At 34.5% G+C, this 70,404-nt stretch overlaps 2 protein-coding genes and 1 long non-coding RNA gene across 6 annotated transcripts; 2 read left to right on the forward strand and 1 right to left on the reverse strand.

The window, feature by feature from the left end:
* Window positions 1–39,349: 39,349 nt before the first annotated feature.
* Window positions 39,350–42,336, forward strand: LOC107877953 (probable pectinesterase/pectinesterase inhibitor 13). The gene is made up of 3 exons (XM_016724785.2): window positions 39,350–40,858; window positions 40,955–41,109; window positions 41,600–42,336. Exons 1-3 carry the CDS (start codon window positions 39,690–39,692, stop codon window positions 42,295–42,297), a joined length of 2,022 nt encoding a protein of 673 aa, XP_016580271.2. The 5' UTR covers window positions 39,350–39,689; the 3' UTR covers window positions 42,298–42,336.
* On the reverse strand, window positions 40,950–60,510 carry LOC107877954. Of its 3 annotated transcripts, XR_007042793.1 has the most exons (6): window positions 60,207–60,420; window positions 56,562–56,644; window positions 54,483–54,580; window positions 54,274–54,323; window positions 41,527–41,971; window positions 40,952–41,081 (listed from the first exon to the last, which is right to left on the reverse strand). It is a non-coding gene; the product is annotated as an uncharacterized LOC107877954 (long non-coding RNA). The 3 variants fall into 3 exon arrangements; XR_007042791.1 differs by having other exon boundaries at window positions 54,483–56,644; window positions 60,207–60,428; XR_007042792.1 differs by lacking the exon at window positions 41,527–41,971 and having other exon boundaries at window positions 40,950–41,081; window positions 54,483–56,644; window positions 60,207–60,510.
* A 1,955-nt stretch (window positions 60,511–62,465) lies between these two features.
* On the forward strand, window positions 62,466–65,497 carry LOC107845772 (DEAD-box ATP-dependent RNA helicase 24; the record flags this gene model as incomplete). Of its 2 annotated transcripts, XM_047393606.1 has the most annotated exon segments (4): window positions 62,466–62,705; window positions 62,803–63,955; window positions 65,148–65,187; window positions 65,401–65,497. In XM_047393606.1, coding segments are annotated over 3 exon segments (305 nt in total), but the record flags the coding sequence as incomplete, so codon positions are not given.
* Window positions 65,498–70,404: the final 4,907 nt, after the last annotated feature.

Below are 70,404 nucleotides of genomic sequence, written 5' to 3' on the forward strand. Positions count from 1 at the left end.
ACATTATTCCTAATTCAAAACAATATTAGTCTCCACACATAATTCAAGGACTTTACTTAAGTGAGCAAGGCAAGAATCAAAGGAATCCCCAATCACAAAAATGCCATCCATGAAGACCTCCATTGTATCCTCCACCATATCTGCAGAAATGGACACCATGCATCATTAAAATATGGTCGGTGCATAACCTAAATGGCATGCGCTTGAAGGCAAATGTTCCATAAGGACAATTGAAGGTGGACTATTCTTGGTCTTCCGAGGCAATGCAAATTTAATTTTACCTCGAGTAACCATTAAAGAAGTAATACCAATCCCGACCGGCTAGTCTATCTAATATTTGATCCATAAAGGGCATGGGGAAGTGGTTTTTCTTGGTCTACGAGTTCAATTTATGGTAGTCCATACACACTCTCAAACCCATGACCGAATACATAGGTACAAGATCATTATTCTCATTCTGGACAATTGTCATGCCACTTTTCTTGGGAACACATTAGACCAGAACCACCCATGTACTATTGGAAATTAGGTATACAACTCTCGTATCAAGCCACTTAATGATTTCCTTTTTGACCACCTTTTATATTGGTTGATTGAGTATCATTTGGTTTTCCACACTAGGAACATATTCAACATTTAACTTGATTTTATGAGAACAAATTCTAGGAGGAATGCCTATAATTTCCATGATAGTCAACCCAATAGCACGAATGAACTTTTTCACAATTTATTTCAAGGCATCCACTTGAAAAGGTTCAAATCACCTACTACAATGATTAGCAATGTATTATCCTTACCCAAGAAAACATATTGGAGATGGGATGGTAACGTCTTAAGTTTGAGTTGAGTTGGTTCAATAATAGACGGCTTGGTGGGTGGACTCTCATGATTTTTCAAATCAAGATCTAATTTGATCGGGTTCTTGGTGTAAGATCCAAGACCTGTCAATGACACGACCACCACATCATATTGTTTAACCACCTCAATCCCAAGGTTCCATAATACACCCACCAAGGGTTTACCTACAAGTTTCACTTCTACGATGTTAGTCACTTTATCATCTATCACATCAATTACCGACACCATTTGAAAGTCCATCGGTTGCTTCATGCACTTGCACACATTGAAGGATACTTCTTCTTTGTTCACCCAAAATTTTATCTCCCCACATTCCATATCCACTAAATCCCTTCCGATGGCCAAGAATGATTGGGACCTCAAGATAAATCTCACAATCAAGAATAACAAAGTCGGTTGAAAAAATAAATCGGTCAACTTTCACCAAAACATCATACAACACACCAACAGGATTTTTGATTGAATAATCAGCCATTAGAAGATTCATAGTGCTGGGCTTAGTAGAACTCAAGAAAAACTATTGAAACATGAAAAATGGAATTAAATTAATACTTTCCCCAAGATCACACAATGTTTTTCTAGATTTGTACTCCCCGATAGTGTAAGAAATAGTAAATGCACCTGGGTCTTATTTCTTCACCACCATTGTGCTACACATTATAGCACTACAATTGTGGGATAACTCAATTATTTCAAAATCCATGACTCTCTTCTTTGTAACCAAGTTCTTCATAAATTTAGCATACCCAGGCATTTCTTGTAAGCCTTCTAGAAAAGTACTATTCATTGATAAATTGCTAAATTTCACAAGAAACTTCTTGAACTTGATATCATCATTCTTATTCATGAGCCTTTATGGGAATGGGGTAGGAATTTTGATTTGTGTCAATGGAACAATTAGAGTTTCATCCATTTTTGGAGTATCATCATTAACTACCTTCGGAGCTTTCTCACTTTTAACATTTTCTTCAACTACCGTCAATCGTTCAACGCTTGTCTCATTAGGCTTTGGATCATTATCAATTGGCCCTTCTAGCTGCTTTCTCTTTGCATTGGCCTGTTCTTTATTTTCCTTTTCATTGGGGTCTTCAAAGATCAACAACATATTTACGAAGAGTTTGACCACTCCTAGCGATAATAGCCATGATATGAGCCTCATTTTTAGTATTAACAACCGTGTCACTAGGGAATCCACCCTTTGGTCTTGCATTAAGTTGTGACGATATTTGCACCAATTTAGTTTCAAGTTGCTTGACAGAGGCCGAGTAAGATGTCACCATTTGATTGTGTTATAAGAAGTCACCTTTCATCTCTCTCACCATCTTGTCAGTCCCCTCAACATCCATTAAAATCTGAGCAAGGACATCTTCATTTTTTAGCTTACTCGGGTTAATAGAACTTAACTCTTTACTCTTTGCTCGATCATGAAAAGGTATCTTTCAATCATAATCTCTCTACTTAGATCTCCAACCCCGATCTCAATCTCACTAATCTCTATTATGATCTCTTTCCTTCCAACCTTGATTCCTACCTTGTGTTTGATTGGTAGGGTGGGAACCCCCCGATTGGTTGGATAAAAACCAAATTTCTTAATCAAGGGACTCTATTTCCTCATTATCATAAGCTATAAAACTCTTAGAATCAATGGGGTTAACCATCTTAGGAGGAGCTCCCATCACATGCTTGGTGAAAAGAACAACTTGCGTCATCACTTTAGCCATATTTACATCTTTTTCCTCATCCTTGTTCTTCTGCTCTTGGCTCACAAAGGATATGGAGGGAGCCCCCACGGCCACGTCAGTATCTCTTGTGTGCCCCCATCTACTTTGCTTAGTCACTTGATCTAATAAAGTTGATGCAACACCATACGATAGTTTGCAAGAGAACCCCCGGCCATATTATCCGCTACTGTATTGTTCAATTGATCCAATGCCTTAGAGAAAATTTGAAGGAGAATTTTATTCGAAATCTCATGATTTGGGAATTGCATTAACTTGCTTTTGAATCATTGCCAAGCCTCAGATAATGGTTTGCTATTAAGTTGGCAAAAGTTGGTGATTTCATCCTTTAGTTGTAACATCCAAGAAGTAGGAAAGTATCTTCCCAAAAATGCCTCTGTAACCCCAACCCATGGAATGATAGACCCCGCGGGCAAAGACCGGCCATAAGACCACTTCTTCCATTAAAGTGAATGGGAAAAGACCCAACTGGATTAAATCTCTAGATATGTGGGGCATATCAAATGGAGAACACACCTTAATAAAATTTGTCAAGTATAGATTAGCATCCTCATATGCTTGTCCTCAAAATAACCCTTTCATTTAAATAAAATGAATCGTCATGCTAGTAATGTGAAATACTACATTTCCTTCTGCTGGTGGAATACGTATAGCCCTAGCTCGACCCATATCACCGAGGTGATCCTCATTCTCAAGATACCCATCAATCATCCCAGCAATACTACCTTGTTGACTCATAGTATCTTGTATACTATTATACGCACCTGAGAAAGAACAATAACACCAAACAATGTAAACTAAAGAACAAAGGTAAACCCAAAGTAACTAAAAACACTATAAGAGTGAAAACTATGTTTCACTCCCTGGCAATGACTCTATTTTTATAATGCTCATATTATACTCTTGAATGAGTATAAGTGATCGTTGTCAATATAACAACCCAACTTAGGTTGGGGTCGAATCCATAAGGAGTGAAAGCATGGAATTCAAAACTCAAGAGTGTTGATAGTCTACTAAAAGATGACCCATAATGTAAAAAACCAAACATAAATATAAAATGAGGGAATTAGTTTTAATGTGTTTACAGTGACAATTACTTCAATTTTATTGCAATATCTTGATATTGAAAAGTTCTAAGAGTGAATTCAATTGAGAATAAGCCCTGAGGTTATTCAATTCTAGGAGTAGATTCATGCATAGGCGCTTGACAATTTATCCATCTTTTTAGCTAAAGGTCATAGGTAGGATAGATGTCAATGTATTGATGTCAATCTTTCAATTACAACACCAAATTTCACAAATAGGTTCTTTTGAACACCATACAAGTGTGACAATTTCCCACATCTATTACCTTAATTGACATCCTTATGCCTAAGAGACGTCATTAAATAAAATAAATCAAGTTATTGGTTGTATTTATTCCGCACCTATGTCCCCTATTTCAAGGATGACATGGGTTCAAGGGTGGTTGGGATTTGCAATCCCCAACTCTTAATTAAATCATAGAATAAATTCAACACCCATCACAAATAACTAATTAGGAGAATAATTAGCTAACACCCATGCACTACCACAACCTAAGCAACCATAACCCTAAGATTTAGAATTAGCTACCTATAGATAAAAAGGGTAAAAATATACCAAAGTTATCATTGACTTCATCCATGGAAAATAAAGAGAATGTAGTACCAAACTTGGAGTTTCAACAAATCTTTAATACAAAATCACTAATTCTTCTTTGGAAACCACTCACATATATTTTTCACTCAAGAATAGTAAAATATTCTTCTAGGATGAAAATATAGATGCTAAGATGAAAACATGGGAGCTAAGATGAAAAATGAAATTTAGGTCTTGAAAAATAAGATAGGAACCCTTCTTTAGGCCCCATTTCCACATTTGACAAAATTACAAAATTGCTTCCTTGCTCTTGATTTACTTGGGCGGATTCAAAGAGGACGGAGAGAAGATGGATAGCAGCTCCAAAACAGATGCAAAGCGGTTGCAAAGTGGATGAATCTTTTCCTTCACATTTGGCCTCTTGTTGACTTGAATGACTTGCCCATCTTCCCTTTTTACTTTTACCTACATAAATGAGCATTAAGTAATATATTACCATAAAATTAATGGAAAAGCATGATAATTTAGTCTTAAAGGGTGCTATCAAGTCATTTAATGACTTATCAATTAGCCATTTTACAACGAAAATTGCTAGCAACCATATTTTAACTAAACAAGGTCTGCCAACTAAAATTCTAGTCTAGAAGACTTCAAGTCATATAACCACTTTATTTAGACAACTAGTTATCACATAACCTATTTTACTTGGTGAAATCACATAATTTAACCATTTATACAAGACAAATATATCCACTAGGTGAATATTTACTTCTACACATGATTATACTAGCCAATTAGTCTTAACTCAATAATCGGCATGTTCTACTGCTATTCACTAATTAGTATTGACAAGAGCCACCCCACTTAAAAGTGATTAACAGTAGAGAATTATAGACAACTTTCCAAGGAAAAAATCATATCCCTAATGCACATAAGGTGTAATCATACAAGGGCATAACCACACGTATACCTAAATATTTATGTATGCTTACCTTATATAGCATCACCATAACATATATATATCCTATGGGTTTATCGGGCATCATCATAACCTCAATTACTCTTTCGAGCTTACCGGGCATCAACATAACATCAATATATCCACCGACCTTGCTGGGCATCAACGTGGCATTAATATATCCTCCGTCCTTGGTGGGCATCAACATAACATCAATATATCCTCTGGGTTTATCGGGCATCATCAAAATATCAATACCTCTTTTGGGTTTACCGGGCATCACCATATTATCAATCTATCCTCCGGCCTTGTTGGGCATTAACATAGCATTCGTATATCCTTTAGCCTTGCCGGCTATCAACATAACATCAATATATCCTCTAGCCTTATCAAGCATTAACATAACATCAATATATCCTCCGGCCTTTCAGGGCATTAACATAATATCAGTACATCCTTCGATTTTACTGGACATCAGTATAGCATTACTATCCATCATGACATTAATATATATGTATGTATGTATGTAAATGAATCATTGACAAGTACATGCCCTAAAACAATAAAGTGTAAGATAAGCAAGGAAATATATATCATAGTATCTCTCCATTCATTATCAACACATTATAATTGTAAGTGCATGAACATTCAAATCCAAATGGAATAAACACCCAACACATTACCGGGTTTGACACGATTATTAGCATAGTTAATTACAAGACATGATTATTCTTTCTAGAATCTCTCTTATTAGGCATGATTCACAATACTAGCACAAAAGGGATTCTTTGGCACAAACATAAGTGTAGTCACTAGGCTTGATCATAATATGAGTAATGGCCTAATTCAAGGCTCACATAATAAACTAGACCAAAAGCTAAGTGATAGCATAGCCATAGGTTCAATTCACAAAACTTTCCAATGATATCCAAGTAATGACAATAAGATGATTAATCAAGTATGCATAAGATTTCTAAAATCAACATCATGAATGACTCACTTATCGAGTTTAGCCATCATATTACCAAAGCATATTCTAGATATTTCTTAAGTATCTAGGTTACCAATGAAGTTACATAGTTCAAGCTTAAGGTGGGTCAAGTTTGTTAGTCTTCTATATTCACGTTCTAGGTTTTAATAATGACAAACTAATGAGTAGACATTTGTAGGATATTGAAGATCTCTAATAGTGGGAGAGTATATTAAAGATACACCAAAGATGCAGAATCTCTAAGAAATCAATTCAGATATCCAAGAATATCACCTAAAAAGAAGCAAGCATCCAACAGCAAGATAGTCGTGCTCTAAATTCAGAAAAAAATCAATCATATGGAATCAATTCAAAATCTCCAAGAAAATCTCACAAAGAAAAGCAAGCATCCAACAGTAACCCGATCGGAGAAAAACTTAGGAAAGAGCATTAATCACCATAGGAGAAAAAGGAAAGAAAATAACAGACATATCTATTACAGATGTGTATAAGTATCATGTATGGAAATATCTGATATGGACATACTATAGGTAACATTTCTCAATCAAGGAATCAATTCAAATCTTTTCATACACATTACCATGATTTAAATATTTACCACTCATTTGGACTAAACTTTCATGCACATTACCATGATTTAAATGTTTAAATGAGATGTATGTGTGAGTAAATGCACTAATTTTCATATTTTGAAGGCATATGGGTCATGAGCTAAAACAGAACATAAAGGAGAGAAAAAGTGCAGCTGGAAGACCTAGAGCAGAACATAGCCTCAATTACCGCGATCTCTACCATTTTACTATTGCAGTCAATTAAGAAGGTCAATATACCACAATTGTGTATGCTGACTGCAATCATGATAGCCACGATCACGGACAAGCATCTACAATTACGGCCTATCAAGGTTTAATAAACAAGGGAAGTTTGGTCAAAAGACGTTGCTGATTCCAATTCTCGTATAAGACATAATTCTTTTTCCCTCGTGGAATTAGACAAGAGAGGAGGATTGAAACATTAGAAAATTGGCAAACCCTAGAAGTTTGAGGAAACATTTTTGTATTTAAAACTTCAAGTTGAAATTGGTAAAATTGAAGTGTAAAGTGAAGATTTTCTTTATTCTCCATTATTATCGATGCCATAAATGAATTGTTTGGTACATTTCTTCTCTTTCATTTCATGAATATCTAAATTTTCTAATCTTGAGATTATGTTGAATGAAGGTACAATTGTCTTTAGGGAATGTTGTGTTTGTGTAATTTTTAGTTATTGGTTATGGATTCCCTTATTGCTTGGTTTACATTATTTAGGATTTATGGGTGAAAATCCCAAATACCTAAGATGGGTTTGTTGGGTGAAAACCCCAAAATCTTGACAGCTTTTATCATCCTTGAAATAGAGATGAGAGTGAACTTTCAGGAACCCAATGCATCTTTGAAAAGAGGCTATAAGGGTCAAAGCAATAGTGGACAATCATTAATATAGCTTACTTTCTTTTGCTATCTTAGATATAAGGGTAGATAGAGAGTAAGATATGTCATGGACATATTACTAAAAATAGAGATATTTGAATTGAGGCTTTGGGTGGTTTATGTTGATACACTCATAAGGTACTCAAAAGAGTCAAGGAGTAATAATCTTAAGGCCTTGTAGACAAAACAACCTCAAGGACTTTTAACCTAGCCTATCATGTTATCAACAATTAGAATTTACACAAAACCATCATGATCCCACACACACCTTGACCTTATTTAGACATAATCCCAAGATTCCTCCTAAATTTGAATTCGAAAGTAGTATGTCACATGACTTGATATAGGTAACATCCTATTCCAAACCAACCCCCTTTTTTTATTTATGTGTTTTACACTGTATATACTTCGAGTATCTTTTTAGTAATCTTGACACCCATAGAACTTGAAATCTAAATCTCACTCCTCATGAATTTGACCTCAACAAAAGTTAAGCTATTGACAACAACTGTCCTGTACCTCTTTATATGGTATAGGTGAGAATTATCAAAATATGGTCGTTCCTAGGGACTGAAATCTAGATTTCACTAGTGTGGTGTTGAATGTTACTTGGGTATACTCATGGTAATTTAGATTTAATTTCCATAATGATTTTTATTTTTGATTAGGTAATCACTATTTTTCCAGAATATCCCTGAGTCAAAAAGGTTTGGATTATCGTGGCAGCGATGAGCATTAAAGTGCAATCTATATTCCCCCTATCAATGGAAATGGAGTATTTTATGTCACTAGCATGATGCTTCAATTACTCTATTTGAAGGGACTTTTGGGGGTTCAATCACATGAGGACCCGAATTTGCACTTGAATAACATTGTAGAAGTTTGTACCCCTTTAATATTGTGCACATATCCCAAGAGTCTATCCGTTTGCACCTTTTTCTATTTTCTTTAACATAAAAGGCGATGCTCTGACTAAGATCTTTCCCTGCCAGTTCCATCACTTCAAGGATAAGCCTTACAGAGGATTTCTTAAGGCAATACTTCCCACCTTCAAAGATGTTACAATTGCTGGATGAAATTATTAAATCCCACTAATTTCATAAAGAACCGTGGTATGAAGCTTGGGGAAGATTCAAGGAGAGGCTCTTGAAATGTCCTTACCATGAGATGTCGGAGAAGATACTTCTCCAAATCTTCTATAGTTTATTGGACCAATGCAACAAAGTGATAGTAGACAATACATCCGGTGGATCGCTTATTAAATCATTATTTAGGGATGCACCAAAGGTGTTGGATCTAGTGGCAAGTTTGTCTAGGGAATGGGACATGAAGGATTCCTAGGTGGCCGTGGGGGCTCTCTCCTCATCCTTTGTGTGCCAAGATGTAAAAAGTCAAGAGAAGGAAGAAGATCAAAACATGATCAACATAATGTCACTTCTTGAGCTCCTAACAAATCATATGTTGAGAGACCAAATTAAAAGCATATATATGATAAATGTAATAGCTGGTAAGCCATGAAAAAACATGGAGAAAGAGATAGTTTATGACAAATTGAGTTTGTCACCTACATATATGAAGGGTTTCCACCTTGCCTCTAAAGGGGAAGTAGGGAATCAAGGTTGGAACCATGAGAGTCAAAGCATGATATAATGCGATAAGTAAGGGTGCATTAATGAAGATATTTTGGCTCGGATCTTAATTTGTGTTGAGGAGAATGACAAAATGGTGCAAGAAATATGAAGTGATTTCTCCGTGATCCCCAAATGGTTGAGTCCCATTCAACTGCCATTCAACAACTAGAGACAAGGTTAAATCAAATATCGGTATATCTAATGGGGAAGCAAAGGGAAGAAATGCTAAGTGGGATAGTGATAAATATTATGGCCACTCAAGATGGAAAAGGTATTGGAAATAGAATGGAGCTTGAGAACTCTGATGGAAAAAAGAAAGATGAGTAAACAAAGGGAAAAAGAATGATGTCAAATAATGATGAGCCAAAACCACGTGGGATTGTGCTTGAAAAGTCAAAGGTAAATGAGTGCCGAATTATCTCTGCACCATCAAGCAATATCCTTCTCCTTTTCCCTAAAGGTTTCTCACTAAAAGGGGAAAATGCAAAGTTCAACAAGATCTTTGATAAATTTAGTGCCCTATCCATCAATATTCCTCTTATTGAGGCTTGGTAAGATATGTCGGGGTATGCTAAATTTGTGAAGAATTTGATATCTAAGAAGCGGCTTGTGGATGATGAAACAATAGAGATAACATATCATTGTAGTGTCATTATGTCAAGAACATGGGCAAAAAAGAAGAATGAGCCCAATGCTTTTACAATTCCATGTACTACTGAAGTGTTCAAGTTTGTGAAAGCCTCGTGTGACCATAGATCAAGTGTGAATCTAATTCCATATGCCATATTCCACAAGCTCTAATTAGGGAAGCAATAACCTACCACGATGAAATTGCTCATGGACGACTATTCCATCAAGAAGCCGATCGGAGTTCTTCATGATTTACTAGTCAAAGTAGACCGGTTTATCTTCCCAGGCAATTTTGTGATCTTGGATTGTGCAATGGATATTAAAGTTTCTATAATTCTCGAGAGGCTATTCTTAGCCATCGAAAAGGCCTTAGTGGATTGGAATCCGGTAAGATAAAGTTTTGGTTGAATAATGAGGATGTGTCTTTCAATGTGTGTAAGTCCATGAAACAACTGATGGACTTACAAGTCATATTGATTATTGATGCCACTAATGGGAAGGTGACAAATCATGTTGATCTGAGCTTGTTGGATGATCCTTTAGTAGGTGTGTTATGGAATTGTGAAAGGGAGAAAGTGGAAAATTTTAATTAGGTGGTTGCATCTTTAACGAGACTTGGATCCTATACCAAGAACCCAAAAATGTTGAACCTTGATCATAAAAACTGTGAGAACCCTCCCACAAAAGTATCCATCCTTGAGCAACCAAAAATTGAATTAAAGCCTTTGCCATCGCATCTTAAATATGTGTTTTTGGGAGACAGAGACACATTACCCATCATCATTGCAAGTGACCTTGAACCCTCTCAAGTGGAAGTTTTGAAGTTGGTGGTGAAAAAGTTCATTCAATTCATTGGATGGATGATTATGGATATTATAGGGATAGACCCCAGAATTTGTTCCCACAAATCAAGCTAGAGCATGATCATGTACCAAGTGTGGAACATCAAACGAGGCTAAATCAACCCATATAAGAAGTGGTGAAGAAAGAGATCATAAAATAGCTTGATGAGGGAGTAATTTATCCTATATCAAATAGCACGTAGGTGAGTCTGGTATAATGTGTCCCAAAGAAAGGTGGTATTACGGTAGTTGAGAATGAAAAAAATGATCTTAATCCCTATCTGACTGGTAACCGGATGGATGGTATGTATGGATTACCAGAAGTTTAACTCATGGACCCAAAAAGACCATTTCTCGATGTCTTTTATGGACCAAATATTTGATAGGTTAGCCGAGCAAGGATGGATTTCTTCTTGGACTATTATTTGGGATACAATAAAATTTGCATCACCACGGAGGATTAAAATAAGTCAACTTTTACTTGCCTATATGCAACATTCGCATTCAAGCGAATGCCATTTGGGTTATGCAATGCCCCTACAACCTTTCTACATTGCATGTTGTCAATATTTGTGGATATGGTTGAATACTTAATGGAGGTATTTATGGATGATTTCTCGGTGGTAGGAAATTCATTCGACTCGTGTCTTGACCATCAAAGCAAGGTGCTTAAGGAATGTGTGGAAAAAACTTTATCCTCAAATGGGAAAAATGCCATTTCATGGTCAAGAAAGGAATTATCTTAGGTCACAAAATGTCGGGGAAGGGCATATAAGTAGTTCAATCTAAAGTAGAGGTGATTTACAAATTACCCCCCCACCCCAATTTTGGTAAAGGGTGTTTGGAGCTTTCTTGGATATATCGGGTTTTATCATTGCTTTATCAAGGATTTCTCCAAGATAGCTCACCCAATGTGCAAAATCCTTAAGAAGGAGACAAAATTTAACTGTGATGAGGCATTCTTAAAATCTTTTGAACATCTTATGGCATTACTTATTTTGCCCCCATCATTGTAGCTCCGGATTGGTCAACCCTTTTTGAATAAATGTGTGATGCAAGTGGGATAGCTTTGGATGTGGTGTTATTTCAACAAAAGGATAAGCTCGTTTATCCTATCTATTATGCGAGAAAACACTTTAATGATGCTCAATGCAACTACAACATCACCGAACAAGAGTTATTAGCAGTTATGTATGCTTTTGAAAAATTTTGCACCTATTTGTTAGGTACAAAAGTAGTGGTGCACACATATCATTCCACCCTTAAGTACCTCATGGCAAATAAAGAAGCAAATCCACGCCTAATTATATGGATTCTACTCTTGTAAGAATTCAACTTTAAAGGAAAGGATTAAAACGGGTGCGAAAACCAAGTGGCCGACCATCTCTCGAGCCTTGAAGGTAACCATGAAAGGCATGGAGAAATTAAAATTAATAATGCTTTATTCAACTATTTATCATGTCCATTATGGGAAAAAGTGAACCGTGGTATGCCGATTATGCCAACTATATAGCAAGTTGTGTACTTCCCGAGAGGATGAGCTACCATTAAAAAAATGATTCTTGTTTGATGCTAAGAGATATTTTTGGGATGAACCATTCCTATTCTGGGAGTTAGTGGATGGTGTGATTAGGCGGTGTGTTATGAAAGATGACGTGAATAATATCCTTGAAACTTGCCACTCCTCTCCTTATGATGGACACCGCAGAGGAATCCAAACCGCCACCAAATCCTCCAATATGGGTATTATTAGTCCTTCATGCATAGGAATGCCCTTGAGTGGGTAAAATCATGTCACCGATGTCAAATGCAAGGTGGTATTTCAATAAAACATGAAATTCCCCTCAAACCAACCCTCAGAGTTGAAATCTTTTATGTGTGGGGAATTGACTTTATGGGCCCATTTGTAAGCTTATTAGGAAACAAATACATATTGTTGGTGGTTAACTATGTCTCTAAATATGTAAAGGTTGTGGCACTTCCAAATAATGAGAGCAAAGGTGTTACCTCCTTTTTAAAGAAATAAATATTCACAAGGTTCGGAACGCCGTGGGCTATTATTAGTGACGGAGGCTCACATTTTTGTAATCGGGTGTTCAGGGCACTTCTTAATAAATATGGGGTTAAACATAAAGTGTCTACCCCATACCATTCCTAAATGAGTGGCAAAGTTAAAGTTTCAAATCAAAAATTAAAAGCGATACTCAAGAAGACGGTGAATGTAGGTAGAACCAATTGGGCAAGGCAGCTCGATAAGGCATTGTGCACTTATAGAACGGCCTAAAAAACCTCAATTAGCATGTCCACCTACCAACTGGTGTTTAGAAAGACATGTCATTTGCCCATCAATCTCGAACATAAAGCCTTTTGGGATTTAAAGATATTGAACATGAATTGGAAAGAAGCCTCCGAGGCAAGGGTCATAAAACTCCATGAGTTGGAAGATTTCTGACTCAAGGCTTTTGAGAGTTCTGTATTGTATAACTAGGGGCAAGCCTATGGCATGGTACTTGTTAGCATTGAGAATTCTTGAGACAGAGTGTGTATCTTACACTTAAATTCCTTGTTGCATAATTGATGACTTGGTGTGTGAAATTCTCTTTTTTGTGAGGAGGCAAGTAAATAAGTCGAGGTGGGTGATTTTGTCATCTCCTAAAAAATGAGGCAAAAAGAAGTATAGTCTAGTTGACGTCAAAGGTGAGTAATTTTTAGAGAATTGGTGATTGTTCCATGGTTTCTCTTTAAAGTCTCTTGCATCCTTGAAAAAATCACATTTTATGTTGAGGGGTTTTGTGAAAATAGTTTTGACCATGTTTGAAGAGCTAAATTGTGGTATTAACTAAGCTTGAAGTCATTAAGACCATTGGGTAATTCAATGTGGGCTTAAATGTACATAGTCTCATGGTAAGAGGTAGTGTTGCTTGAGGACAATCAAAGCTTTAAGTTGGGGGTATTGATGAGTGCTTAATTTACTATTCAATTGCACTAGACATTCATGAACATTACCATGATTTAAATGTTTAAATGAGACGTATGTGTGATTAAATTTACTAATTTCCATATTTTGCAGGCATACGGGTCATGAGCTAAAAGGAACAAAAAGGAAAGAAGAAGCGCAGCTGGAAGACCTAGAGCAAAACATTTCCTCAATTATCGTGATCGTGGTTAGTCAAAAAGGTCAGTATACCACAATTGCGTATGCTGACTGCAATCGCGATAGCCACAATCGCGGATAAGCATCTGCGATTGCGACCTATCGGGTTTAATGAACAAGGGTAGTTAAGTCAAAAGACATAGCTAATTTCAATTCCCAAATAAGGTACAATTCTTTTTCCCTCATGGAATTAGACAAAAAAGGTGGATTGAAACATTAGAAAATTGGCAAACACTAGAATTTAGGGAAACATTCTTGTAGTTAAAATTTCAAGTTGAAATTGGTGAAATTAAAGTGTAACGTGAAGATTTTCTTTATTCTCCCTTATTATGGATGCCATGAATAAATTGTTTGGTACATTTCTTCTCTTTTATTTCAAGAGTATCTAAAGTTTCTAATCTTGGGATTATGTTGAATTAAGGTGCAATTGTGTTTGGGGAATGATGTGTTTGTGTAATTTTTAGTTGTTGGTTATGGATTCCATTATTGCTTGATTTAAATTAGTTGGATTAATGGATGAGAACCCCAAATACCCAATATGGGTTTGTTGGGTGAAAACACCAAACTCTTGAAAGCTCTCCTTATCCTTGAAAGAGGGATGAGAGTGAACCTTCGGGAACACATCGCATTCTTGAAAAATGGTTATGGGGGGTCAAAGCAATAGTGGACAATTGTGAATATAGCTTACTTTCTTTTTCCATCTTATAAATAAGGGTAGATGGAGAATAGACTATGTCATGGGCATTTTCCTAGAAATAGGGATGTCCGAATTGTGGTTTTGGGTGGTTTGTATTGATACACTCGCCGGGTACTCAAAAGAGTCAAGGAGTGATATTCTTGAGGGCTTGTTGACAAACTAGCCTCAAGGACGTTTAGCCTAGCAAACTATCAAAGCCTAAGGTTTAACAATATCCTAGGAAGTCTGAAAGCCGCATCTAGTAGAGTCTTGTACAAGGGTGTATTGTGCTCCACACTTATGGATATGAGGCTATGAGATGTTTTAGAAATAGTTTCCCTTCTTTCAGTATTCATATCGTGTGAGTGAGCATGATCTCAAGTTAAAATCTCAGTCTAATCCATTTATTCCTTTTATTTATAAAATATGCCTCCTCGCAGAGCTAATGCCCGTAGGGAGGATAATAACCAGCCACCTCAGCCCGTAGATCCTTTGAATGAGAATGTGTGACAAGTAGAGTTTCAGCCAGATTTTCAGGTGTTATCCCATGCTGTGACAACTAATTTTTAGGGTAACCATCAGGCTACGGCCCCACCTCAGCAAGATGGGAATTTATCCGCAGCCAGATTCAAAGATTTCATAAGAATAAACCCTCCAGAATTCTTTAGGTCAACAGCAGGTGAGGACTCACAGCTTTATAAGGTGAAGAAAATCACCCAAGTTATGCATGTGTCAAAAGAAGAGAGTATAGAATTGGTATCCTATAAGTTGAAGGATGTTGCTCATGATTGGGTAGTGATACGGAAGAAGAGTAAAGGGGAGGATGCAGCTCCTATGACTTGGCAGATATTTCAGGATGCGTTCCTAGATAAGTTTTCCCAAATTGAGATAAGGGAAGCTAAGGTAGAAAAGTTCATGAACCTGAGTCAAGGCTTCATGACAGTGAAGGAGTATTTCCTTAAGTTCAATCAGTTGTCTAAGTATCTCCCTGAGCAGATGACTGGCCCTAGGTCAAGCATGAGTAATTTTGTGACCGGTGTGTTGGGGTTGGTGGTTAAGGAGTGTAGGACTGCTATGCTCAATAGGGACATAGATCTTTCTAGGTTGATGATGCATACTCAGTAAATTGAGGTAGAGAAATCTAAGAAAGAGAGAGAGTGAATAAGAAAGCCAGAATAGGTAGTTTTAGTTTTTCTCACCTAGGGTCATGGGGTGGTAACCTTTCTCAGCATAGTCAAAAGTTTTTAGTCCCAGCTCCATCCTCAGCTATTGCACTAGTACCAAAGTTCGGGAGTGACAATTATGATGAGGCACCGGGCTCCAAAATCCAGGGTAGTGTGAGAAATAATTGTACCTATCTACTTTGTGGAGAGTATGGTAAGAATCACCTAGGTGCATGCAGAGAAGGTAGTGGGGTATGTTTTGGATATGGTAAGCCTGGCCACAGGTTGTGGGAGTGTAGAGTAATGCCTCAAAGGGTTAGAGATTTGCGTTAGTAGGGCACCACTTACAGTACCACTAGTGGTCAGCGTCAGAATAGATTTTATGCACTCCAAACTCGCCATGATCAGGGAAGTTTCCCTAACATAGATTCGGGTATGTTATTAGCCCTTCATTTTCATGATATGCATTATTAGATCCTTTTCTCCAATTTGAGCTTAAGTTTTCAGCATGAGTTAGTTAGTAAAGCTATCAATTCTATTTAGCAGTCAGACAGTCAGATTTGTATAGTTTGTTTTCTCATCTTTCCATCTAGTCATGCTATGAAAAATCTCAGGAACGTAACTATTCCAAGATAGAAAGTCCCAGTAGTTGCAAGATCAACTCAGTTCATAAGTTATACATTAGTTTCAGGTCCCAGATGTTTAGTTATAATCCAATTCATAGGTGCCTTGTGCATCGAATCAGTTTTCCCAGTATCCTAGTAAAGTAAGCGTTCTTAGAGGGACATAGTGTCCCAAGAGGGAGATACTCTATAATTCCCCAATACTTTCATGTCCTTAAACCTATTCAGTTTTATGCTCAAATTTTCATTACAAACTTAGCTTCAGTTAGCATTCATATTCAGCCATGCATTCAAGAGTCAGTTCAGTCAGATATTCATGCATTGGATATGCATGTTCAGTAGGAGAAACTCAACTTATCGGTAATTTCAGTCATTTATTCATTAGAAAAACTCAGTCAGATATCCATGCATCAGATATGCCTGTTCAGTGTGAAATTTTATTATATCAGTAGTTCTAGTCATATAGACATATTTCAGATGTTCACGTCCTTTAAGTAAGTTCACAGAAATCTCAGCTTAGTCAGTCCCATTTGAGGATGAATATTCCCAAGGGGGAGATATTGTAATACCTCAACAATACCAACCGATAGTAGAGACATGCTTCAAGCTCATGAGAAATAAATTTTAGTGGTTTGTTGGTTTTATGATCAAGTTTGATGTATATTAAGGCCTCAAATGCATCCTAGCTATTAGACAAATCAAAACATCCCTTACCGATTGAATTCTTGAGAAGGATTTTGATATAATCAACTTCAAATGAGCATATCTTTTGTTATACTATGAATTTTGAGTTCATGACCCACCAACAAATAGATAATTGAATTATATTTCCAACTATACCAATTTTGTAAAAATCCGTTATCAGAGTAAAAAGTTATGGCTGTTTTACTGAGAGTTGTCTGAACTGCCCAGGAGCGACGGGTAAGATGACAGACCGTCAAGTCAGCGATGGACTGTCGCTCTGACCATCACAACTGAGGCATCAAGGCCAATTTCTGGCCCAAAACTAATGGTTGGATTGATGGTCTATCACCAGAGTGACGGTCCGTCACCCAGACCCTAAACTTTGTCCGAAACAGCGGTGAAGCGACATTTTAAAGGGATTTTTTGGGTATTTTTACACTCTTTTTAACCCCTAATTATATCAATCAAAGCACATAACTCCTCATTTATCCATAACATTAAAATTAGGGTTTTTTTCAAGATCAAAACCCAATAACAAGATTCAAACCCTTTTTCAAGAAAACTCAAGAATCAAAATATCACCATTCAAGAACCTTCAAGAAAAGTTAACCTCCTTCAAGATTCAAGCTTTTGGGGTATGTTAGATGTTAATTCTTGGGTTCCTTCCACCCAAGAAGTTCAAGAATATTATTTTAAATTATAAAGATTGTATATTTATGAGTTTTTATTATGTGAGTTGAAGTTCATGTTCATGTTATTGTTGAGTTTTGATTCATGTTCTAGATTATAAGTTTCATGATTTAGTCTTAGTATGTGATGATTTGTGTAATTTTTATGATAAACCCTTCAAGTTGCATGTTGATTTATGTAACCATGTTAATTAGATGTAGAAATTATTGTATAACAATGCATGCTCGCCATATGTTTGATAAAAAGTCAATGTAAAGAAGATAGTGTCTCTTTTATGTAAAAGTTAATGCATTCTAAGTGTTTGTTGAAAGGTCTTAGTGAATGAATTATGATATGTTAGTATGCATGCCTATTCATGTACAAGTTTATGACTTTCAAGTTCTTGATGAACTGCCTTATTGCCTATTCATTTACAAGTTTATGACTTTCAAGTGCTTAATGAGCTGCCTCATTGATTGTATTGTGAGTTGTTGACGCTTGTCAAGTATTCAAGAATTGTCATGTCCTATTTATTTTATGCTATCTAGTCCTGGGGTATTTAATACTCGACAATTCAGCTAAATATCTAGAGCCAGTGTCAATTTTCAAGATAATATCAGTCGTGCCATGATTAGTAGAACTCGATTAGTTACAGAACTTAGAAAGACTCTGTAATCTCAGTAGCAGTCTATTCCAGCTAAGTATGCGGTTCAGACCTCAATAGTATTCAAATATTCAGTTCAAAATTCAGTAGCATTCAGTCAGATAACAGAATTCAGTAGTATTTTGTTAGTCAATGGAACTCAATAGATTCAGTTTAGCTCAGTTAATCAGTATGATCAGTAAAAGATTTAGCTCAGTCCAGTACAGTCTAAGAATTAGTTCAGAGTCTATTCATTTGGGAGTAGGATTCATCACCAAGCGAGGGTAGGGATGACGGCTTCCCCGTTAGAGAGGTAGAGTAGTTAGTAGCAGTCCCTGTACTCCAGAATTGTATATCCAGCGTAGGATAAGGATTCACCCATTAGATCAAGGCTTGGCTACCTCCCAAGAGTTACCCATTAGATTAGGCTTGACTTTCTATTTAGGGTCACCCGTTAGGTATGCTTGACCATAGAAGTTTCTTTACCCATGGCACGGTACTGACACCCTTTTAGCTGGGGTTATAGGTTGGAGCCCATTAGTTCAAATTCAGGGTATGTCGATTAGATGATTACCTCCCATAGTCTCAGTTTCAGATTCAGTCTCAGTAATAGAACTAAGTTCAGCTATACAAAAATCAGGACTGTCAGATACAATCAATTAGCTCAGTAAAGAACTAGATAGTTCAAGAGATTCAGATATCATCCATTAGATAGGCTTGATCTTATATTCAGTCAATCATTATCAGTATCAGCAGATTCAGAGACCACCCATTAGATAGGCTTGATCTCATATTCAGTCAATCATTATCAGTAACTGCAAATTCATAGATCACTCATTAGATAGTCTTGATCTCATATTCAGTCAATCATTATCAGTATCAGTAGATCCGGAGATCACCCACTAGATAGGCTTGATCTCGGATTTAGTTAATCAAGTATCAGACATCAGTAAACCTAGTTATCAGTAAACTAGTTATTAGAACTCAGTATTCAGTATTACTACGATCTCAGCTATAGTTTATGTATCCATGCATATATTCCTGATTCAGTTTACTCATATTATTCAGTAAGCTATAGTTCATGATATGATCCTTTCAATTTATCCTTACCTCATCTAGCATACCAATATATTTTTATGTACTGACGCATACTTTTCTGTGCTATGGTATTTTATACCATAGGTTCAGAAGCACCAGATCCAGAGCACCCTTAGCAACTCAGATTTAGCCAGCAGTAATAGACTTAGTAGTGAGTCCTTATCATTCGAGGATGTTCTATTATTTCATTATATTTCTAGATTCAGCATTTTAGTAGACGGAGTTAGTTAGGGGATTGTCCTATCAACTCCTTATTCAGACAGTTGCTTTAGTATTTTTTATACTTTATTCAGTTTAATTTTAGTTTTTGAACCTTATGGCGAGTTTTCATCAGTTACTTTTCGTATTTTTATGGTATATTATTCAGTGCTCAGTTACAGGTTCCAGAAAAAGGTTAGCTTGTGGTCCTTTAGGATCATAAGCACCGTGTAGTGTCCGGGGTCTAGAATTCGGGGAATTACACAAACCATGTTATTAACAATTAGAATTTACACCAAACCATCATGATCCCATGCATACCTTGCCCTTAGGTAGACATAGTCTAAAGATTCCTCCTAAATTCGAATTCGAAAGTAGTGTATCGTGTTACTTGATATTGGTAACATCCTATTCAAAACCAACGAACCCTCCTTTTTTATTTATTTATGTGTTTTACACTGTGTACACTTTGGGTAACTTTTTAGTAATCTTGACACCCACCTACCTTCTTAAATTTAAAAGTTCCACTTTTAATACTCAAGTTATCTTCTTCAAGTCTAACTTCTACCCAGAATTAAACTAAGTTACCTAAATCATGTGTCAAAGGTTTATTAATCCGCATTAGTTCTATAGGACAATTCTTCCTCAAGTATTCCTCTTAAGTCATCCAAACCTCTAAGGCCAATTCCACAACTTCGCATATCTAGGTCAACTTACTCTTAAGATTAGTGAAGAAGTCACATTCATCTAACTAGAGAAACTAGAGCATTCTTATGCTATTCGTGAGATAACAAGTCCAACTAACAAAGGTTCTAGGCTATAAGTCAAATATCACACCTAACAAGTTCAATAGCCTAAGTGTTTCAACTAATCCCGAGCAATTCCATCCACTATTTCAACTTCTAAGACCTCGCCTAATCTTATCAAGATATCATAATTATACTACAATAAAGCTCAATCTAACACAAGTAATCATAACCTACCTTGAGTCCAAATAACACACAAACTAACAATATTCATTTCCCCTTTCCTCGAAGCTTCTCCATGGATACATGCTATCAAAAACATAATCTATGAAATAATACAAGAATAACAACACACATATTAAACCATTGTGCTTTGGGTATAAAACGATACAAACGCTCTTCCCCCAAGTGGGTCCTACATATGGGAAACAAGTTTCTAAGACCAACTAATTGTTCAACTACTATTAGGGAGTTATAACCCTTAAGAAATTTATGCAAATCAACCATATTTGGGGCTAAAGTCAAGCCTCAACACATTTGGGGTTTTGGGTCTAAAACTTCAAGAATTTAACACTAAAATTAAAGGAATCTTACCTTAGATTTGATGCTAATCATGAATATTCAAGTTTTTAAGCTCCCAATCAACACCTAACACACACTATAAAGACTACTCTCTACATTAGGGTTTTAGAGGCTCAAGACAATTAAGAAATGGCAAATTTTTTGCCAAGGAGAGCTTTTAAATGGCACATCCCAGGCCTACAAAAGTGGTGATAGCATACAAATGCTAGCCACAATTGCAACCATCCCGATCACATCGAGTCCCATATGATCGCGATACTCCTCCACACTAGACGACGACTGAAACTTGGAATTTAATTCCATGTTTTGACCAAGGCCTCACAATGTATCCAGAGTCTAATATGAACAAAATATACATCCAACCATACTTATTTTGATGCGCTAGATACATTAGCAAAGTTGGATTTTCCATCCGTGGTTGTTTCAACAAATATGGGCCCCACATCTAAATTTCCAATTTCTCAACTTTTCGACCAATAGGTCAAAATGAGTTCAGGTTTAGTGGGACCCAAATAAAAGGTCTACCCAACCTAAAATTGATATTCTAGAGCTGCTGGTGTATTCAAAATTCGCATCCATTATCGTTTTGGTGAACTTTTTGCTTAATGGACATTTCAAACCAACGAAGTCTTCTAAATGGAGAAATAGTTCTGAAAACACTACCAGGTAACCGAACTATAAGTTCCAGTAAGTCATAAATGACTTGGGAAGCTATGGAAAAGCTCTAACAATGGAAATAAGCAAAACCATGAGAAATGACCTGAAGGATCATTATAGGAACGGATGGCAATGAAAGACCCTTCGCGTTAGAATCTTTAACCCGGACCAAGTGATAAAGACATCCCTTTGAAATCAAATTCTGGGCTTTAAGATATATGATATGAATCTTACCTTAGGCACTAGAGATCGAGCTACCCACTCAATGACCGGATCATTAGAGATTTTAAACATAACCTTACGAGTTCGACAATCTAAGGAAGCATAGCATAAATGCAACCAGTCTATCCCCAATATGACATTTAAATGAATTGTGTCTAATTTTATCAGATCTAATAGAATTTCTCTACCACCAATAGATACAAAACAACACCTATAGACTCTTCTAGCAACCAGAGAGTCACCCACAAGGGTGGAAAAAGAAAAGGGGTCAAAAATACACTCGGGATCGAAACCAAAATGCACAACCACAAATGAGGTCACATAAGAAAGAGTAGACCCTAGATCAAATAAGAATTACACATCATGAGAAAATATTCATAACATACCAGTGATGACATCGGGAGATTCCTCAGAGTCCTAGCGGGTAGCAAGAGCATATAAGTGATTTCAGCCAGTGTCGGTACTAGAAGCAAAAGTAACACCCTTTAGTGCAGAAGTTGATAAAGTGGTAACGAAAATCTTATTTTCCCCTAAAGAAACCTTAGAAGGACACTCCCTCTGCAAGTGACCAATCTGAACATACTTAAATCACATGTTCCTTCAGTCATCACAAAACTCATGGTTCATGTACCCGCTGGATCTATAAGGAGGATATGATGGACTAAATAGAGCCCCACCAGCCTGAAGTTAGGCACCCTGCATCCCAAACCCACCATCATTCTGAGAATGACGATCCCCCGACAGCTTCGAATAAGGAGAACTAGCCATAGAGTAGGAACCAGCACTCCCCCACTTTTTCCTAGACCACTTTCCACCATCACTACCACTCTGCTATTGACATCCACCATGATCAGAAAATCTAAAATTCTTATTTTATCTTCTCCCTATATTCGGCTACTTCTTATTCTCCCCCTCAACCTACTGCATATACATAACTAATCTGGAGATGTCTATATCCTTGATCAACAAGGCATCCCTACTCTCTAGAATCAAATCACAGGATAACCCAAAAGAAAATTTCCTCATTATATCCCTCATGCTAGATACTAACACGGCGGCATATCATGACAACTGATGGAATTTCAAGGTATACTCTTTGACCATCATCGTTCCTTACTTCAAGTTAACAAAATATTCCATTTTCACCTCCCTCATCTCCTGAGGAAAGAAGTGGTCCAAAAAAGCACCAGAGAAATCATCCCACAGTGCAGATTCAGCATCATCTTCCTTAGACTATTTCCATTCCTCATACCATTAGTATGTTGCATCCTTCAACTAATAGGCATTGAATACTACACCCTCCATATTAGTAGCATACATAACCTGGAAGATCTTCTCCATCTCATCAATAAGACCTTGAGGATCCTCCTTAACCTGAACATCAATGAATACAGGAGAACTCAACCTCATAAACTAGCCAACCCTTATGGGCTTAGAACAAAAAGTAACAGAAGCTATATGTTCAGAATAAGGAGCTACCAACTGAGCCAACATATTAATGGACTAACAAAATTCCTCATTCGATACATCAGCTTGAGGAGCTCAAGAAGGACCAGAGGGGACCAGTGGCACTCCAGGAGGGAAATTAAGAACTGGACCCCTAGACCGAGTATGTACCTCATAAGCAAAGCATGTCCCATCAGCATTGTCCTCAAGTAGAACAGAGGAGTTTTCATGAGCTTCATATCATCTGGGAGGCATGATCTGAAAAGCAAACAAATGGGAATTAAAGAGACTCAAGACCTTAAACTCTGTAGCTTGAAATAGAACAACATTCCTAAATGCCTCATAGCTTCTCCTTTATAAGTGTGGCGCACTACATACCTATAAATAAGACTCTATTCGACATGACTTTAGTGGACACCCAATGCTACCAAACCTAAGCTATGGTACCACCTTTGTTACGACCCAAACCAGGGCCTGACCATGATGGATATCTCTAGTCCCACATGGACTAGAGATCACCCTCTACAGATAATTAAACCAAACATGCCACACCCCAAGGTCGACAAATTTTGAACATAAAACAAGATAGCGTACAATAACCTCAGAAAGTTTTAAATGTATATCCATAACCAACAACTGATGGCTGGACAAACAATGGACCAACACCACCCAATAACCACAGTAGTTAAAATAAAGCCTTCTAAATTGTGATCTAAAAGTAAATATCAATAAAGTGTTGGGACATGCCCTCGACAATAGCCAAAATCAAATCTAAAGAAATACTCAAGATATAAAGAAAACCATAATCATGAAATAGGGTATTTCGAAGTATGGAAGCTCACCACTTTAGTCTGACTCACTAGTTGATCCTAAATCCAAGTCACTAAGTAGGAGAAGTAGAAGTATGGCCAATTCTTACATTGCATGGGAATACAGCATTCAAAGACGGTTAGTGGGATGAACACTAGCATATAACTCGGGGCTAAGGATAACATAATGATATGATCAATAATTTAAAAATCATTCAAAAACTAATGCACATAATCAAATGAATATATATACATATATATATATATATGTATCACATGTCGGGATAGAAAATAAGGCATAACATGCATTTCAAAACTTTAAGTTGGATTGTGTAACTCAATCGTCATATAATAGTACCTACGGGCTATATGGTTCCATATCTCACCCCTTGGTTGGGCCCCAGTGCATGTAGCCACATAAATCAGATAATAATCTTATATATATTTGCACATGGGGGACTCGGACCCTCCAACATATACCAGGGTGACTTAAGCACCTGTTCATATAATGATTTATGAGAGACTCAAACCTCACTAATCATGAATTAATAATAAAGGGAACTCGAATCTCCCTAGTCACTTCCCTTCATATTGACAAATATGGTTTCTAGTATCGGTCACTTAGACCTCCACTTTTATGACTCAGCTACACAATCCTTATTAGAGCCTAGTTAAAATAAGTATCATGAATTCCCATTCATTTTACCAAATTCCACATTAAGGCATACACTGTTGGTATCGTCATACAAACTACACTTTCAAGGTAACAACAATATGCCAAAACAATTCTCATTAACTTGGAGGGAACAACTCCCTTTATTTATTAATAGACATTGGGGTACACCAACTTACTTTTTTTATTTAGTCATACCATTGTATTTCAAATACCTCTTTATACTATGCAATAGTTCAAGACTAGTTCAATTTTAAAAATTCCCATAGATCTCATTATTACAACTAATTTCACATTATGGGGTTGGAGTCATAACCACTTCAAAAGACATAAGTTTGGAAAAATCACAATTTGCTAATTCATTCACCATACCCATGCACCCATAAGTTCAAAACCATATTTAAAACATAGAAATTATATATAAACCATGAAAAATATTATTCAATTCATAAACATTCAAAAAACCCAACCCTTGTTTATAAACCATCATAATAATCTCATGAACAATACTTTAAATCGCATGCTTTTAAAAAATTAACAATGAGGGAAGAGTAACATGCCTATAATAATAAGATGTACAGAGAGAAATCACCTTGGAGATCCCTAATTGATCAACCTCTTGAAAACCCTAAGTGTTCTTGACCTTAAGAATTTGGGAGTATCTGAGAAGTTACTTAGATTATTTCTAAGTGATAATGACACCCTAAAGGGGCTATAAGATATGGGTTTCAAATTAGGTAAGAGGGGAAATATCTAGAATGCCCTCGATTTAAAAGCTAAAAAAATGTATCCTTTGATTATAAGTCAACCCATTGGCTCGTAACCACTCATTACGACTCGTCACCATGAGTCATAACCAAGTCACCCTACACTATTATTTTTACAACTCAATGGAACCACTCATAATGGGACCCTAAAACTCATAGGGTCCAGTCATACTCAACACAAAATCTAAATTGGAACTTACACTGGACACCCTACAATTACACCTAATGACTTGTAACATATTCTTATGGGTCTTACTGATCCACTCACACTCATAGAAAAATCAATCCACAAACTTACTATTTTGATTATGACTCATCCCAATGACTTGTCAGGACACCTTACGACTCAAAGAGTCTAGTCGTAACCAGGGCAATGAGCTCAAAGCTCAATAAATTTTTAGGGGCTAAAAATTAAGGGTGTTTCACTCTCTTATGGGATTATTTTTCTTAAGAGTTTTTAGAGGAGTTTTCGTTGATACTTAAGAGGCTTGTGAACCAGAGTCCTTACAGATTTGATAATAATAGTGATATGCTTGGTAGAGGCCAAGATTCTCATGGTTATACTTAGAGAGGGTTAGATCATAGTGTTCATTTAGGTTTCTTTGGGCTTAACTAGGTGGGATCATATTTTTAGGTTACTTCTAATTTGGAGATCGCAGGAATGATAAGGTGGATTACCCACAACTTAGACAGAGAGATGCTATACTAGTTACACCAGTAGATGACAAGTATTAGTGTCATGTTCCATAGGAGGGACTTAGGGTAGAATTTTATGGTACAGTAGCAACAAGTATGGTTTAAAACTCCTTTTGTTTGTTTTAGTAGTGATTGACTGTGGTTCTATGTTCTCCTATGTGTTTATTTATTTATTATTGAGTCTTGATATGATTAGTGAGCTTTGATGGATTTGTTGATATTTACTAACCTATAGGTGTTTCCTTAAGGATGGATCGGGTGTGCAGATCCTATGTTAGGACACATTTAGAGTCAATTGATGGACTAGATTTGATTTTTGTAGGTATTTAGGGACTTTAGTGTATTTTGGGTATGACATTTTTAATGGTTATGTTGTGGAATAGTGATGGATCAATTCTAGGTTTTGGTATACTTTTAGATTGTAGAATAGATTAAAGTTATGGTGAGTAATTCAAAAGGTTTTCAAGTAAATAATTTTGGTCAGATAAGGAATAATTTTTGGGCTTTATTGCTTTGTGCTTTGTTACTTCCTTAGCGATTAGCTTTGCTTGCATGGAAAAACATAGGGATATTGATCGCTCATCAGCACAACTTAAAGAAATTTAGCTTATAAGGATCCTTGATTTTTTATTTGAAAAGATATTGAATAGAAAAGATTTCTAGATTATCAAATTTACTTCTTTGGAATTATTACAGCTAAATGAAATATTTTAGTCCTGAGTTTTGATTAAGAGTATGTGTTAATATTTCATGGTTTTTGTGTTAAAGGAATACTGAATGGGAATTGAGTTAAGAAAGGTTTAAGGAACTTGTACATAAGGAATTACTGTATATTTAAAACTTATCTATGGGTTTGAGTAAGAAATATAAATCCTTGACATGTGCAGTTCTTCAGTGCATATGAGGAGTCTAGTAGCACCTTTCTTGAGATTTGATTTATGATTTACGCATCGGTTAGTGTGATATGGTGATATTTATTCTCTATCTATGAGTTGATCATCCTCTATATAATATGTTGTGTATGTGTGTTGTCAAGATGACTCTTTGTTCTACCATATTATTGAGGATTTTAAGTTAATTAACGTTACTTAAGTGTAGAGGACTGCATCAACTATTGTGATGAGTTACATGAGGTTTTGGTGTTTTTTTAGTGTTTATGTCTATGGTATATGGAGTTTTATGGTGATTCTCAATGGCCTATGAGTAGTATAGTGTCTTAAGTATGATAAGTGTGCTTTTGAGGTTTTGTGTGAATTTATTGTTAACTTTTGACTTAGTTGTATTTGTTTGAGGAGATAGTGTTATTTGAGTTAATAGTTAAGGTATCGACTGTGAAATAGGTTGATTCAGTATATTGATAGATAGTTATGTGGTTTTATTAGTTTCTTGGAATTTTATAGGTACGATGATGATTTTTGGTTATGTGGTGCAATCAGTTTCTTATGGTTTCTTGGTCAGGTGTAGGTTGTCCCGGCGTCTTCAAAACTTCAAGAGTGATCGAATCAGTTTTTGAGTATAAAGGAAGTTTAAAATTAAAGGAATTCGGCTTCATTGAGAATTTAGCCTTAGATGCTAGTGTTGTGACCTTATGAATCATTGTGTAGTAGATTTCTGGTTCTATAGTGAGACCAATGATTTTATTAGTTGTGACTCCGCTTTGGAGTGCTTGATTAAGGTACTTGAGGATATTTTCTATCCTTTACCTATTTTTTTCTTCCTTGTATGTTCGAGGATGAACGTTAATCTTTGTGGTGGATACTGTAATGACCTCATATTGGAACTTAGGAATTTCTATGTTTTGACCATCACAACAGTTGTTTTATCTCATTTATGAAATTCATAAATGGTTGGCATGGTCCCTAATGTGTTTGGAAGTGTGTTATATGAGATTTTGGTTTTGAACATCCTTAAAGAAATTAGTTTGACTTCGGTCGGCATTTCATGATTTAGCATCGAATGGTGATTCCGACAACTCCATTATATCCGAAGTGTCAAATTTTAATTATTAGCAGGGTTGGTTCATGTTCAGAACCTTTATATTCATTTTGATCCTCCGTTCGAAAACTAGTTTAAATAGTCCATAAGGGTCTCAAGGGTTAATTTGTTGTAAACTACCTCTTTTTGTAAATCATATGATTTCATTTAGTATGGAATATTATTTTTAAGCTATTAGCATATGTGGTTTGATTTCAGGAGGTTCTGGATGATTTTTGAATAAGTTTTTGAATATTTTGAGTGCTTTGGCTCTATTTAAGTAAAATTGATCGACAAAAGGTTCATTATTAGTTTTGCAAATTGAAAAATTATTCCAAAACTTCTGAAATGTCATGCATGAATTATAGTATCGATGTATTTTGCTATAATATGAGAAATTTATGGCCTTTTTAGTGAATATAAAAATTGTTGGTGCAGAAGGTTGTTGGTGCAAAGCTTTACTACGGAAAAATAGACTTTTCACTATGGAAAATGGGCTTTATACGGAAATCACACCTAAACAATAAGTTTTAGGCTTCGTTTCATTTTGTATTTTTGACATTTTGGGAGTTAGGAAGCTCTATTTTTTGTGATTCTCGATATATTTTTCTTGTATAATCAATTACTATATGATTATCTTTATTTTTTTCTATTTTCCAAGAAGATGTATTTCATTTTCATGAGTCCTAACCAAAGTTGAGATTCAAAATCTTATTCCGCTATTTTCACCATTTTTTGGGTTTGAGAACTTGAATTTGAGCATTTCCAAAGGGATTTTCGATATTTTTTTCATGGATATATTTCTAAACCTTGTATTTATTATTTTTTTCACTAATTTCATTACAATTTATCTTCAAATCTTTGACTTTATATTTGATTTTGGAGTTTTTTCCAGTAATGTTTAAAAATGATTTTTATTCAAATGAGACCTCAATTTTTATCTCCTTTTTTTGTGGAATTTCAGTTGTAGGTTCCTAATGTTATGACAAACGTGTTTTCAAAATATTATTTCAGTTTTACCCGTTTTTCCTTTGGTGTCAATTTTTGAACTATTTTTAGACCATCAAATATAGTTTATATGGGTATCATTAGACTCTTTTTGACTTATAGATGCCATGTTTGGTTGGATTGGACGCGTTTAGTGTTAATTCGTAGGAGAAGAGCTTTTGATTGATGTTTTGGAATATTTTTTTTCTTGCGGATCTTCTTTAAAAGGCAAGTTGAGATGTACCTTGACTTTCTATAAAGTGTTTATGTGTTGTATGTTCACTTATTCGTATTTTGTGAAATTCTTAAGATTGAGGGTCCCAATTAGGTGAAACAGCGAGTATCTCTATGCGTATTAGATTTTTTTGATGGGTCGTAGTTATTTAGTTTCCTATCTTAGTTAGTCTTGATACTTGTGAATATACTTAGAATAGATTGTATATAGTTAGCTCATTGATCTTGAATAATATTGACAATAGATATCTAATATAGGTCTTGAATCATGTGTAGTGGCTTTTAGGGGACGATTATGTTATTATCATTATTTGATGGTATGAGGTTTAAAGGATACATAGAGTATGAATAGATTTGTAACAGTTAATGAGACATATTGTATAAAACAAGTTAGGTTTAGATAGTCTATGATTTATTATTATTGAAATTGTTGTTTGCTTCATGTTGCCCATATAGGGGCTTATCTGAACTTCATGATCACTTGAGTAATTATTTATAATTATGTTCCTGAGTGGGGGATTATATGCATATTGCTTTTGATTTGAGATGATATACTTTGTAGTGCTCGAGTGGGTGACATGACTTAATATTATTGGTCATATTTGTGCATTAAATCCTGTATCTATTATTGTGTCATTCAAGTAGGGGTTTGACTTCTCATCACAGGTCTTATCCATGCATTAGAATGTCGTACTTATTATGTCATCTGAGTGGATTCCTTACTTGACATTATATGACTTATTTGAGCATTTAATTACTTTATCATTATAGTGACGCATTTGTGAGAGATAAGAAATGATAATATTGACGAATACATGACTATTTATTCTTGCGGTACCAAGTGGAAACTACTATCATGAATTATTAATACCTTGATTTAGTTTTCGTGCTGATTGTTTGTGAGAATTAATCCTCATACCACGCATGTATATTCGTGAGACATTGTTACCACTAAGACATTCTTATTTTGTAAGAAAATAAGATAGTTTGTAAAATAACTATACCAAGGGAAGTGCCAGTAAGGTTGATTTGAGACATGAGATTGAGGTTATAAGAGTATATGAGTTACGAACCCCTCTCCCCTCCTCATGATCGTATCTTGGGAATACCGAGGCTCGGTAGGTGTATATAAAAAGTTATGTGATAGATTTAAGTCATTCAATATCATCATCACATGGAATTTCCTTGGAATGTTTTGATATTGTCGTTAAGTGTTTACTTTAGTGGTTAATTATTGTGATTGAACCTTGTTAGGGATATTGTATATTCAAAATTCATTTCACTTTGTTACATCATACTATTCAAATTCTTGGTTGATTTGAAAGTTGAGGTATTCATAAGACATAGTGTATGACTATGACATGATTAGTGAGACATGTAATATGCACCTTGTTGTAGCATGACATACACAGACTTGTACACTCTCACTACTTTATCATAGATTATTGATTAAACATGATAATTGAGCCTTATATACTATGTAAGTGAGTATTTCTTACAAATGTTTTCCTATTCTTATTAATTGTAAATGACTAGTATTGGCGTACCTAGACTTATATGCCTACCCTGTTTATGGATAATGTTATGACTATTGTGTTGGGTTACCCTATTAGGATAAAGTGGAGAATTTAATTTTTATAGATCTATTTGGGAAAACATTGGGTTGTTGGAATGTGGTTCTCGCCATTACTTTGGATTAGGTTCGGTTATCGATGATGTTTGCTGAGTACATTTGGTATCGTACTCACCCTTGCTTTATGTCCTTTTTTATATTTTTTTAACTTCGTGAGGGTATAGGTTAGAGTGGTAAATTGTAGATCACTCTTCTTTTGTATTGGCTTTGCGGAGATTGAGGTAGTGGCTGAGGACCTTCAGGACTTCTCAGATCTCTCTACTTTTTATCTTAAGCATTTATAACATTTAAGATACTTTAGATGATTACTTATACTTTGAATCTATATTAGAGGTTTGTATTAATGAAAAATTGACCTAGGCTATATTTTGGAGACTTGAGTCTCATTTATATAAACTGGGATTAATCTACTCTTTCTCCTTTCGCTTCTTTTTCTTTAAATGATGTTCTTTAGGATACGTTAGGCTTACTTATCTAGAGGCTATGAAAAGTGTCATCACGTGCCTATTTTTGGTCATGACAACAACCCCCTATATCATATCCTAAACCCTAGTAATTAGGAGAGAGAATTTAGAGGAGGGAAAATATTATAAGTTCTATTCTCCGTATATTTCTCTATTTTAATAATACACCATATGTGTAATTACATAGGATAATAATAGAGTTTACTTAATTACCCTAATGGACTGTACAAGCACCCCTTATAGGTGGGCCTAAATTTCCTACACCTTAAGACTATGGATTGGATCATTTATTGCCCGACAATTCACATAAGAGATGGTCCCCTAATTTGCATGGAAATGCGACTCCATGTTGTGTTGCTTAATGGAGATTCTTGTTGGACAAATTATTCTAAGTTTGTGAAGGTTTAGGTAGTCGCATCAGGTGAGTTGCGGTCCCATACTACCAGCACATACTCAAGAGATTTCAACAAATGGCCTACCTCAAAATTTTGAGGAGATCACTCCGCATATCCATGTCGTAAACTATAAGTTTTTGAACCATTTTTTATCAGGGAGATACGATGAGACTTGCGGATATATCTCCCCATCCACAGTCTCATGATGGGATTCTTTTAAAACCCATGTTTCCAAAAATTTCATTTTATTCTAGTTCTCTCAAGCCCTAGACTAGTTTTTCTCTCCTCTTCTTAACCTCTCGCGTCAATATAAGACCCTCCCACAAAATATTTATGTTATTTCAAATGATTCTAAACAATGAATGTGTTATGATTTTGGATGAAACGCTAAACTCTTGATCATCGTGACTCCTTATGAACCCCGAGGATTTTTTATGATATTAGGTCCTGGAAGGTACATTATGAATCTAAGGCACGGAGCCTACCTTTGGATTTAGTCTAAAGATCATTTTCTTCTAGCATGAATATCTCCTAATGCTATAGTAGGTTTATACGTTACTTGTGTTTCCATTAGAAATCCACCCCAATATCCAAGATAATTTTTTTTAAACGCTCCATTATTTTAAACCTTAAAATGTATTTTCACATAAACTCATTCAGTAATCTTTTTCTTTTCTCTTTTTGGTTCTAGTTTAATATTATATCCTACTTATACGGTTATAGTTTTGAAACCTATAATTTTATTTTATTTTATAAGAAATGATTAATTCGTTAAGGTTCACTTTGATTAGTTCGGTCTATTGTCAAAGAGTATTGAGACCCCAAGAAAAATATTGTTTAAGGTTTTCTTTTTGAATGAGAAATGCGGCGTTATTGGATAGTATGGTGGTATTATTAATCAGTAAAAATATGTTTTCTTATGGTTTTACTCGGCATAACATGATTATGTGGGCACAAGGAAATTGACTCATAATTGTGGGGTCCAGCCCTATAAATGCATTGAAAATTTCCCCCATACTTCATTGTTTCAAGAAAAATGTTTTTCTTCAATTTGATCTGGTTTTTCAAACATTTTGTAACACCTATTCTCCGATACAAAATGTCACAAGGATGGTAATATCTATCTTTGTTCCCAATCCTCCGAACAAGGATTGGTGTTACAAGAATAGGTTGAAGGATAGGTGTTACAAGGATATGTTACAAAGATAGGTGTTACAAGGATAAGTTAAACAAGGATAGTACCTTGTGCAACATGTTGCCTTGTGTAATCCTATTCAAATCCTTCAATTTGGTTTTTTGGTTTTTCAACGATGATAGTGGTTTCTAAACATGGCATAGAAGGATGAGGGACCTACTTATCCAACAAGAATTACACAAGGCACTAAGTGGCAAATCCAAAAATCCTGAATCCATGAAACTGGAGGATTAGGAAGAAATAGATGAAAAGGTTGCTAGTGCAATCAGGTTACACTTAACACATGATGTGGTCAATAACATCATCGACAAAGATAGTGCATGTGGTATTTCAATAAAGTTAGAAAATCTCTACATGTCCAAAATGCTGACAAATAAATTGTACCTAAAGAGGCAGATGTACGCCCTATATATAGGTAAAGGTACAAATTTTTGGTCACATTTAAATATGCTTAACGATTGATCACGTAGTTGGCTAACCTCAGATTAAAGATCGAAGAGAAAGAAAAAGCCATCATACTCTTGAATCGTTTCCATCTTCTATGATACTTTGGCAACAACCATTTTACATGGTAAGGAGTCTATTGTGCTGAAAGATGTCACATCAGATCTTATACTCAAGGAGAAGATGAGAAAAAATCTTAAAAATCATGGGTATGCTCCCATCACAGAAAGTAGAGGAAGAAATCACCAAAGGAGTTTAAGTAGATATGGTAGAACCGAAGGTCATGGAAAGTCCAAGGTCCGATCTAAATCAAGAGCCAGAAATTGCTATAATTGAGATCAACAAGGTCACTTCAAAAGTGACTAACCAAGTCTAAAAAGGGACAGAGGTGAAAATAGTAGCCAGAAGAATGGCGACAACACTGCTGCCATGGTGTAACACAATGATGATGTTGTTCTCTTCATAAACGAGAAAGAGGAGTGCATTCACTTACCGAGACAGAGTCAAAATGGGTGATTGACACAGCAACATCTTACCATGCTACACCGGTAAGGGACCTTTTCTGTAAGTATGTGGTAGGTGATTTTGGCAGTGTAAAAATGGGTAACTCAAGTTATAAGATCATGGGGATCGGATACATTAGTATCAAGACTAATGTTGGATGCACATTGGTTCTAAAAGATGTGTGTCATGTACCTGATTTGCAGTTGAAGTTAATCTCTAGAATTGCTTTGGATCAAGATGAATATGGGAACTATTTTGAAAATAAAAAATGGAGACTCACAAGGGAGCATTAGTGATTGGAAAAGGTGTTACTCATAACAGGTTGTACAGGACAAATGCAGAAATTTGCTGAGGTGAATTGAATTGAGTTTGAGAAGAGATTTCTGTAGATTTGTGGCACAAATAAATAGATCATATGAGCGAGAAAGGATTAAATATTCTCGCTAAGAAATAACTCATCTCTTTTGCCAAAGGTACGATGGCAAAATCATATGACTACTGCTTATTTGGTAAATAGCATAGAGTTTCATTTCAAACATCATTTGAAAGAAAATTCAATATACTTGATCTGATATATTCTAATATTTGTGGTCCAATGGAGGAAGAATTGATGGGAGGTAACAAATATTTTATTACTTTTATTGATGATGTTTCACGAAAATTATGGGTTTATATCTTCAAAACCAAAAATCAGGTAATTTGAGTATTTTAGAAGTTTTATGCTCTGGTGGAAGGGGATAGGTCAAAAGCTAAAGCATCTCCACACTGACAATAGAGGTGAGTACACTTCAAGGGAATTTGAAAAATACTGTTCAATTCATGGAATCATACATTAGAAGATAGTTCCTAGAACCCTACAATATAATGGTGTAGCTGAGAGGATGAATCACACCATTATTGAGAAGGTAAGAAGCATGCTCAGAATAGATAAACTACCTAAGTTATTTGGGGTGAAGCAGTTCAGAAGGCTTATTACCTGATCAATCATAGTCCATCAGTTCTGTCAGAATTTGACATCCTAAAAGGGGTTTGGGCCAACAAATAAGTGTCCTACTCGCATCTGAATGTATTCAGTTGAGAGCTTATGTGCATTTACCAAAGGAGCAGAGAACAAATCTAGATAAATCAGTTCTCTGTATATTCATAGAATATAGAGATAAAGAGTTTGGGTATAGATTGTGGGATCTTATAAATAAGAAGGTCATCAGAAGCAGATATGTAGTCATTAGGGAAAATAAAGTTGGGATTGTTGATGATTTATTAGAGAAGTTCAAGAAACAGAATGGTGTAGTCCCTAATGTTATTACCATTCCTTCTACTTCAGACCATCCCAAAAGTGCAGAAAATACAATCGATGAAGTTTCCAAGCAGGGGGAGCAACTTGATGATTATGCTAAGCAGGTGGATTACCCTTATCAAGAAAAAGAATAGTAATCTCAACTGATGTTGGGTGTATTTATGCATTCTAGTGTCACTATTCTAGCCTTTTTAGCCTTATTTTGAGGATGATCCGTTTGATATATGGGTTGATAATGATACGAATGTGCATATAAGTGTTAAATCATGTGTTTATAATGTTCAAAGTGAATTCCAAACAAGTTTGTACTTCAATGAGTCATTTAGAGTTCAATCATGGAAACTAGTTTTACTAGCTTGAGCTAGGTGCTTGTCTAGTTGATCCCATATGATTCTATTGTTTTTAAAGTGTTACAAATGGTTTTAATGTATAATTATGAGTGGAACAAATTATTTATAATGTGCAAGGGTCAATTGGATCAAGACAACAGTCAAAACAATAAGCTTAAGATCAAAGTGAATGAAGCTTATGCTTAGCTCGTGTTCCTAGTTCACCGTCTTGGATGTTGTACTATTTTGAGCTCTAAATTGTTGTTTTTAATGCTATAAGATGCTTGTTGAATGTATTATGATGATATTTTAAGGATATAAAAGCTTCAAATCAAGTGAAAATGACTCAAAATGCTTGGAATGGATCACGGAAGCACAATACCCAACTTGACGAAATTTGGACACCTGAAATGTTTTGGGCGAGTGGGGGAGTGTGGAAAGGACTCTAGGCACGTGTGACACACCAAGATATTCAGAAGGAACCCAAACTAGTGTGTCCCCGTGATTTTCCCTCGATGCGAGCTCTATTCCGGCACAATAGAGCCCGTGGTGCCCCCTTCAGAGCGGTGCAATGGTGCCTGCGGCGCCCCCTCTACTCCCTGGCTCAATTTCAACTTCAAATCCAAATCCTACACGGCTAAGGCCTAGCTAACTATATATACACATGTTATGTCTTTTTACACACTTTTGGACGTCATTGGACAATTAGAGGTTGCTCTACAAGTTCTTTAGGGTTCTATTATCTTAACTTTAGTTTCTTTCATGGCTTGTATCATCAATCCAAGAAATTGGATGATGAATATTTCCGTTAAAGGATAAACTACCTTTCCGGGGTTAAGGCCAAGATTATGAATACTTTTATTTTGAATTAAGTTCGTTTAATTTTGCTTATCATTATTGGTTGTGTGTTCATCTTTGATTTAACTATTTTATGGATTGATCACCCAAAAATATATCAATTGTCGTCCTTATGAACTCGAGAGAAGGAATAGAGAGATATAACAAGGGTATGAACAAAGTATGGTTCTTATTCTTTTATGAAATAAGAAATTTGAATTAGCGTCTTGGATAGTGATGTACTTAAAAGCCTTACTTGATTCACATGTAGGATGCTAGCTTTAAATAACTTAATTGGATTATTACATCCCCGCTCAATGATGTAGTTATAATATCCAAGTTAGGTAAACGGTTAGAGGTCGGGAGACCATGATCATACAATTAACCCTACGAATCAACAATCAAGATAAGAAATCTAACGAATGAAGTTCAATAACATAGTATGATTATTCGTAAGCCTTAACCCTGGGCTTCTACCTATTGATTGTCCTAAGTCATTACTTTTCTGTATTAGTTTAATTTTTTTTTAGTTTACAATTCTAAAACCTTCTTGTTTACTTTTTCTCAATCGTTAAACTGGAATTGGATAGTTATTTAACACAAGTCCCTGTGGGATCAATATTCGCCTTTCTTGAAGGCCACTTTACTACTTGGTAGACGACATACACTTGTGTGTGTTCTTGGTTGCTAACATCAACCTCTGAGAAGATCAGTAAGGCAAAGGGTAGAGTCATCCAAGTACCCTTCCTCAGAGTATGTCCTCATAAATAATGAGGGATAGCCAGAAAGTCTAAAGGAGGTATTGTCCCATCCAGAAAAGAACAAGTGGATAGAAACCATGCAAGAAAAAATGGAATCTCTGTAGAAAAATGGCATGTACAAGCTGGTTGAACTTCCAAAAGGTAAAAGACCGCTTAAGTGCAAGTGGGTTTTTAAACTCAAGAAAGATAGAAATGGCAAGTTGGTTAGATATAAAGCTTGATTAGTGGTAAAAGGCTTCAAACAGAAGAAAGGTATTGATTTTGATGAAATCTTCTCACCCGTTGTCAAAATCACTTCTATTAGAACCATTTTGAACTTAGAAGCTTGCATAGATCTTGAAGTAGAGTAGTTGGATGTGAAAACTGTATTTTTTTCGTGGATATTTGGAAGAAGAGATCTATATGGACCAGACAGAAGGATTTGAAGTAGCTGGAAAGAAACATATGGTCTGTAAACTAAAAAAGTGTCTTTATGGATTGAAGCAGGCACCAAGGTAGTGGTATAAAAAGTTTGACTCATTCATGCAAAGTCAAACTTACAAAAAAACTTATCATGATCCATGTGTACACTTTAAAAGATTTTCAAACAATAATTTTACTATTCTGTTGTTATATGTGGATGACATGTTGATGGTAGGACAGGATAAGGAGTTGATTGCCAAGTTGAAGAGAGATTTGTCCAAGTTATTTGACATGAAGAACTTGGGCCCAGCACAACAAATTCTAGGGAAGAAGATTGTTCGAGAACGAACAGGCAGAAAGTTGTGGCTATCTCAGAAAAAGTACATTGAATGCATACTCAAATTTTTCAGCATGAAAAGTGCTAAAGTTGTTAGCACACCACTTGCTGATCATCTGATGTTAAGCAAGAAGATGTGTCTTACAACAAAAGGGGAGAAAGAAAATATGGCTAATGTTCCTTATTCTTCAGCAGTCGGGTGTTTGATGTATGAAATAGTGTGTACCAGATTGGATATTGCTCATGCAGTTGGTGTTGTTAGCTGGTTTCTTGAAAATCCTAGAAAAGAACACTAGAAAGCAGTCAAGTGGATACTCAGGTATTTGAGAGGTACCACAGGAGATTTATTGTTCTTTGGAGGATCTGATCCAATCTTGAAGGGCTATACAGAAGCTGATATAGTAGGTGATCTTGATAATAGAAAATCTGCTACTGAATTTTTGTTTACATTTATCATGGCAGTCAAAGTTGCAGAAGTGTGTCGCACCCTCTACAATTAAATCAAAGTATATTGCAGCTACTGAAGCTAGCAAGAAGATGGTATGGCTCAAGCAGCTCCTTCAAGAACTTGGATTGCAGTAAATAGAGTACGTTCTATATTGTGATAGTCAAAGTGCAATAAACTTGAGCAAGAACTCCATGTATCATGCAAGAACAAAATACATTGATGTGAGGTACCATTAGATTTGTGAACAAATGGAGAACAATATTTTCTCAGACTATTTTACTCAGACTACAAGTGTAAAATTTCTTACTATAGTGAAATCAGTTGCTCTTCTCGGCTCGTGGTTTTTTCCCTCATTGGGTTTTCATGTAAAATCTTGGTGTCATTATCGCTCTTATTCTTCTTGTTGATTAATCGTATTGTTGTTGTCATATTTATTGGTTTTATTACCACAATATTATTATTGTGGCGGATTTTATCCCCAACAATAATTATCTTCTCAAACTGTTTGAAGCATGTAACATGCGAAGTGCTCTTACTCCAAATACTGAGGATAGAAATCTTTGACTTATAATTCAAGTGACCCAACAATTCCTGAAAATACTTCGTCGAAGTTGTTTGACAAGCAATTCAGAATTAGCTTCAAGATTAATAAAACACGAAAAGAGGAACAACAGCATGTTAAATTTACTTCTTTATTCATGATTCTTACCCTCGCCTGTCGTGGAAAAACATATAGGAAAAAGTTCTCTTTTAACCACCTAATTAAATATATTATTTCCTTGAGGCAAATATAAAGTGTGCGTATGTCTATATTGTGTTAATTAGATAAAATGATAGGTGTCAAAGGAAAAGCGGCAATCGAATGGAATGGAACCTTTTATGGGGTTTTGAATGGAAAGAAAAAACATCGATCACCCATTATTTAGGAAGTTTTAACTGTCTGGACTCCAAATAACAATTCCTAAAATTTCTCTACTCCAGACTTCTTTTTCCATTTCCTACAGAAATTATGGTTGTAAAATTTACACACTCAAGTGAGTTTGATGAATTTTCAAGTTCCAGCGAATAATAGGAAAACACAGAGGCTAAAAAAATAACAAAGAAAGCACCAAAGAAAGCTCTCGGTGTAACCATCTCTGCCTTGGCTTGGGATCCAGGGCAGAGATCTTCCTAATCTCTGTCTCAATTCCGGACTCAATCCAAAATGGCGTTTCAAGATTTTGATCAAATTTCAGAGCGGAGAAAGCTCGAAAGGCAGCAAAAGATGAAGAAGAGGATCATGATTGCAGTTGTATTACTCCTCCTCATCCTTGTTGCTGTTGCTGCTACTGTCGTCTATTTTGTTGTGTTTAAGAACAAGACCGATGATGCCTCAGCTAATAAATCTAACAAGCACGCCTCAATGCCCCCTCCAAAAGAACTAACCATCCCTGCAACACCACCTCCTAAGACTGATGCATCACCACCACCTTCTCCTTCTAACGCTGATTCAGCACCGCCTTCCAATGAAGGTTCTGATGCCCCTCCGCCAAAGGAGGATGGTGCTGCTGTCCCTCCACCAAAGAAGGATGGTGCTGCAGCATCACCGGCTGGGGATGTAGCACATCCTTCACCACCAGTAGATGGGGCAGGAACTCCTGCTCCATCACCCCAAGAGGATGATAATGCAGCAGCCCCAGCCCCTTCACCCCAAGCTGATGGAGCTTTAGGAGCAATATGTGCAGCCACAGATTTCAGTCAAAGTTGTGGGGACATTCTGTCAAAAGTTTTACAAGCGAATGCCTCTGGCGCTCAACCCACAGATCTTCTCAAGGCAACCGTGTCTGCTGCTGTAGATGAGATTGCAACCAGCATTGATGCACTAGGAAAAATCAACAAGGATATCCCAGAGAAGACCGTCGCTTATGAGGATTGTATGGCCCTCCTTGCTGATGCCAGAAAAGACTTGAACGCTTCCATTTACATGCTTGATGGCAGCATTAATGATGCCACCACAATACCAGCTGAACTCAATAACAAGTTAAGTGCCGCCTTGACATACCAAGGCATGTGTGTGGATGGATACCCTGAAGCAGACCAATCCACCGTGCAAAGCACCCTGAAGAAAGCACAGGAACATACTATCAATTCTCTTGCTGTTGTCTCAGGGTTGTCATCATCCCCGCAACAAAATAATAGTGTTAAGAGACGTCTTCTTACAACACGATTAGGTGCTCCAGCATGGATTAATCTAGATGATCGAAGAATGTTGGATGAAGAAGAAGTCAAAGGTATGAAGGCATTTATAAACATCACTGTTGCAAAAGATGGTAGTGGTAATTTTAGTACCGTAAATGAAGCTGTAAAGGCAGTTCCTCAAAACTTTGAAGGAAGGTACAAATATTTACTCTATTCTTTTACAAACTTTATCATGCAAATAGATGGGTACATCTATCTTTTTCATTTTCTTATATCATGATGACAATGCAGGTTCTTTATCTATATTAAAGGAGGAGTTTACCAAGAGAATGTAGTTGTGTCACAAGTCAATCTTACATTTATTGGAGACGGATCCCAAAAGAGTATCATCACTGGGAGCAAAAACATTGTGGATGACCTGACAACATACCAAAGTGCAACTGTTGGTAAGTGTTTAAAATAAATGGAGATAGGTTGCCAGCTACGGACTTTATAGGAGAATCGTTAATAATTAAACATATTTTATGGTACAAGAGTATATTTACATAATCAAATTATTTAAAGGATAATCTCATGTAACTGTTACTAATGAAAAGTGACTAGAAAATATATATGGTGAGTGGTTGCTACTATCGGGTAAATTACATTACTAATGTATATGCCATAAGTTAATTAATTCTACCATGAGAAACAATCTCTTTAGAGATTTCTAGTAGTTGATTATCCTTTCATTCTTGTCCTTCTAATATCTAATGAACGAAAAGATTAGTGGTCATTTTGTTGATAGTTTGGTATAATTAATCTCAGGAAACAAGTTACAGCATTTAATTGACCGTATAGAAATATAATGAATGCCGCATTACTTAGTGCATTTCCTTTGTTGCATCACATTATCAAGTCAGTGTTATTCCTTTTTTTCCCCTCCGTTTGGTGCAGTTATTTCAGGAAATGGATTTCTTGCATATAAGGTAGGATTCAGAAACACCGCAGGTCCTGAAAAATTACAAGCGGTGGCTCTCAGAGTCCAAGCTGATCATGCACTATTTATGAATTGCCGCATGGTAGGTCACCAAAGCGTGATCTATGCTCAAACCTATCGACAGTTCTACCGTGGATGTTACATCACTGGCACAGTCGATATCATCTCAGGCAACGCGGCCGCTGTGTTCCAAAACTGCCAATTTTACCTAAGGAAACCAATGGATAATCAAAAGAATGTCATTACTGCACAAGGAAGGTCGCACAAGCGCCAAACCACAGGGACCGTCTTGCAAGGCTGTAGCATTTTTGCAGACAATACGCTTCAATCTGAAAAATCAAAGTTCAAGAGTTACTTGGGTCGACCAATGAAGGAATACTCGAGGACGATTGTAATGGAAACAGACATTACTGATGTGATTGATCCAGAAGGATGGGAGGCTACTAGCGGGGACTATGCGTTGAGCACTCTGTATTTTGCGGAATACAGCAACAGAGGCGCTGGATCCGAAACAGGCTCTAGAGTTAAATGGGCTGGATATCAAGGTTCAATAAGCAAGGATGCTGCTTTGAATTACACTGTTGAATCCTTCTTACAAGGGCAAACTTGGTTGAAGGAATACGATGTTCAAGTTCGTTTTGGCCTTTCCAACTAATCATCATCATCATATTAAATTAATCTTTCTTCCTCTTTATTCCATGCAAATTATGATCGTCTTAAACTTAGTGATCTTTAATTTAGTTTGTTCATAATTATCTTGTAAAAGTGGTGAACTATCTGCGCTCACGGGAAAAATTTTTCTATACGTACGTGCATTATTAAAGAGAAGATATATATGTGTGTGTTCACACGCGCGTGGGGCGGATTTTTGGAGCTTGCAGGTGCCAAGCATATGTGTCCATTAGATCAATCTTGGGTTTGGGTTCAGCAAAGTATACAAAGAATTGTTGGGTTATTAAGAGGTGTGAATGAAAAATAAAAAGAAGGTGTTTTTTTCGGAAAGACATAAAAAGAAATGATGCAATTTGAATAGGCACCTTTGCGGATTGAATGATTATGACCTTTCAAATGGTTGTGACTTTTCTAAAAAGTTGCACTTTTTTTTTGAAGAATTGCACCTTTATGAAGAGGTGCACCTTTCTGAACCATTGCTTCTCTTCGTTAAGCAACACCCTTGATGGCTATAAATACATGAATTTTTCCCCAGGTAAAGATAATTTTTAGAGTTGAAAAAAGTTTTCTTCTTAAAAACTCTCTTGTGATCATCCAACTGCTGAATTCGTTCGAAGTTTTTGAAAGTTTGAGGTAACGCTACTTTCAGAAAGTTAATAATTTTATCCTGGGAGGAAAGATTCCATAACCTCAGGTACTTGAAGTGAATAAATTCCTTAAAGACACACCATGAAGTCGGTGGACTTGGTTCTTAAATTTCTGCTTCATCTTCATTCCTTAATAATTGATAAACACTTCATTTGATAGTTCATTTGATTATTCATTTGAACTTGTATTTAAAGGTGTTGAACTTCATTGTAGTTCTTGAAAACTTATTCTTGAACTTAATTGAAGTTTGTATAGAAAACATACAGATTTTGTACCCGCCAGAACAACAATCTTATGGAATTTCAACTAATCTGTATTGTTTGGTTTTATTGCTTTTCAGTAAAAAGTTTCAGCTTCATATTAATAGTTCTTCAACTATTTGAACTTGTGTTTGAAGTTCTTGAAACTTTATTTTGATAGCTCATAAGCTAGTTGAACTTGTGTTGAAGCTCTTAACATTTAGTTTTGCTATTTTTCAGAAAAATAGTTTGAACTTCATTTTGTTGATGTTTATAAGTTGGGTTGAACTTATTGTTGAAAGTTTAAAGTTGTAAATACGGAGTTTAAACTTTATTTGATTGTTCATCTGTTAATTTAAACATGTGTTTGAAGTTATAGTTGGAAAATATAGATTTTACCAAACCCGAGAAAAAAAACAATTTTAAGAAAATTATAAAAATATTTATTTTTTGTGCTAGTTTGGTGAAAGAAAAAAAATTATCATTATTTATAAATCAAGTATTTGGTTAATCTGTATCGGGTCTGATTTGATGGAGACTAAAATCTTTTGATTTCTACTCCCTCGGTTAGAAGAATATAAAAATTTCATTGAGAAATCAGTGTGAAAATTCGGTTTGAAGAATATAAAAACTTTACCGATTCGTTAAAATATTTGTATTGGTTTGTGGAGTTTAAAACCTGTTGGGGTTCACCCGTTTGAATTTGATTCTTATTTGAAGTCATAAAAACTTTGTCATGTTTCATCTTTCATTCATTTGATGATTTGAAGATATAAAAACTTCATTATGGACTAGAAACAAGTTGGCTAGAGATTAAAGTCTTTATTGTTAGTATTTTGAAATACTAAAGAGTATGTCAGAGATCGATAAAAAATGACGAATGAAATTGAACAACAAATTGATTTGATTGTAAATGATGTTATCCCAACGGCAACCAATGTTCCGTCATTAAGTCGTTCAGGTATTACTCTAGCAATGAAAATGGAAAAGAAATTAGAAAAATACTTTGTTGTGAACTTCAAAGAATGGCGACAAATGATTTCACTTTGCCTGGCCAAACTTGAAATGAAAATATTCACAAGTATAAATCCTCATATTCCAAAAAAAAATAATGATTGAAAATCAATTGTCTAATCTGAAAGATCTTGTGAGTCATTTCAAGATAGACGAGGATAAGGAGTTGAATGAAAAATCATCAATGATGGTTGCGAATTATGTTAAGGATGATGCTCCAAATAATAAGAAGATGAAGAAGTCTTCTGGACAAGAGAAAGAACAGAATAAGAAAATGTTCAAAGGAAATTGCTACATTTGTTGTGATGTTGGCCACAAAGCTCTAAATAGTCAAGTTCTAAATAAGAACAAGAAAAGAGATTAGATAAACATATTGGAAACAACTAGAAAGATTGAAAATTTATGTGATATAATCACTGAAAGCAATCTAGTTGGATATCCAAATGAATGGTGGTTTAGTTTAGGAGTTACTAGACATGTTTGAGCGGACAAAGAAGCTTTTGCTACTTATGATCCCATTGGTCCCAAAGAAGTGATCTTCATGGGAAATAACTCAACAACCAAGGATGAAGGAATTGGGAAGGCATTCCTAAAAGTGACTTTTGGCAATGTGTTGACTCTCAACAATGTTGTCCATATTCCTACTATTAGGAAGAACTTAGTGTCGATAACACTTCTCATTAAAAATGGGTTAAGTGTGTGTTCATTTAGAGAAAATTGTAATAAGAAAGAATGAAGCATATGTAGGAGAGGGCTACCTCAATGAGGGTCTTTTCGAACTTTGTGTAATTGTTATTGAAATGAAGAAAGCTGAAGGTTCTCATTACTTGCTAGAGTCAAATAATTTGTAGCATAGTCATTTAGGATATGTCAATTATAAAACCTTACAAAAATTGATTAGTTTGAAAGTATTGCCTAAATTTGAGTGCAATAAATAAAAGTGTCAAATATGTGTGGAATTTAAGCATGCTAAGCATCTGTATAAGTCTGTTGAAAAGAATTCTAGTCTCTTAGACTTAATCTACACCAATATTTATGATATGAAGTCAACAACATCTCGTGGTGGGAGAAGTATTTAATAACTTTTACTGACGATTGCACTAGGTACTGTTATATCTATTTGTTGAATAATAAGAATGAAGCAATAGACATTTTTAGACAATACAAAACGAAAGTTGAAAATCAGTTAGAGAAAAAGATCAAAATGATAAAAAGTGATAAGGGTGGAGAATATGAATCTCTTTTTACGGAGATATATGTAGAGAATGAAATTGTCCATCAAACTACTATCCCATATTCACCTTAATCAAATAGAATTACGGGAAGAAAAAATCAAACCTTAAAGAAAATGATGAATGTCTTACTTATAAGTTCAGGTTTACCGCAAAACTTGTAGGGAAAGCTATCCTTATAGCTAACCAAATACTCAATAGAGTGCCCCATAGTAAGAAATTATAAATTCCATATGAAAAATGGAAATAAAGAAAACCCAACTTGAAATATTTCAAAGTGTGGGGTGTCTAGCGAAAGTTCAAGTTCCTATGCCTAAAAGGGTGAAGATAGGACCTAAGACTATGGACTATGTGTTTATAGGATATGCTAAAAGTAGTAAAGCATGTCGGTTTTTGGTTCATAAATCCGAACATCCGAATATCAATGAAAATATGATAATTAAATCAGATAATGTTGAGTTCTTTGAACACATTTATCCATATAGAACTAGACATGTACAGTCTAGTGAAGGGTCTAAACGACCTCGAGATGAACCAAGCGAGAATGTACATAATGATAAGAATCCAAGACATAGTACACATCAAAGAACATCAACTTCGTTTGGATTGAATTTTGTAATATTTTGTCCTAGAAAATGAGCCTCAAATATTTAAAGAAGTGATGTCGTCTTCAGACTCATCCTTTTGGAAAGAGGCAGTCAAGAGTGAGATTGATTCAATCTTGAGCATCCATACTTGGGAATTGGTTGATCTTCCTCCAGAAAATAAACCTTTAGGTTCTAAATAGATCTTCAAAAGGAAAATGAAAGCAGATGGTACTATTGATAAATACAAGGCAAGACTTGTAGTAAAAGGCTTCAAATCCAAGGATAACGTCAATTTGGATGTTAGTTATCTTGGCAGTGGTATATGGTCTTGAAATCCATCAAATGAATGTGAAAACAACATTCCTAAATGGAGAATTGGAGGAAGAAATTTACATGGAACAACTCAAGGATTTTGTGGTTACTGGTAAAGAAAAGAAGGTGTGAAAACTTGTTTAGTCACTTTATGGACTAAAACAAGCACCCAAATAGTGTCACGCAAAGTTTGACCAAACCATGTGCAAATGGGTTTAAGATAAACGAACGTGATAAATGTGTTTACATTAAAGACACTACAAATCACAATGTCAATATTTGTTTATATGTGGATGACATGTTGATCATCAGTAGAGATATTTCTGACATAAATGCTACAACACGAATGCTTGAGAGCAAGTTTGATATGAAAGACCTTGGAGTTGCGGATGTGATCTTAGGAATAATAATCCATAAAACTCCACAACGATTGGCATTGTCACAATCTTATTACATTGAAAAGGTACTTGATAAGTTCAAGTATTTGGATTTCGGTATTGCCAAGACTACATTAGATGTGATCTTTGTACTTCAAAAGAATGAAGGTGAAAATGACTCACAGTTGGACAACGCAAGAGTGTTGGGATGTTTAATGTATATCATGAACTGTACATAGCCAGACATAGCATGTGCTAATAATAAATTAAGTTGGTACACGAGTAATTCCAATAAAACTCATTGGATGGAAATGAAAAGAGGTTTGGGGTATCTTAAATACACTCAAGACTATGTTTTGCATTATAATAAATATCCAATGGTAATTGAAGGATATAGTGATGCAAATTGGATCTCCGAATTGAATAAAGTAAAATCCACGAATGGATATGTATTTACTTTAGGTGGAAGAGCAATCTCCTAGAAATAGTCCAAACAGACATGTGCCCGCTCTATAATGGAATCTAAATTTATCGCATTAGATAAAGCCAGTGAAGAAGCTGAATGGCTCCAAAAATTCTTGAAAGATATTCCTTATTGACCCAAACCATTGGCATCAGTATGTATACACTGTGATATCCAAGCGGTCATAGGTAGGGCGGGGAGCATGATGTATAAAGGTAAATCTCGTCATATAAGATGGAGATATAATACCTTTAGATAACTACTCTCTATTAGAATTATCACTGTTGACTATGTGAAGTCAAAGGATAAGCAGATCCACTTACAAAAGGCCTATCTAGAGAGGGAGTTGAGAGAACATCGGAGAGAATGGGTCTATGGCCTAGGATAAGTCGGCATGACAGTAACTCTACCTAGCAGACTGGAGATCCCAAGAGCTAGGTTCAAGGATACCTAAAAAAGTTGTTAATGATGGTTTAACATTGTCAATATACTCAATCCATTCTCATGATATAGACAATGTTTAGGAAACAACAATAAGGCTTGTGGTGTGAAGCTTTTTAATGGTTATCCAAATTTGGCAGATTTGATCAAATAGTTTAATCTACAGGATTGAACATTTAGAAATCACCTATGTGAGGATGAAGTGGAAGCCACTTCAAGGATAATATTAGTAAAAGTCTATTCTCTACGCTTTCATAAAACCAGGACGTGTTCATGGCTGAAATGAACAAAATCGTAAGAACTATAAACGGTAAAAGACTAGTTGTGTGAGATGTATTGTCTAGGTATACATTAAAATTCGATGGTTCAAAGATATCAAATCTACCAATTGATCGAGTGCATCCGATACATGTTCACTACGGAAAGTTCAAAGGAAAATCCACTTATCCAGATGCAATCAATCTTTGCTTGTTGATCACATACTTGCCTGTAAATTTTTAATAAGATATCCATTTTCCATTCATGTGGAAGATTGTTGGATTTCTGAGGTGTGAATGAAAAATGAAAAGGTAGTATTTTTTTTAAAAAAGATGCAAAAAGAAAGGATGCAATTGAAATAGGCACCTTTTCAAATTGAATGGTTATGAAATTTTCAATAGTTGTGACTTTTCTAAAGAGTTGAACCTTTTTTGAAGAGTTGCAATTTTATGAAGGAGTGCACCTTTTTGAACCATTGCTTCTCCTCTGTCCTCTGTTTTCTAATACTTATGGGTGCCGTATTTATGTTATGTAATCTAATTCTGTGCTTTACTATGAGTTTGTGTGGTATCTCGTGACTTGAGCCGGGGGTCTATCGGAAACAGCCTTTCTACTTCTTTAGAGGTAGAGGTATGGACTGCGTACATCTTACCCCCCCAGACCCCACTAGGTGGGAATACACTGGGTTTGTTGTTGTTGTTGTTGTTGCTTCTCTTCATGAAGAAACACCTTGATGGCTATAAATACCTTAATTTTTCCTCAAGTAAAGATAATTTTTAAAGTTGAAAAAAGTTCTTCTTCTTAAAACTCTCTTGTGATCATCAACCTGTTGAGTACGTTCGAAGTTTCTGAAAGTTTGAGGTCCTGCTATGTTCAGAAAGTGAACCATTTATCCTGAGAGGAAAGATTTCATAACCTCGGGTACTTGAGGGGAATAAATTCCTTAGGGATACAAAGTGAAGTCGGTGGACTTGGTTCTAAATTTTTGCTCCTACTTCATTTCTTAATAATTGATAAACACTTCATTTGATAGTTCATATGATTATTCATTTGAACTTGTATTTGAAGGTGCTGAACTTCATTGTAGTTCTTGAAAACTTATTCTTGAATTTTGTTTGAAGTTTGTATAGAAAACATACAGATTTTGTACCCGCCGAAACAACAAGAATAACTTTTTAATATTATTATTGACATTATAAATATGTCATTAATTACTAATTTTCCTCGATGATAAGTTATCATATTTTGATTATGGCCAATAATGACATCATTATTTATATGTTCTATGACTAACAATTTATTTTTTATTTGCTTCATAGATAAAAATGCTCTCTCCGCACTTAATTTGTTAGGGTTTTTGCTCTAATTTTCTTACCAAATTTAAGTTTTAATTTTCATAGAAGGAAAAAAAAAGTAATACCATAATTACTTTTACTTTTCCTAAAAGGAAAATATAAAACTTTTCCATAGTTGGTTAACCTCTTTCTTGGAGGAAAGATTTTGAAACTCTATAAATAGAAGACCGCTCTTCTTATACCATAACACAATAGCATCCACAATGTAGTCATTAAAGAGTCTTGTTTAGGGAGAGATTTCTCTCAATAAGTTTAATGTTTTTCAGTATCAGATTTTCAATATGTAGGTCTTTTGACCAAATTATAAGAGACCTAATTATATCAATAATATTATATTTTAGTTTAGTTTTCTTTGTCATCTGATTTATCATCTCATAATTTGCAACTAATAGCTTCCACATGACGCTCTCTTGATTTCGAACCCAACAAGTGGTATCAGAGCCTATGGTTTAAAGACCCAGTGGTTTGGTGAAACGAGGTTGCAGACAAGTTCAAGACGGTTCTAATCAATTTTAATGATAATGAAGACTTTTATCCAACTACATGTGGAGATGAAGTTTTAAGCATATTTCAATATTCCTGCTGTTGCATCTTTAAAAGTAAAAATAAGATATTTTTTAAAACCAATTTTTAACCCATAATATTTTCAACTTTATTTTTAACCATGGCAAGAGGCAGTAATGAAGATTATGTGAAAAATCAAAATTATACATATGACATGAAAAAGACGGATCGAGTCAAGAAAATCAAGCCAATAAAGGAAGATTTGTTAGATTTTTACCCTGATTTTCTTACCAAATTTAAGTTTGAATTTTCTTAGAAGAGAAATAAAAGTAATATTATAATTACTTTTAGTTTTCATAAAAGAAAAATATAAAATTTTTCCATATTTGGCTAACCTCTTTCTTGGAGGAAAGGTTTTGGAACTCTATAAATAGAAGAGCCTTTTTCTCATGTCATAACACAATAACATCCACAATGTAATCATTAAAGAGTCTTGTTTAGGAGGAGATTTCCCCCAATAGGTTTAATATTTTTCAATATTAGATTCTCAATATGTAGGTCTCTTGACCAAATTATATCAATAATATTATATTTTTAGTTTAGTTTTCTTTGTCGTCTGATTTATGATCTCATAGTTTGCAACTAATAGCTTCCGCATGACGCCCTCTCGATTTCGAACCCAACAAAATTTTGTTTGTGTAACACTCTACTAGTGAAGTTATGAAAATGAAACAGTAGGTAAATATTATTTGTAATCAGAAAAGTATCATCCTTTCATCAAAGATTATTACTCCCTTCGTTCACTTTTACTTGTCAAATTTTGACTTGACACACCATTAAGAAAAATAATTAATAATATGACTAGTTTATCATAGTATCCCCTACTAAATAATATTTATATTGTATCTTGAAATTAATTTGGAGAAAAAAATAATTAATGCTAACGGTAAAATAGAAAAAAAAAGTTGTCTTTCTTAATATGTAAAAAATGATGCGTAAAAGCAGAAATTCAATTAGGAAATTACTAATTAGAAAAAAAACAGGAATTGATTAAAATTTAATTAAAAAGTTATCAGACGGGTAGGGATCGATCCCTCGTCTCCAAAGAGATATCCGCAGTCTTTTGCTTGTGGCACTAAGTAGGATCCAGAATTTTTTCTCAGGGGTTCGAAAAATGAATTAAAAACAAAAATTAGACAGCCTACATATTCCAATGAGAATTGAACCTACAAAGTGAGGTTGGTACATGAGACCCGAGTAGCACAGCTCAACACCACTAAAATGTCTCAAATCTTTGGTTTAAATGGTTCAAAATTAATATATGTATCAAAATATAGATTTTCTACCATATATATACAACTTAATTTTTTGTCGAGGAGGCTATGGTGAACCACCTGAAAATCACGTAGGTCCGCCCCTGACGCCAATGTGTCTTTTGATTCTTTGAGTGCCACTTTAATAATTTTACAATATATATATATATATACCAATGTATGCATAGAGTTTCAACAAAAGTTTTCGGGCGTTGTGGCACCCCACGGGCTTAATGGATCCGTCTTTGTGTGTGTGTGCGCACGTGTTAAATAATTATTGTAAATCTTACGAAAAATACTCCATCATGAACACTTGTAGAGAATTTTTCAAAGATTAAGGCGTGCTTTTGTTTACTGTCCTTGAGGATATTTCACGTGGTGTGGGTGTATTCCCCATGATTCAATAAGATTTTTTTTATATAAACTAGGACCCAGAATCTAACAAAGATTTAATCAAAGAGAAAACCCGACACCAACAACACAATATTATTGAGAAGATCTCTTTCATCCCTTCGATGAAGGAAAAGAACATACTTATATATACAAGTTGAATAAGGGTATATACTATATATCTTCTGTTATCAAAATGATAACTGGTAGTCATCAAGATTTTGGGTGAGTTTGGTACAAAGGAAAATATTTTCCTAGAAAACAAGTTAATTTCTTACTTGTTTTCTTATGTTTGGCTGGCGGATGAAAAATATTTTTCGAAATATATTTTTTACTGTTTGGTTGGGGAGGGTAAGAAAAAAGTTTAAATTCTTTTAGAAAAAACTAAATATTTTTTAGAGGGAGCAGGGGTTTGAGTTTTGCGTTAGGGAGAATGAGGTAAGAAAAAAATTTGAATATAATTTTTTTGAATGAGGGGTGGTAGGGAGTGGGGTTCGAGGTAGAGGAGTGAGGATGGAGTAAGAAAAAAATTAAAAATTTTCAAAAAATAAATTTAAAAAATTTATTTATTTATTTTGGGGGCGGGGGTTTGGTAAGGGTGGGCGGTCAGGTAGGGGGTAAGAAAAATTTGATTTTTCTAAAAGAAATATTTTATTTTTTGGGGGGGGGGGGGGGGGGGATAGTGGTTTTGATTTTGGGTAGGGAGATGTGGTAAAAGAATTGAATTTCTTTTGTATGGGGTTGGTAGGGGATGGGGTGGGGGTCGAAATAGGCATGGGTGAGTTGTATGAATATTTCAACGTAAGAGTAAGGTTGAAAGAGAGTTTTGAAAAATGCTTTCCTTTAGAGGTAAGTCATTTTCCTTAGATTTGAAGAAAATAAGTTGATTTGAAAAATATTTTTCAAAACTTTTAAGTCAACCAAACATGAGAAAATTAAAACATATTTTTCAGAAAATATTTTCCTTCGTACCAAACACACCCTTTAAGTAATGCACCAAGAATACAAAATATACTAAAAGTCAATAATGACTAGTTAAGACACAATTATATTTTAGCAATTGATCATTTCATAAATGTTTCAAACGATCTTGGTCATTGGATCAATATAATGCCCATCTATATATAATAATAAAAGAGAAATGAGATACGGTGATGTGGCACCTCTCTTTGATAAAGGATTTTATTTATCTTTTTTTTTTTTGAATTTTTTCCATTCATTCTTTTAATTAATCAATTTATTTACTAATTTTAAAACTATCATATTTATTATAATAATTATATATAATGAGTTACAAGAAATCTCAATCTATTAATATTTTCAACTTAAATTACACGTCTCCTCAACTCTCATTTACTTAATTCATATAGTTAATTAGTCATCCTATAAATAACAATCACCTTTGAAATTGTTGAATGCCCATCTTCAATTTCTACTTCTTCTTTATTTACTTTTTTTCTTATAATATAATTATGATGATTATTAAAGTAGTATCTTTTGATGATAATATACATATTTTTGTCTGTTTGTTATCAAAATTGGTGGATCAGGTATGGGCATGAGGAGCAAAGCCATGGTATAATCTTTTTATTGATTTAATTTTTGAATACTTGAAATTTCCTATATTGGAGTTATTTGTGTTTAATGAAAAAGTTTTTTTTATTCTCACTTTTCTCTGATTGTTATGTGTCAGCAAAATTCAGGTTCAGCTAAGATCTCATAGTTACGACAAGAAAATATTAATAAATAATTTTAATATTAAAAATCTTAGAAATAGTCATGAAAGTTAATCACGAGGATCAATTTTTTACATTTTAGTGATGCCCAAGAAGATCTATTATAAAGTTTATCAATAAATAAATGTTGTATATATTTCATCTCTGAAGAAGTCGAGTCATTCATATATCCTAAAAAAAAAATATTACTTACAAGTTATAACATTATTGCCAATGACACTAATTATTATTGTATTAAATCATTAGAAATAATAATTACCTATTAAGTTGTTGAATAATCATTTCATTTTCTGCTTCTTCTTTATTTGTTTTTTTCTTCTTAGTATCTTTTATCATTTTCCATTTCATTTTAAGGTTTTAGATGTTTTAAATCATTTAAGCTTTATTGATATTATTTATAAATAATATTGATTTGATTGGAAAGATGAATAAGACTACATTATATATTTTAGTTTTATAAAATATGAATTAACTTTGCTATTCGAGCACTTTATAAAATCACAAATATCTTGTTTCATTTCTACACATACAAAGCCAAAAACTAATTTGTTCTTTTTTTTTTTGTTTTATGTTATTTCCCTTACATTAGTTTACTTTATATTAAAAATTCTAAGAACTTCTATAAAATACTCTAAACATCATGCTCATGGTTCTTCTCCCCTCTCCTTTAATGAGTTTTTATTAATGTCTGTTAATGTTACAAAAGTAGGAGAAAAAAATATTTTTATTTTTATTGTTTAGAAAAATTAAAATCTCACATGAATTAAGTTACAAATTTATTTAAATAATGTATCTCATTTGTATATTTTGTTTCAAACCCTAGCCAGCTCTGGAAAAATAGGAACCTAGTTTTGCCTACACGTAAAGTCATCGGTAACAATGGTCGTGGTGGCCGGTGGCCAGCCTCCGTTACCGGAGACTGGTCAAGAAAATTTGATAATACCTAAACCTACTTTTGCAAACCTGTTACAAGCACATAATAAGATTATTAAACAGATTCCATTAAAAGAGATATCGTACTTGAATAGGGAGCCACGTATGATTTGGCATGAAGAGGAAGTAAATCAAATGATTATTAAGTAGGACTTACAATATGCAGTAATTGGAAAATTCTCATAGCGATGGCCAGATATTCCAGATCTGAGGAAATAAATTCCAAAGCAATGTGAGTTAAAGGGAGAAGTCAACATTGACATACTGAGTAATAGACATGTCTTAATAAGGGCTACGAAGATTGAAGATTATGTACATCTTTTATCAAAGCCTCAATTTTATATTACCAAGAATTACTGGTCATACCTTATGAGGACACTAAAATGGGATCCAATGTTCAATCCTGAGGAGGAAACAACTATTGTCGTGGCATGGATCTTTTATCCATCATTGCCTCCTAATTTCTTTGCCAAAAAAGTTGTATTCTCATTAGCGGCTGCGATTGGAAAACCTTTACAGGTGGATTTAGCAACACAAAATAAAACAAGATCAAGCTGCACTAGAGTTGAAGTGGAAGTTTATTTACTAGGGGAATTTCCTAAGAGGATCAATATTGGGATGCGTAAGAAGACAGGAGAAGTGGTAGAGAAATGGATTCCTATCAAATATGACTATGTTCCAAAGTACTGTACGGAATGTAAGTTACAGGGTCATAATAAGAAGAAATGTTATATCATTCATCGTGAATTGTATCCAAAGAAAGAAAAGAAGGAGATGGCTGAAACAGAAGAAAATATAGCACAGAAAGGAGAAGACGGGCAAAGAAAACAAAAACAACACAGAAGACAAAAGTAATGACAAGGACAAAGGGGAAGCAAAGTTTCAACAGCAACAAAGGAAACAAAGTAAAAGAAGGTGGAATCATGGAAGAAAACCTGAGGTGAGATGAAATCAAACTTCGAAGGACAAAGACATATCAGTGAATAAGAAGTTTGGGGCACTAGAGGAAAAGGTCACAAATCCTACTGGGAACAAGGAAAACATAGCTGGCCTGAGTAACGAAGCAGGTGAAAGGAATTAAATTAATTAGGAAGATAGAAGTGCTTTGAAGAGCAATAGAGAGAAGGACACTAAATCATCAACTTCACAGGCTGAAAGTGATAAAGCTATTAGCAAAGGAACACTGCAAGAAGAGTCATAAAGTTCAATTAAGGCTCAAGAACAGGCTGAGCAAGATACAATTGATTCAGTGGAGGTACAAGCAGAAAATCAGGAAAATGTAGACAATGCTAACAAAGAAGAAGATCATGTTTCAGATGTGGCAGAAACTGAATCACAAGTAAGGGGAGAAGTTGATGTACCTAAGCTTAAGAATATATCACAGCAGGAGAAACAGAACAAACAAGACCATGGAAAGGATGCGGATATGGAAGCTAACATAGATCAAATTGGAAGATATGGAGACCTATCTCCTAGACAAATAGGGCAATTGAAAAGTAGGAATAGTAAAAGTTTACAAAAACACTGCTGTCAAGTCTTAAATTAATACGAGTAAATCAGGCCTCTTATCCAGTAGTGATCAATGATTAACAAGATCCTATTTTAGAATATTAGATCAGTTAGAACTCAAAGTGCTTTTGAGCGGCTAATTGATCTCCACAAGAGGAATAATTATTCCCACATCGCTTTAATGGAACCCTTTTAGAGCCCATAAGAGTTAAAAGATTACAAAAGAAGGTTAGGTTTAGCAAAGGCCAAAGCAAATTTTTCTAATAAAATTTAGATTTTCTGGGATGAAGAATAGGAAGAGACTGGGACCACAAATTCCACACAGCAACTGACAATGGAATACAGATTGAGAGAAGGGTCAGATGTTTTTCAAGTAATAGCAGTGTATGGTAGATGTAGTCATTTGGAAAGATTAGAGCTATGGGATGATTTAGAGGACATTGCTAATAATACTCACATTCCATGTATTGTTGGGGGGAGTTTAATGTGATAATGAATGATTCTGAAAAATTAGGAGGACTTCCAGTCACTCAACATGAGACTTGATTTTATTCAATGCATGAATAACTGTGCATTAAATGAATTAAGATTCACAGTAAGCAGATTCACTTGGTGGAATGGAAGAATTCAAGATGATTGCAATCTCAAAAGATTAGATAGGGTTTTTGGCAACTATGAACTTATTCAGGTCATGCCTAATTGTGAAGTGACTCACTTGATCAATTCAGATCATGCACCTCTTCAGGTTATTAGGGATACTAATTAGGTCCAGGTAAAGAAATCCTTTAGGTTCCTAAATTTTTGGACTAAGCATAAGGATTTTCAAGAGATAGTGAAGGAGTCTTGGGAGGAAAACATACAAGGATCTCTTTTTCAGGTGGTTCAAGTAAAGTTAAAGAAGGTACAATCAGTTCTAGCTTCTTGGAGTAGAGAAACCTTCAGGGATATTTTTCAAAAGGTAGCCACTTTGGAAGATGTGATAAAGGCAAAGGAAGCACAGCTGGAAGTAATGACAACTCCTGCAAATAGAGAGAAATTAAGTAAAGCTAAAGCTGATCTAAAAAGATTAAGGAAGATAGAGGAGGAATATTGGAAACAAAAGGCAGGCATGCAATGGTTTACAGATGGAGATAGAAATAAAAGATTTTTTCATTCATATGTTAAGGGGGGAGGAAAAAAATGCAAGTGACTGAAATCCAAACATGTCAAGGCGATATTATCACATCACCTCAAAGTATTGAAGAGAAAGTTGTGAAAGTATTCGTGGAGTAGTTTAGAGAGCAACAGGAAGTTAATGATTATGACATGCTGAGTTGTATTCCAAAAAGGATTTTTGATGAAAAAAATACCAGAATGATTAGAATGCCTAAAGAATAAGAAGTAAAGCAAGTGGTAATGTCTTTGAATGGGGATAGTGCTAGTGGACCAGATGGATTTTCAGGACATTTCTTTCAGAGTTGCTGGGGTACAATTGGAAAAGACATTACTAAAATGGTGAAAGCTTTCTCCTGTAGTGCTGAATTACCTAGGTACATTACTCATACTAATCTTGTTTTGATTTCAAAGAAAGATGTAGTAAGTACCTTTGGTGATTTAAGACCTATTAGTCTAAGCACTTTTTGTAATAAGATTATTTCAAAACTGATACATATCAGAATAGTGGAGGTGTACCCTAATATCATGTCTAGCAACCAGGCTGGCTTTGTAAAAGGGAGAAGCATTACAGAAAATGTATTACTTGCTCAAGAGATCATTAGAGATATTAACAGAAGGAACAAGATGCACAATATTGTAATGAAACTGGACATGGCAAAGGCTTATGATAGGGTTTCATGGAAATACTTGGTAGAGGTTTTGAGAAGGTTTGGCTTAGATGAAAGACTCCTTGGCATGGTGGTAAGATTGATAAGTAATAATTGGTATTCTGTGCTATTGAATGGACAATCCTATGGTTTTTTCCAATCATCAAGAGGATTAAAATAGGGGGACCCTCTATCCCCAACCTTGTTCATTATCTCAGCTGAAGTCCCAGTAAGAAGTCTAAATGAGTTATTTAATGATACAGAATTCAGAGGATATGGCATGCCTAAGTGGAGCCCTGACATTAACCACTTATCCTATGCAGATGACACTATACTATTTTGTTCTAGACATTCATCCTCAATGAAGAAAATGATTGAAGTATTGAGGAAATATGAATATACTTCAAGACAAATGATTAATCTAGACAAAGATGTCTTTTATCTGTATGAGAAAACTCCTATTGTGGTAAGTAACAGAATAAAAAGGATTTCTGGAATAAAACAAGAAAACTTTTCTTTCACTTACCTTGGTTGTCCAATGTATTATGGGAGAAAGAATAAGGGACACTATGAGGATTTAGTGAAAAAGGTGATGAAGAGGTTAGCACTTTGGCAAAATAGACTTCTTTCATATGGAGAAAGGTATGTTCTAATTGCTCATGTAGTGCAGTCTATACCCATATATATTCTATCTACCATGAATCCCCCAGTGAGTGTAATTAATCAGTTACACAACAACAACAACAACAAACCCAGTGTATTTCCACTTGGTGGGGTCTGGGGGGTAAGATGTACGCAGTCCATACCTCTACCTCTGATGAAGTAGAAAGGCTGTTTCCGAAAGACCCCCGGCTCAAGTCACGAGATATCACACAAACACATAGTACTAATCAGTTACACAAGATCTTTGCAAAATTCTTTTGAGGGAATGCAACTGACTCAAAGAATAAACATTGGGTGTCATGGAAAGTAATGTGCTACCCAAAAAATAAAGGTGGATTAGGATTTAGATCCTTACATGACATGTCCAAGGCACTTTTTGCAAAACTTTGGTGGAATTTTAGAACATCCACATCATCAATATGGACCTCTTATATGTAGAATAAGTATTGCAAGAAGCTACATCCTTTATTGACTAAAAGAATTGGAGCATCACATGTATGGAGGAAAATGATTAGTATAAGAGAAGGGGTGGAATATCTTATTTGGTGGAAAGTAACAATTGGGAACTTAAGTTTTTGGTATAATAACTGGATAAAGCAGGATGCTCTATACTATGTAGAAGAAGAAATTTTTCAAGATGAAGAGATAGAGGTGAGTAAGTTCATCAGAAATGGAAGGTGGGACAGGCAGCTACTTTTAAATAGTGTATCTGAAGAGATGGTGGAATTGATAATACAGACAATAAAACCTTATATGGAAGGTCATGAAAATAATAAGCCATGGTGGAGGTGAAATACTAGTGAACAGTTTACTGTTAAGTTGTCTTGGGAAAACATCAGAAAGAAAAGGGAGAAAAGAAGGGATTATGACTATATTTGGAATAAGGTGTTACCATTCAAATATAATTTCTTTTTATGGAGGACCTGGATGAGGAGAATACCTACAGATGATAACTTAAAGAGGATGAGGATTGCATTGGTCTCAAGATATTGGTCTTGTGAGGATAAGGAGAAAGAAAACATGTCACATGACTTACTAATAGCCCCAATAGCTCTAAGGCTTTGGAGGCAATTTGCTATTTTTGCAGGTATCCAAATCAACAACCCAAGATTGCAGTAGATGATACTTACATGGTGTACAAGGAAACTAGCCTAAAAAATAAACAACATACTCAAAGCTGTCCCAGCTATCATTATGTGGACGTTGTGGGGAAGGAGGAATATTATAAAACATGGAGGGTCTTTATCATTTACAAGAATGGTGTTGCATATTCAAGAAGTGATAAAAGGGATGGTAAAGAAGCTATATCCATGGATTAAGCCGAGGGGTTGGACTTGGCCAGAGGTGGTGGACATTATGAGCAACTATAGGCCAAGATTTCATTATCAGAAGGTGTTATGGACCAAACCAGAACCAATAAAATTAAAATGCAACGCGTAGAGGCAACCCAGGAATAAGTTCATATGGTTTTTGCATAAGAGATGAAAGAGGTGATCTGGTATATGCTAGAGCTAAAGGTATAGGAATAGGCACAAGCACAGAAGCTAAAGCTATTGCAATAAAAGAATCATTAGAGTACTATCAAGAAAAAGGTTTTACAAACTTTATCTTGGAGACAGATTCTCTGAGCCTCAAACAGATGATTCAAAAACAATGGAAGATACCCTGGGAAATCATTGGTACTATGGAGGAGATTCTAATACTAGTTCAAGCACTAAACGCCGCTATTACACATACATTCAGAGAAGGAAACTCGGTAGCTGACTCATTAGCAAATGAGGTAATGGAATCACAATAAATACAGGAATACAATACATTTCATCAGCTACCAGAGAAGACGAGAAGACTTTTAAACATTGACAAAGATTAAATTCCTCATATCACGAGGAAGATCATTCAGCAGCAATAAACAACAGCAGCATCAGATATAATTACATGGTATTAAGTTCACTAATTTCATCATGGTTCAACGAATAAGTTTTAAGGATAAACACAAGCACAGTAAAGGGATATCAACAGTTGGTCAGAAAGACATTACATCTGTGCTATTTTTAGCTAGATCTAAGACACTAGCTACCAAAAATATTCACAAGAAGGGAGGAGTAAGGAATTTCACCAGCATCTTCAACCACCAAGCAGAGAGAAAGAGATTTTCAACTCCTAAACTGGGTATGGCCATCTGCGAACCACGACCAACTGTAAGAAGTGAAATTGATACGTACAGCTATGATGGAATCAGCTGGTACACAACCCACAGAAGTAGGGCTCGAAGCTGGGAACTCCACAGACAATATTCCGGCAACTCTTGTCCTAAATCCAACATTATTAGATAAAGGAAACTTTTCAAGTTCCTTTTGTTTTGGATCGGGTCATAGACCTGATTTTTGTTTTATGTAATTTGGTCCTTTGGGCCTTTTGAATAAAATGGTCCAACCTGACCCCCAAAAATTTGAATAAAATATAATTGTATATTTTGTTTATTGGACTGCTCCTCTTAGTAAATTTTTTAGAAAACAATTAGTATTTTATGTATAATAAAAATGAAAAGAATCAAAACATATAATTAAATAAAAGTAAAATCAACACAAAGACATAAGTTAGATTAATATAAAGATTATACTAAAATTATTTAGTTTAATTTAGTAAATGAATATGTAATGTTGTGTTGCTTCTTAGTTTTCATATTGTTGATAATTATTATTCAATTAATTAAGCTCTTTGATTTTTTTTTCATACTTCAACTTTCTGTTATCTTATTCCATAAAAATAATTCTAAACTTGACACCAAATTATAACTTTGACCTTAAACTTTGATGGTGCATAAATATGACCTTTAACTATTCAAAACTGCACAAATATGACCTCCAATTCTACGTGGCAAAACGCGTGTTCAACACGCAAAATTGGGCGCATCCATCTTAAAATCTAAGGGCATAATACATAAATATAACCTTAAACTTTGACAGTGCACAAATATGACATTTAACTATTCAAAACTGCACAAATATAACCTTTAAATGACTCTTCACTATTATTTTTTCATTATTTTCGGCTCAAAAATGAAAATAACATCTAATGTCTTTTGTCATTGTGGAAAAAGAGCAATATTAAAGATTTATTAATTAGGCGGGTCAGCCTCATATGAAAAAATCGAGCGGGTATGTATATATATTATAAAACAAAGGACGAATTTAAATTATATAATATATCTAAATATTATTTATTTAAATATTAAATTAAAGATGAAACTATACTAATAATAAAAAAATTATAGTTTTAATAAAACGTTATTAAATTAATGTTATTAAGGATAGTAGCAGTAGTATATTAAATTAACGTTATCAAATTAACGTAATTAAAATGTTATTAAATTAACGTTATTAAAACGTTATTAAATTAACAAGGTGCGGACCTACGTGATTGCCATGGGGTTCACCCGAACCCCCTCGGTAAAAAAATTACGTTGTATATATATAAGATAGAAAATGTATAATAATAATAATAATAATAATAATAATAATAACAACAACAATAATAATAAAAAAGACGTCGTTTTAACACAAAAAGCAAAACTTTGACAGTGCACAAATATGACCTTTAACTATTCAAAACTGCACAAATATGACCTCTCTCAAAGTTAGCCCTTTTAACGACGTAGCACCGTGTGATTGGATTACCTTTCCATGTAGGCGCGAGTGAGACTCACGCATGGGGTTGCAAAATCGAAGGTCATATTTGTTCAGGTTTTGAATAGTTAAAAGTCCTATTAGTGCATTATCAAAGTTTAAAGTCAAAGTTATAATTTGGTGTTGAGTTTAGGGTCATTTTTATGTATTAACTCTATATAAGAATATGAAATCAAAAGGATGTCATTTGAACTTTTTCGGGAGAGGGTAAAGAGGTATGTTAATTCTGCGTTACTTTTTTTAATGACTTTTAGGATTGACAGTTACTTCTTCTTTAATTTAATAAGTAAGGGTTGTTAAAGATTTTATTTGAATAAAATAAACGAAGAAATTAGAAGGAAAAAAGGTAAAAAAATCACAAAAAATATATGATATTCCTAATCTATGAAGGTTACGATACTATAAGTAACTATAAGAAAATGCTTTATTTATGACCAACATTTAAGAATGAATTAATAATTTCGTCTATAAAAGTACATGTATCAGGACGAGACTATATGTCAGTCCTTAATATTATATTTTATTATGAAGATACAAAATTTGGTCCTAAAAGAATTTATAACTAGTCCTAAATTATAATTCAAAACCTTGAGTGGAAAATAATACCGCCAAAATTTGATATTAAAATTTTAATAGTAATATTTTTTATTTCCCTAAATATATATATCATGCGCAAACTTAATTTTATAACTTTTTTGAAATGCTAAAAACCCTCTGTTTTCCTCAAACTAACATAGCTAGCTGGTCGCAATTTTTCACCCTAGCATCATCGGGTAGATACATAATGAAACGGTGAGGGATGCGTAGCTTTGCCAATTGTATGCAGCTTTGTCAATTGTATAAGAGTTTTCTCCACTGTTGTGTCTTCTTCCTTGGGTTACTGCAGATTTGCCCTAATCTCTATTTATCTCTGTTGAACGAGAATTAAGGTATGCTTTCTATTCCATATATATGCAGAAAACCATCTTTGTACCTTGAAACAAAGCAACTAGTAGCGTTCAAGTGATCTACTTTGGTGTTCACCAGGTGAGTTCCAAGCTTCCGCCATAAAGATGGAATTCGACTCTCCATGTCCTTCCCATTTGTGAAAGAAATTAGACTAGAAAGGGTTTATTTTAAATGTGTCTAGCAGGCTGTACTGCCTAGGAACTTGTAGTGCCATGTTCCATGCAGTGTAAAATAGAACAAAAATAGAAAGTAGATCTATGTTGGCAAATCGAGATAATTTTAACCACAACAATAAGGCCATTTCTTATGTAGAACATTTTTAAAATAGCATGTTTGTAGAGTGAGTTTTAGATGTTTACTGGGTGCTTCCACCTGTGGTTGGTCCTTCATTAACTCATCAGATGAGATATGATCCGGCTCGTGCATCAAGTCCTATTGTTGAAGATGGCAGGATAACTTGTTTCTAAGGCTTAGTTTATCTAGACTGGATGCATCTGTATTCAATCGTTACACTCAAATGGTCTATCTTCAGGTGTCATAAGAATGAGATTTTTGGTTGCCGCTGTATATAGGTTTTAGTTTGAGCCTCAGATATGGTTCATTATTGGTCAAATTAAACCTGGTCGCCAAATATTGCTCTTTTCAACTTTTATGCCCCACAAAGTTAAAAAGCTTGCTAGAGAAACATTGATGGATCCTGTGAGAGTTACTGTTGTGACATTAATGAGGATATTATACAAATAATTGAAGTGATTCCTTCAGATACTGAAAATTGCCTTGGCTTTTGGAAAAGCTTCCTGGACTGATTGACAATGATGATGCTCTTTTCTTTGCTTCAAAAAAGGAAATAGTAGATGATATTGAATCCTAATTGGCTCAGAAGGGATTTAGGTTGTAGCTCTCTATGGTGACAAGTATCAAGTTTCTCGTACAGAGACACTGCAAAAATTTAAATCTGGCATATATCACGTTCTTATTGCAACTGATGTTGTTGTTCGTGGTCTTGACATCAAATCACTTAAGTCAGTGGGGAACTATGACATAGCTAAAGATATGGGCATGCATGTTCACTATATTGGGAGAACAGGTCGAGCCTGTGACAAAGATGGAACAACCTACACTCTTATTACTCATAAGTTATATGGAAGCACGCTTTGCTGGTGAACTGGCAAACAATTTGGTTGCTGCTGGTCAAAATGTGTCCATGGAACTAATGGACCTTTCCATGAAGGTACTTCTATATATTTCTTTGAAATGGTTGAAGCTTAGGATTCTATTTTCTTGTTTTAGCCTCTTAAATTTTACCAAGTGTGTTACATCACAATTCACATGACATTCACTGTCACTGCTAAAGTTTGGGTTTGATTTTATCATAAAACCCAACAGCTCCCCGTGTGCAAGTTTTTTTTAAGTAGCCGCCTCAAAATCCTTCCCCGTCTTATAGGAAAAAATAAACCAAAAAAAGGAAGCAATTTTTCTTTCTTGAAGTCAGAACTTATAATGGCATCCCTTTTGGAGATTTCTAGAGACAACAACGAAGGGTGTGCCCTAGGCGTCAATAAAATGGGTTGAGAATAATGAGGTGTTAGGTTCAATTCCTAGTGGAGGCAAAAACCACTATATTGTCTGCTACGGTTGACATAAACTCCAATAGATCATAGGTCTGTTGAGATAAAATACTTCATTTTTTTAATAAAGAAATTTTTCATGTGATTTTAGGTGTAGTTATTTTGATAATGGTAATATTCTTCATATTAACAGGTATACTATATCGCCTATATAGTCCTCCGACATGGTTATAAGTAAGGAATCCTTTTCTACCTATGTTCCTTCTTACATGATGTCTAAAACATAAAAAATAACTTCAACTTCTACTAAGCATTCCTGTTTACACCAAAAACAATAAAGGACTAAGGAAATCATTTCAACTTTTGGATATTGCAGTGCCTGTTCTGAAAACTCCTCTGATTTCTCTCTTGCCAAAAAGTCTACCATAAACATGTTGGGTCAATCCTCTATCTCTCCTTCTAGCTGGTCGAATTTCTATCTTTTCCCCAACTGTCTGGTATTTCCCTTGCTTATTATACCCGAGTAGATTGTGGGTAGGTCTTTTGCCTCCTAGTATGTTAGATAAAATGTTGTTGAATAGTGAATAAGAGCTTGCCTGTCATGTGGAAGGTTTCTTCCCTTAAGTAATGTGCAAAACAGAAATTGCCTCAAATAGAATAAACATTGTCGTTTACCAATTCAGGCCATTAATTGCTCTTTACTAACATAAAAAAGAACCAAGGTATCATCTGCATTATTATAGACATTTATTATTATTTTTTGCTCCTCGTTTTGTTCTTCTTTTTTGGTTGTTGCTTAAAATACTCAGATCTCATTCTATCTGCATGATTAATTTACTGTGTGTAAACTCTTAGGATGGGAGGTTCTGGTCCAAAAGGGATGCAAGAAAAAGAGGTAAGTATTTATTCTTATTGTTGATCTTAATGAAGATTTTTGAAATAATTCATTGATGGGCGCTGACAGTTCCATGTAGTAACTCTTTCTATTTTGTTCTATTGATCGGCCCTCTTTTAACAACTGTTAACGTTGGGAAGAGAAACTGGAATATCCTTTAGCTTCTTGGTTGCCTAACCAAACTATTAATGAGGATTTTATGATTTTTTCCAGGCGGAGAAAGGGCCAAAGGAAGGGGAGGAGGAAGCAATAGATATGTACGAGGTGTGGATTTTGATCTAGGTATTGGATACAATCCTGAATCAAATAACCCTCCCTAGAGCGCTGCTCTGAGCCGTTATGCTGCTGTTAATTCCCCCGTTATGCTGCTGTTAATTCCCTGAAGACAGGCATGATGACACAATTTAAAAGTAGCTTTGTTGCTGCATCATCAAATTCTTAAAGTCAAGGGATGAATAACACGGTAATTAAATTTGTCGCATGTATTTTTCCCTTGTTACCTGTTTGATAAATCTTGTGCTTGAGAAAACAAAATAGAGCAACCCTAGAAAAGAGAAAATACTACAGAACATATGATCTGTGCTCTTTTAAGATTCCGCTTACGTGGAAAAACTGAAAAACATTTTAATAAACTACTGCAGTAGATGGATTACATTGGAAAGCTGGTGTACAACAAATTAATGTAATAGTTACTTAACTTTTAGTGGGCAAGCTAAAGCACAACTTCCAACTGGTAGTCTGGTATTTCTTTTCTTGGTTCAAGTTCATAAGTCATATTAAATTGGCTAAAGTCTCCCATAAAGCACCTCTGAATTATGGTTTTAGGGCTATTTTCATCCAATTCTTCAGTAAAATCTGTGCGTTAGTCAAGTGTATTAGGATTTCAAATCTGCTTGAACTAAAAACTTAGTATCAAATACACTTCAGGAATTTCCATTGCATCTTTTCAGTTTTGTGCAATGATTATATATTGAAATTTCCACACGGGTGACGATGGCTTCCATTCCTAAACTCCAGGTGGAGTTGGTGATAACCATAGAGATTTTCTCAAGAAGGTTGAACATAAGTATAGATATTAGGGAAAATGTGTTTTGTTAGGGAAACACATTGTTTTTTTGGGTGCAAAGAAATGGTTGGTTTGGAAACAGAACAACATAAAATTTCAAGTGCCAGGAATACACACAAATGACTTCATTATACAGTTAAGTTGTTATTTTTGCTAAGTTCAAGTATGATTGTCCCAGACCGTATGATCTCAACCTATTTTATAGTGGACGATGAAATACTTGGTATCATAAAACTAAATTATCAGGTAATTTTAGGTATGACTTTCATTGTTACCTTTCATCCTGGAAAAGCAAACACCTGATGTAACACTAAATTAGACAAGCCACTGGAAAATAAAATTACATAGTCCAATATAGAAGACAGAGTCTTAATGAGTGTCGTAAAGGTCTTACCAGATCCCTTATCACCAAGGAGGCAAAGATAAGAGGAGAACTATATGAGGTTTGATATCTGTGGACTATCAATTCTAAAGATAAGAGTTTAAAAGTTAATATTCATATTGTGACTTAATGTGGTTTCCCAGATTCTTGAAAGTTCTTAAAACCTTATGATATGTGTGAACTATATACTTAATATGTTCCCAGGTTCTCTAACCCATTGTGTTTCTTCGGTATATAAGCTTTTCTAATTAAAACTTTCTTATATTAGTGCAGCTTGGTGATATTTCTGGATAAGTGATGAATTTATGACTTCTTTTGCGGTGAGCGCTTTAGCTAATTCTAATGAAACTAAATAAATAAAACTCCATTAGTTAGGAGGAACTACATCAAAAGATGGTGTCAGTGAATGATTGTGGTGTTCTTGTCTTCCTTGTACTATATTTGGTGGACTAGAGGCCATTTCAACATCACAAAGTGCCTACAAGTATGTTAAAATATGAAAGCATGACACGGGCAATTAGAGTAATGTATAATGAGTCATCAGGGACAAAATAAAAGTTAAGAAATTGAAAGATCAGTCCTAAGTGAAGCCTCTATTTCCTATCCAAAACTTTCTTCTTCAAACAATAGTATCCATCACTTATGTAGCAGCTAAACAATTAGTTTATTCATTTCCTTATGTGATACAAATTTACTCTATTGGCAAGCTCGTATGAAACTAAGCATGGATATTAACTAAACAAAGTCCTGCACAACTCACCAAGGTATAGGAATATGCCACTGTAGTCTCCAAAGTATATGGAAATGTACTCACCAAAGTATATTCAACTGTACTCTCCAGCTCTTGGATTCTTACATATATTATGTTATATACCAATAGTTATTGTCTTTGCAAAATTTTGTTCCTATGGATCTTGGAAGATTGAAGTTACAAGTGAAGATGCAAGTTTTGAAGTTGCACAAGCTCATTATTATTTTGCTAAGAACGTTATGTAAAGCTTGACATCATATTCTAGCTAGGGATGTTAATTGGTTGTGTCTTTTTTATTTAGAAAATATTGAAACTATGTATTATCTTTTGACATTTTCGGTGGCAATTTTATATTAACAATGAAATATATACTTGTATGATATGAAATTTCAGGACGTACCCTTGTTGGTAAATTAGATACATGAATATAATACTGTTTGATCTCAAACATTAATCTAGGACGAGTTAGTTGTTCATCTCTAAATGTTAATCTAGGATGAGTTAGTTGCTCGTCTCTAAAGGTTAACTTAGGATGAAGTAGTCGCTCCTCTCTAGAGATTAATCTAGGATGAGTTAGACGCTCGTCGTTATAGATTCATTTAGGGCAAGGTAGCTACTCATCACAAAAAATATTTAGCGACAAGAAAATAACTACTTTTTAAAGATGAAAATCATCTATTAGGGGTGAGATATACAGTCTCTAAAAGTGTTTTTGAGACTAGATCTAATAAAATTTAACGACTAGCTACAATACCTCGTCTCAATAGACCTTTAGCAAAGGAAGCTATAAGGACGAGCTGCGATCAACATTTTCTCGTCCTAAATGATCATTTGCAACTAGAATTGCACTTTTAGGGACGAGAATTTCCTTCCCTGTAGGCTGTTTTTCTTGTAACTAATATATGGTAATATCTCTACTTTTAAAATTTGATGGCATATTTATATGTAATATTAGGTATTTTGTTATACTTTATATTGATATTTAAAATTATTAATTTTTTTGATTATTTATGTTTATTGCTTTGGAGTTATTAGAACAAGAATATGAGATATGATATTTCTTAAAAGGAAATGAAGAGATAGGAAAGTAAGAAGAAAAAAGCAGAAAAGAGAACGACATGAAAGATTAAAAGAGAGAGAGAGGAAAAATCAAATAAGATACAAAATGCACACTAGATTCATATAATTAGATTTGGATTAAATATATAAATAAATAGTTCAATTCTAAAATTTGTTAAAAATATGAACTAAAATAAATCAAGTTTTGTTGAATTTTTTTTACTTTCTTCTAAGAAAAATAAACTATTTGTTTCACTTACATTATATTATATAAAATATAAGTATTTAGAATATTAAAAATATTTAAGTGATGAAAACTTAAGAAAAATACACATAAAATTAAAGGCGAAATATAATAGATTAAGATAAGATTTAAAAGTTAAAAAGAAAAATTAAAAAAATTTCAACACTCAAAATTTGATTAATTCGTGCAAGCGCTAATGAATTCTCTAATTTAAGATAGAATTGAAATGCTAATGAAGGATAATATTATAATTAGTAATAAAGATGATTAGTGGTTATTAACCACAGCTAATAAAGAATAAAGAATATTTTATAACGTATTTTTGCGATAACTAAAATAAATTATTTTAACAATAATTATAATGAATGCTATTCATTGTCTAATTCTCACTTGCGCTGGGAAGATTAATAGCCGAGGGTTGTACATATAAGCAGTGTTTTAAAAAACTGTTTTAAGGCTAGCCTCGGAGCTCACTCCAGGGTAAGGCACTCGAAAAATGCCTCGAGGACATAGGAGTAAGACTTAAGTGCCCGACTGTATCCTCTAAGCACTCCTAATGCCCAACACTCGAGGCTCGCCTACTAGATCTTAGACAAATTATAGGGCAAATTTCTTAATTAATATTGTTGACCCTTATTATTCTATAATAAATTAATGATGCTTCATAAGGTTTTTTCATTTATATGAATAATAATATTGAAAATAACTTATATAGCAAGATATTGCATTGCATATTTACTATTTGAAAACACCATGAGGATGAATGTCATTTAACTTTTTTACAAAAAATTACTTTATTAGCAGAATTTCTCATTTTCACTTAATATTGGTCTTCATATTATTGCCACAAGTCTCAATATTATCATAGTTTATCAGTTGTCACACGTCTCAAAATAATCACTATTTGAAATGAAAACTATCACAAAATATTGAATCCGCATTCTAATTTAGATAATAGTCACTTTAAATCGAATTGTAAGTATCATTGTGTTTTATTATCTCAAAATTGTCATGAGAGTAATAATAAAGTTTATTATTCTTTTAGGAATGTAAATAGCATAGTACAATAGTAATATGTTTTACAAAAATGTAATTCTTTTATTATTTGAAAGTACAAATGTTAGAGGTGAATTGCATACCATAATAGCTATTATAATATTTCTTTATTTATATTTGTAAAATTATATTAAAAATTTTATTTTTTATAAGTTTGTTTAATCATATTTTTAATTATTTACAATTTTTGCTTTATAACAATATTTTACTATATTATAAATTAAAAATTAAAAGATCCATAGGCTTATGCTCATCACCCCGAAACTTGCGCTTGCCTCATGCTTAGAGGCAAGGAAATAGAAAGAATAAAACTTAGTAGTGCATTTGATGGGAAAGCATAAACGGAGTCCTATAATTTGTTTCGAATTTTTAACTACTTAACTAAAATTTGCGGGACACTTATATTATTGGAAAAATTTCAGAAATAGCAATTATATAGCCTTAATTATAACTTTTATAGCAATAGTTTCATAATTACAAAAAATAGCAAATTGTATTTTGTATTTAAGTAAATTATTGCGATACAAATACATATACCGCATATTTACTACCCTTTTTTTACTCAAATTAGTTGAGTTAAATAAGAAATTATTATCCTATCTAATTAAATTCCTATAAATTACTCTTGTTTAAATTAATAGATTCCTTTTCCAAATCAA

Source organism: Capsicum annuum, chromosome 7 (genome assembly GCF_002878395.1).
Source record: "Capsicum annuum cultivar UCD-10X-F1 chromosome 7, UCD10Xv1.1, whole genome shotgun sequence".
Lineage (NCBI taxonomy): Eukaryota > Viridiplantae > Streptophyta > Magnoliopsida > Solanales > Solanaceae > Capsicum > Capsicum annuum.

What these genes read in the sequence shown, in the direction of transcription:
- LOC107877953 (XM_016724785.2), top strand. Translation starts at nt 39,690, where the DNA reads ATGGCGTTTCAAGATTTTGATCAAATTTCAGAGCGGAGAAAGCTCGAA. An exon ending in CCTCAAAACTTTGAAGGAAG is followed by an intron (nt 40,859 to 40,954) that starts GTACAAATATTT and finishes ATGACAATGCAG; the next exon opens with GTTCTTTATCTATATTAAAG. An exon ending in ATACCAAAGTGCAACTGTTG is followed by an intron (nt 41,110 to 41,599) that starts GTAAGTGTTTAA and finishes CGTTTGGTGCAG; the next exon opens with TTATTTCAGGAAATGGATTT.